Here is a 71,346-nt window from a genome sequence, read left to right as displayed (position 1 = left end):
AACACGTTACCAACAGTGCAGTACTGCGAGCCTCAGTCTCAGCCTCAGGAGAGATGCCTGCAGGAACATGTTACCGACAGTGCAGTACTTGGAGCCTCAGTCTCAGCCTCAGCAGAGACGCCTGCAGGAACATGTTACCGACAGTGCAGTACTTCGAGCCTCAGTCTCAGCCTCAGGAGCGATGCCTGCAGGAACATGTTACCGACAGTGCAGTACTGCGAGCCTCAGTCTCAGCCTCAGGAGAGATGCCTGCAGGAACATGTTACCCACAGTGCAGTACTGCGAGCCTCAGTCTCAGCCTCAGGAGAGATGCCTGCAGGAACACGTTACCCACAGTGCAGTACTGCTAGCCTCAGTCTCAGCCTCAGGAGAGATGCCTGCAGGAACATGTTACCGACAGTGCAGTACTGCGAGCCTCAGTCTCATCCTCAGGAGCGATGCCTGCAGGAACATGTTACCGACAGTGCAGTACTTCGAGCCTCAGTCTCAGCCTCAGGAGAGATGCCTGCAGAAACATGTTACCGACAGTGCAGTACTGCGAGCCTCAGTCTCAGCCTCAGGAGAGATGCCTGCAGGAACATGTTACCCACAGTGCAGTACTGCGAGCCTCAGTCTCAGCCTCAGGAGAGATGCCTGCAGGAACACGTTACCAACAGTGCAGTACTGCGAGCCTCAGTCTCAGCCTCAGGAGAGATGCCTGCAGGAACATGTTACCGACAGTGCAGTACTTCGAGCCTCAGTCTCAGCCTCAGCAGAGACGCCTGCAGGAACATGTTACCGACAGTGCAGTACTTGGAGCCTCAGTCTCAGCCTCAGGAGCGATGCCTGCAGGAACATGTTACCGACAGTGCAGTACTGCGAGCCTCAGTCTCAGCCTCAGGAGAGATGCCTGCAGGAACATGTTACCCACAGTGCAGTACTGCGAGCCTCAGTCTCAGCCTCAGGAGAGATGCCTGCAGGAACACGTTACCGACAGTGCAGTACTGCTAGCCTCAGTCTCAGCCTCAGGAGCGATGCCTGCAGGAACATGTTACCGACAGTGCAGTACTGCGAGCCTCAGTCTCAGCCTCAGGAGAGATGCCTGCAGGAACATGTTACCCACAGTGCAGTACTGCGAGCCTCAGTCTCAGCCTCAGGAGAGATGCCTGCAGGAACACGTTACCGACAGTGCAGTACTGCGAGCCTCAGTCTCAGCCTCAGGAGAGATGCCTGCAGGAACATGTTACCGACAGTGCAGTACTTCGAGCCTCAGTCTCAAACTCAGGAGAGACGCCTGCAGGAACATGTTACCCTCAGTGCAGTACTGCGAGCCTCAGCCTCAGGAGAGATGCCTGCAGGAACATGTTACCCACAGTGCAGTACTGCGAGCCTCAGTCTCAGCCTCAGGAGAGATGCCTGCAGGAACATGTTACCCTCAGTGCAGTACTGCGAGCCTCAGCCTCAGGAGAGATGCCTGCAGGAACATGTTACCCACAGTGCAGTACTTCAAGCCTCAGTCTCAGCCTCAGGAGAGACGCCTGCAGGAACATGTTACCCAAAGTGCAGTACTGCGAGCCTCAGTCTCAGCCTCAGGAGAGACGCCTGCAGGAACATGTTACCCACAGTGCAGTACTGCGAGCCTCAGTCTCAGCCTCAGGAGAGATGCCTGCAGGAACATGTTACCGACAGTGCAGTACTTGGAGCCTCAGTCTCAGCCTCAGGAGAGGCCTGCAGGAACATGTTACCCACAGTGCAGTACTGCGAGCCTCAGTCTCAGCCTCAGGAGAGATGCCTGCAGGAACATGTTACCCACAGTGCAGGACTGCGAGCCTCAGTCTCAGCCTCAGGAGAGATGCCTGCAGGAACATGTTACCGACAGTGCAGTACTGCGAGCCTCAGTCTCATCCTCAGGAGCGATGCCTGCAGGAACATGTTACCGACAGCGCAGTACTTCTAGCCTCAGTCTCAGCCTCAGGAGAGATGCCTGCAGGAACATGTTACCGACAGTGCAGTACTGCGAGCCTCAGTCTCAGCCTCAGGAGAGATGCCTGCAGGAACATCTTACCCACAGTGCAGTACTGCGAGCCTCAGTCTCAGCCTCAGGAGAGATGCCTGCAGGAACACGTTACCCACAGTGCAGTACTGCTAGCCTCAGTCTCAGCCTCAGGAGAGATGCCTGCAGGAACATGTTACCGACAGTGCAGTACTGCGAGCCTCAGTCTCATCCTCAGGAGCGATGCCTGCAGGAACATGTTACCGACAGTGCAGTACTTCGAGCCTCAGTCTCAGCCTCAGGAGAGATGCCTGCAGAAACATGTTACCGAGAGTGCAGTACTGCGAGCCTCAGTCTCAGCCTCAGGAGAGATGCCTGCAGGAACATGTTACCCACAGTGCAGTACTGCGAGCCTCAGTCTCAGCCTCAGGAGAGATGCCTGCAGGAACACGTTACCAACAGTGCAGTACTGCGAGCCTCAGTCTCAGCCTCAGGAGAGATGCCTGCAGGAACATGTTACCGACAGTGCAGTACTTGGAGCCTCAGTCTCAGCCTCAGCAGAGACGCCTGCAGGAACATGTTACCGACAGTGCAGTACTTGGAGCCTCAGTCTCAGCCTCAGGAGCGATGCCTGCAGGAACATGTTACCGACAGTGCAGTACTGCGAGCCTCAGTCTCAGCCTCAGGAGAGATGCCTGCAGGAACATGTTACCCACAGTGCAGTACTGCGAGCCTCAGTCTCAGCCTCAGGAGAGATGCCTGCAGGAACACGTTACCCACAGTGCAGTACTGCTAGCCTCAGTCTCAGCCTCAGGAGAGATGCCTGCAGGAACATGTTACCGACAGTGCAGTACTGCGAGCCTCAGTCTCATCCTCAGGAGCGATGCCTGCAGGAACATGTTACCGACAGTGCAGTACTTCGAGCCTCAGTCTCAGCCTCAGGAGAGATGCCTGCAGAAACATGTTACCGACAGTGCAGTACTGCGAGCCTCAGTCTCAGCCTCAGGAGAGATGCCTGCAGGAACATGTTACCCACAGTGCAGTACTGCGAGCCTCAGTCTCAGCCTCAGGAGAGATGCCTGCAGGAACACGTTACCAACAGTGCAGTACTGCGAGCCTCAGTCTCAGCCTCAGGAGAGATGCCTGCAGGAACATGTTACCGACAGTGCAGTACTTCGAGCCTCAGTCTCAGCCTCAGCAGAGACGCCTGCAGGAACATGTTACCGACAGTGCAGTACTTGGAGCCTCAGTCTCAGCCTCAGGAGCGATGCCTGCAGGAACATGTTACCGACAGTGCAGTACTGCGAGCCTCAGTCTCAGCCTCAGGAGAGATGCCTGCAGGAACATGTTACCCACAGTGCAGTACTGCGAGCCTCAGTCTCAGCCTCAGGAGAGATGCCTGCAGGAACACGTTACCGACAGTGCAGTACTGCGAGCCTCAGTCTCAGCCTCAGGAGAGATGCCTGCAGGAACATGTTACCGACAGTGCAGTACTTCGAGCCTCAGTCTCAAACTCAGGAGAGACGCCTGCAGGAACATGTTACCGACAGTGCAGTACTTGGAGCCTCAGTCTCAGCCTCAGGAGCGATGCCTGCAGGAACATGTTACCCACAGTGCAGTACTTGGAGCCTCAGTCTCAGCCTCAGGAGCGATGCCTGCAGGAACATGTTACCCACAGTGCAGTACTTCGAGCCTCAGTCTCAGCATCAGGAGAGACACCTGCAGGAACATGTTACCCACAGTGCAGTACTGCGAGCCTCAGGAGAGATGCCTGCAGGAACATGTTACCGACAGTGCAGTACTTGGAGCCTCAGTCTCAGCCTCAGGAGAGATGCCTGCAGGAATATGTTACCGACAGCGCAGGACTTGGAGCCTCAGTCTCAGCCTCAGGAGAGATGCCTGCAGGAACATGTTACCAACAGTGCAGTACTGCGAGCCTCAGTCTCAGCCTCAGGAGAGACGCCTGCAGGAATATGTTACCGACAGTGCAGTACTTCGAGCCTCAGTCTCAGCCTCAGGAGAGATGCCTGAAGGAACATGTTACCGACAGTGCAGTACTTCGAGCCTCAGTCTCAGCCTCAGGAGCGATGCCTACAGGAACATGTTACCCACAGTGCAGTAATTCGAGCCTCAGTCTCAGCCTCAGGAGAGACGCCTGCAGGAACATGTTACCCACAGTGCAGTACTGCGAACCTCAGTCTCAGCCTCAGGAGAGACGCCTGCAGGAACATGTTACCCACAGTGCATTACTGCGAGCCTCAGTCTCAGCCTCAGGAGAGATGCCTGCAGGAACATGTTACTGACAGTGCAGTACTTGGAGCCTCAGTCTCAGCCTCAGGAGAGACGCCTGCAGGAACATGTTACCCACAGTGCAGTACAGCGAGCCTCAGTCTCAGCCTCAGGAGCGATGCCTGCAGGAACATGTTACCCACAGTGCAGTACTTCGAGCCTCAGTCTCAGCATCAGGAGAGACACCTGCAGGAACATGTTACCCACAGTGCAGTACTGCGAGCCTCAGGAGAGATGCCTGCAGGAACATGTTACCGACAGTGCAGTACTTGGAGCCTCAGTCTCAGCCTCAGGAGAGATGCCTGCAGGAATATGTTACCGACAGCGCAGTACTTGAAGCCTCAGTCTCAGCCTCAGGAGAGATGCCTGCAGGAACATGTTACCAACAGTGCAGTACTGCGAGCCTCAGTCTCAGCCTCAGGAGAGATGCCTGCAGGAACATGTTACCCACAGTGCAGGACTGCGAGCCTCAGTCTCAGCCTCAGGAGAGATGCCTGCAGGAACATGTTACCGACAGTGCAGTACTGCGAGCCTCAGTCTCATCCTCAGGAGCGATGCCTGCAGGAACATGTTACCGACAGCGCAGTACTTCTAGCCTCAGTCTCAGCCTCAGGAGAGATGCCTGCAGGAACATGTTACCGACAGTGCAGTACTGCGAGCCTCAGTCTCAGCCTCAGGAGAGATGCCTGCAGGAACATCTTACCCACAGTGCAGTACTGCAAGCCTCAGTCTCAGCCTCAGGAGAGATGCCTGCAGGAACACGTTACCCACAGTGCAGTACTGCTAGCCTCAGTCTCAGCCTCAGGAGAGATGCCTGCAGGAACATGTTACCGACAGTGCAGTACTGCGAGCCTCAGTCTCATCCTCAGGAGCGATGCCTGCAGGAACATGTTACCGACAGTGCAGTACTTCGAGCCTCAGTCTCAGCCTCAGGAGAGATGCCTGCAGAAACATGTTACCGACAGTGCAGTACTGCGAGCCTCAGTCTCAGCCTCAGTAGAGATGCCTGCAGGAACATGTTACCCACAGTGCAGTACTGCGAGCCTCAGTCTCAGCCTCAGGAGAGATGCCTGCAGGAACACGTTACCAACAGTGCAGTACTGCGAGCCTCAGTCTCAGCCTCAGGAGAGATGCCTGCAGGAACATGTTACCGACAGTGCAGTACTTGGAGCCTCAGTCTCAGCCTCAGCAGAGACGCCTGCAGGAACATGTTACCGACAGTGCAGTACTTGGAGCCTCAGTCTCAGCCTCAGGAGCGATGCCTGCAGGAACATGTTACCGACAGTGCAGTACTGCGAGCCTCAGTCTCAGCCTCAGGAGAGATGCCTGCAGGAACATGTTACCCACAGTGCAGTACTGCGAGCCTCAGTCTCAGCCTCAGGAGAGATGCCTGCAGGAACACGTTACCCACAGTGCAGTACTGCTAGCCTCAGTCTCAGCCTCAGGAGAGATGCCTGCAGGAACATGTTACCGACAGTGCAGTACTGCGAGCCTCAGTCTCATCCTCAGGAGCGATGCCTGCAGGAACATGTTACCGACAGTGCAGTACTTCGAGCCTCAGTCTCAGCCTCAGGAGAGATGCCTGCAGAAACATGTTACCGACAGTGCAGTACTGCGAGCCTCAGTCTCAGCCTCAGGAGAGATGCCTGCAGGAACATGTTACCCACAGTGCAGTACTGCGAGCCTCAGTCTCAGCCTCAGGAGAGATGCCTGCAGGAACACGTTACCAACAGTGCAGTACTGCGAGCCTCAGTCTCAGCCTCAGGAGAGATGCCTGCAGGAACATGTTACCGACAGTGCAGTACTTCGAGCCTCAGTCTCAGCCTCAGCAGAGACGCCTGCAGGAACATGTTACCGACAGTGCAGTACTTGGAGCCTCAGTCTCAGCCTCAGGAGCGATGCCTGCAAGAACATGTTACCGACAGTGCAGTACTGCGAGCCTCAGTCTCAGCCTCAGGAGAGATGCCTGCAGGAACATGTTACCCACAGTGCAGTACTGCGAGCCTCAGTCTCAGCCTCAGGAGAGATGCCTGCAGGAACACGTTACCGACAGTGCAGTACTGCGAGCCTCAGTCTCAGCCTCAGGAGAGATGCCTGCAGGAACATGTTACCGACAGTGCAGTACTTCGAGCCTCAGTCTCAAACTCAGGAGAGACGCCTGCAGGAACATGTTACCGACAGTGCAGTACTTGGAGCCTCAGTCTCAGCCTCAGGAGCGATGCCTGCAGGAACATGTTACCCACAGTGCAGTACTTGGAGCCTCAGTCTCAGCCTCAGGAGCGATGCCTGCAGGAACATGTTACCCACAGTGCAGTACTTCGAGCCTCAGTCTCAGCATCAGGAGAGACACCTGCAGGAACATGTTACCCACAGTGCAGTACTGCGAGCCTCAGGAGAGATGCCTGCAGGAACATGTTACCGACAGTGCAGTACTTGGAGCCTCAGTCTCAGCCTCAGGAGAGATGCCTGCAGGAATATGTTACCGACAGCGCAGGACTTGGAGCCTCAGTCTCAGCCTCAGGAGAGATGCCTGCAGGAACATGTTACCAACAGTGCAGTACTGCGAGCCTCAGTCTCAGCCTCAGGAGAGACGCCTGCAGGAATATGTTACCGACAGTGCAGTACTTCGAGCCTCAGTCTCAGCCTCAGGAGAGATGCCTGAAGGAACATGTTACCGACAGTGCAGTACTTCGAGCCTCAGTCTCAGCCTCAGGAGCGATGCCTACAGGAACATGTTACCCACAGTGCAGTAATTCGAGCCTCAGTCTCAGCCTCAGGAGAGACGCCAGCAGGAACATGTTACCCACAGTGCAGTACTGCGAACCTTAGTCTCAGCCTCAGGAGAGACGCCTGCAGGAACATGTTACCCACAGTGCAGTACTGCGAGCCTCAGTCTCAGCCTCAGGAGAGATGCCTGCAGGAACATGTTACTGACAGTGCAGTACTTGGAGCCTCAGTCTCAGCCTCAGGAGAGACGCCTGCAGGAACATGTTACCCACAGTGCAGTACAGCGAGCCTCAGTCTCAGCCTCAGGAGCGATGCCTGCAGGAACATGTTACCCACAGTGCAGTACTTCGAGCCTCAGTCTCAGCATCAGGAGAGACACCTGCAGGAACATGTTACCCACAGTGCAGTACTGCGAGCCTCAGGAGAGATGCCTGCAGGAACATGTTACCGACAGTGCAGTACTTGGAGCCTCAGTCTCAGCCTCAGGAGAGATGCCTGCAGGAATATGTTACCGACAGCGCAGTACTTGGAGCCTCAGTCTCAGCCTCAGGAGAGATGCCTGCAGGAACATGTTACCAACAGTGCAGTACTGCGAGCCTCAGTCTCAGCCTCAGGAGAGACGCCTGCAGGAATATGTTACCGACAGTGCAGTACTTCGAGCCTCAGTCTCAGCCTCAGGAGAGATGCCTGAAGGAACATGTTACCCACAGTGCAGTAATTCGAGCCTCAGTCTCAGCCTCAGGAGAGACGCCTGCAGGAACATGTTACCCACAGTGCAGTACTGCGAGCCTCAGTCTCAGCCTCAGGAGAGACGCCTGCAGGAAAATGTTACCCACAGTGCAGTACTGCGAGCCTCAGTCTCAGCCTCAGGAGAGATGCCTGCAGGAACATGTTACTGACAGTGCAGTACTTGGAGCCTCAGTCTCAGCCTCAGGAGAGACGCCTGCAGGAACATGTTACCCACAGTGCAGTACAGCGAGCCTCAGTCTCAGCCTCAGGAGAGATGCCTGCAGGAACATGTTACCCACAGTGCAGTACTGCGAGCCTCAGTATCAGCCTTAGGAGAGATGCCTGCAGGAACATGTTACCGACAGTGCAGTACTGCGAGCCTCAGTCTCAGCCTCAGGAGAGACACCTGCAGGAACATGTTACCCACAGTGCAGTACTTCGAGCCTCAGTCTCAGCCTCAGGAGAGATGCCTGCAGGAACATGTTACCGACAGTGCAGTACTGCGAGCCTCAGTCTCATCCTCAGGAGCGATGCCTGCAGGAACATGTTACCGACAGTGCAGTACTTCGAGCCTCAGTCTCAGCCTCAGGAGAGATGCCTGCAGGAACATGTTACCGACAGTGCAGTACTGCGAGCCTCAGTCTCAGCCTCAGGAGAGATGCCTGCAGGAACATGTTACCCACAGTACAGTACTGCGAGCCTCAGTCTCAGCCTCAGGAGAGATGCCTGCAGGAACACGTTACCAACAGTGCAGTACTGCGAGCCTCAGTCTCAGCCTCAGGAGAGATGCCTGCAGGAACATGTTACCGACAGTGCAGTACTTCCAGCCTCAGTCTCAGCCTCAGGAGAGACGCCTGCAGGAACATGTTACCGACAGTGCAGTACTTTGCAGTACTTGGAGCCTCAGTCTCAGCCTCAGGAGCGATGCCTGCAGGAACATGTTACCGACAGTGCAGTACTTCGAGCCTCAGTCTCAGCCTCAGCAGAGACGCCTGCAGGAACATTATACCGACAGTGCAGTACTTGGAGCCTCAGTCTCAGCCTCAGGAGCGATGCCTGCAGGAACATGTTACCGACAGTGCAGTACTGCGAGCCTCAGTCTCAGCCTCAGGAGAGATGCCTGCAGGAACATGTTACCCACAGTGCAGTACTGCGAGCCTCAGTCTCAGCCTCAGGAGAGATGCCTGCAGGAACACGTTACCGACAGTGCAGTACTGCGAGCCTCAGTCTCAGCCTCAGGAGAGATGCCTGCAGGAACATGTTACCGACAGTGCAGTACTTCGAGCCTCAGTCTCGAACTCAGGAGAGACGCCTGCAGGAACATGTTACCGACAGTGCAGTACTTGGAGCCTCAGTCTCAGCCTCAGGAGCGATGCCTGCAGGAACATGTTACCCACAGTGCAGTACTTGGAGCCTCAGTCTCAGCCTCAGGAGCGATGCCTGCAGGAACATGTTACCCACAGTGCAGTACTTCGAGCCTCAGTCTCAGCATCAGGAGAGACACCTGCAGGAACATGTTACCCACAGTGCAGTACTGCGAGCCTCAGGAGAGATGCCTGCAGGAACATGTTACCGACAGTGCAGTACTTGGAGCCTCAGTCTCAGCCTCAGGAGAGATGCCTGCAGGAATATGTTACCGACAGCGCAGTACTTGGAGCCTCAGTCTCAGCCTCAGGAGAGATGCCTGCAGGAACATGTTACCAACAGTGCAGTACTGCGAGCCTCAGTCTCAGCCTCAGGAGAGACGCCTGCAGGAATATGTTACCGACAGTGCAGTACTTCGAGCCTCAGTCTCAGCCTCAGGAGAGATGCCTGAAGGAACATGTTACCGACAGTGCAGTACTTCGAGCCTCAGTCTCAGCCTCAGGAGCGATGCCTACAGGAACATGTTACCCACAGTGCAGTAATTCGAGCCTCAGTCTCAGCCTCAGGAGAGACGCCTGCAGGAACATGTTACCCACAGTGCAGTACTGCGAGCCTCAGTCTCAGCCTCAGGAGAGACGCCTGCAGGAACATGTTACCCACAGTGCAGTACTGCGAGCCTCAGTCTCAGCCTCAGGAGAGATGCCTGCAGGAACATGTTACTGACAGTGCAGTACTTGGAGCCTCAGTCTCAGCCTCAGGAGAGACGCCTGCAGGAACATGTTACCCACAGTGCAGTACAGCGAGCCTCAGTCTCAGCCTCAGGAGAGATGCCTGCAGGAACATGTTACCCACAGTGCAGTACTGCGAGCCTCAGTTTCAGCCTTAGGAGAGATGCCTGCAGGAACATGTTACCGACAGTGCAGTACTGCGAGCCTCAGTCTCAGCCTCAGGAGAGACACCTGCAGGAACATATAACCCACAGTGCAGTACTGCGAGCCTCAGTCTCAGCCTCAGGAGAGATGCCTGCAGGAACATGTTACCGACAGTGCAGTACTGCGAGCCTCAGTCTCATCCTCAGGAGCGATGCCTGCAGGAACATGTTACCGACAGTGCAGTACTTCGAGCCTCAGTCTCAGCCTCAGGAGAGATGCCTGCAGGAACATGTTACCGACAGTGCAGTACTGCGAGCCTCAGTCTCAGCCTCAGGAGAAATGCCTGCAGGAACATGTTACCCACAGTGCAGTACTGCGAGCCTCAGTCTCAGCCTCAGGAGAGATGCCTGCAGGAACACGTTACCAACAGTGCAGTACTGCGAGCCTCAGTCTCAGCCTCAGGAGAGATGCCTGCAGGAACATGTTACCGACAGTGCAGTACTTCCAGCCTCAGTCTCAGCCTCAGGAGAGACGCCTGCAGGAACATGTTACCGACAGTGCAGTACTTTGCAGTACTTGGAGCCTCAGTCTCAGCCTCAGGAGCGATGCCTGCAGGAACATGTTACCGACAGTGCAGTACTGCGAGCCTCAGTCTCAGCCTCAGGAGAGTTGCCTGCAGGAACACGTTACCAACAGTGCAGTACTGCGAGCCTCAGTCTCAGCTTCAGGAGAGATGCCTGCAGGAACATGTTACCGACAGTGCAGTACTTCGAGCCTCAGTCTCGGCCTCAGGAGAGACGCCTGCAGGAACATGTTACCGACAGTGCAGTACTTGGAGCCTCAGTCTCAGCCTCAGGAGCGATGCCTGCAGGAACATGTTACCCACAGTGCAGTACTTCGAGCCTCAGTCTCAGCCTCAGGAGAGATGCCTGCAGGAACATGTTACCGACAGTGCAGTACTTGGAGCCTCAGTCTCAGCCTCAGCAGCGATGCCTGCAGGAACATGTTACCCACAGTGCAGTACTTCGAGCCTCAGTCTCAGCATCAGGAGAGACACCTGCAGGAACATGTTACCCACAGTGCAGTACTGCGAGCCTCAGGAGAGATGCCTGCAGGAACATGTTACCAACAGCGCGGTACTTGGAGCCTCAGTCTCAGCCTCAGGAGAGATGCCTGCAGGAACATGTTACCGACAGTGCAGTACTTGGAGCCTCAGTCTCAGCCTCAGGAGAGATGCCTGCAGGAACATGTTACCGACAGCGCAGTACTTGGAGCCTCAGTCTCAGCCTCAGGAGTGATGCCTGCAGGAACATGTTACCGACTGTGCAGTCCTTGGAGCCTCAGTCTCAGCCTCAGGAGAGATGCCTGCAGGAACATGTTACCGACAGTGCAGTACTGCGAGCCTCAATATCAGCCTCAGGAGAGATGCCTGCAGGAACATGTTACCGACAGTGCAGTACTGCGAGCCTCAGTCTCAGCCTCAGGAGAGATGCCTGCAGGAACATGTTACCGACAGCGCAGTACTTGGAGCCTCAGTCTCAGCCTCAGGAGTGATGCCTGCAGGAACATGTTACCGACAGTGCAGTCCTTGGAGCCTCAGTCTCAGCCTCAGGAGAGATGCCTGCAGGAACATGTTACCGACAGTGCAGTACTGCGAGCCTCAATATCAGCCTCAGGAGAGATGCCTGCAGGAACATGTTACCGACAGTGCAGTACTGCGAGCCTCAGTCTCAGCCTCAGGAGAGATGCCTGCAGGAACATGTTACCGACAGTGCAGTACTGCGAGCCTCAGTCTCAGCCTCAGGAGAGACGCCTGCAGGAACATGTTACCCACAGTGCAGTACTGCGAGCCTCAGTCTCAGCCTCAGGAGAGACGCCTGCAGGAACATGTTACCGACAGTGCAGTACTTGGAGCCTCAGTCTAGGCCTCAGGAGCGATGCCTGCAGGAACATGTTACCCACAGTGCAGTACTTCAAGCCTCAGTCTCAGCCTCAGGAGAGACGCCGGCAGGAACATGTTACCCAAAGTGCTGTACTGCGATCCTCAGTCTCCGCCTCAGGAGAGATGCCTGCAGGAACATGTTACCGACAGTGCAGTACTGCAAGCCTCAGTCTCAGCCTCAGGAGAGATGCCTGCAGGAACATGTTACCCACAGTGCAGTACTGCGAGCCTCAGTCTCAGCCTCAGGAGAGATGCCTGCAGGAACATGTTACCGACAGTGCAGTACTGCGAGCGTCAGTCTCAGCCTCAGGAGAGACGCCTGCAGGAACATGTTACCCACAGTGCAGTACTGCGAGCCTCAGTCTCAGCCTCAGGAGAGATGCCTGCAGGAACATGTTACCCACAGTGCAGTACTTCAAGCCTCAGTCTCAGCCTCAGGAGAGACGCCTGCAGGAACATGTTACCGACAGTGCAGTACTTGGAGCCTCAGTCTAGGCCTCAGGAGCGATGCCTGCAGGAACATGTTACCCACAGTGCAGTACTTCAAGCCTCAGTCTCAGCCTCAGGAGAGACGCCTGCAGGAACATGTTACCCACAGTGCTGTACTGCGATCCTCAGTCTCCGCCTCAGGAGAGATGCCTGCAGGAACATGTTACCGACAGTGCAGTACTGCAAGCCTCAGTCTCAGCCTCAGGAGAGATGCCTGCAGGAACATGTTACCCACAGTGCAGTACTGCGAGCCTCAGTCTCAGCCTCAGGAGAGATGCCTGCAGGAACATGTTACCGACAGTGCAGTACTGCGAGCGTCAGTCTCAGCCTCAGGAGAGATGCCTGCAGGAACATGTTACCCACAGTGCAGTACTTCAAGCCTCAGCCTCAGGAGAGACGCCTGCAGGAACATGTTACCGACAGTGCAGTACTTGGAGCCTCAGTCTAGACCTCAGGAGCTATGCCTGCAGGAACATGTTACCCACAGTGCAGTACTTCGAGCCTCAGTCTCAGCCTCAGGAGAGATGCCTGCAGGAACATGTTACCAACAGTGCAGTACTGCGAGCCTCAGTCTCAGCCTCAGGAGAGACGCCTGCAGGAACATGTTACCGACAGTGCAGTACTTGGAGCCTCAGTCTAGGCCTCAGGAGCTATGCCTGCAGGAACATGTTACCCACAGTGCAGTACTTCGAGCCTCAGTCTCAGCCTCAGGAGAGACGCCTGCAGGAACATGTTACCCACAGTGCAGTACTGCGAGCCTCAGTCTCAGCCTCAGGAGAGATGCCTGCAGGAACATGTTACCGACAGTGCAGTACTGCGAGCCTCAGTCTCAGCCTCAGGAGAGATGCCTGCAGGAACATGTTACCGACAGTGCAGTACTGCGAGCCTCAGTCTCAGCCTCAGGAGAGATGCCTGCAGGAACATGTTACCCTCAGTGCAGTACTGCGAGCCTCAGCCTCAGGAGAGATGCCTGCAGGAACATGTTACCCACAGTGCAGTACTTCAAGCCTCAGTCTCAGCCTCAGGAGAGACGCCTGCAGGCACATGTTACCGACAGTGCAGTACTTGGAGCCTCAGTCTAGGCCTCAGGAGCGATGCCTGCAGGAACATGTTACCCACAGTGCAGTACTTCGAGCCTCAGTCTCAGCCTCAGGAGAGACGCCTGCAGGAACATGTTACCCACAGTTCTGTACTGCGATCCTCAGTCTCCGCCTCAGGAGAGATGCCTGCAGGAACATGTTACCGACAGTGCAGTACTGCGAGCCTCAGTCTCAGCCTCAGGAGAGATGCCTGCAGGAACATGTTACCCTCAGTGCAGTACTGCGAGCCTCAGCCTCAGGAGAGATGCCTGCAGGAACATGTTACCCACAGTGCAGTACTTCAAGCCTCAGTCTCAGCCTCAGGAGAGACGCCTGCAGGAACATGTTACCCAAAGTGCAGTACTGCGAGCCTCAGTCTCAGCCTCAGGAGAGACGCCTGCAGGAACATGTTACCCACAGTGCAGTACTGCGAGCCTCAGTCTCAGCCTCAGGAGAGATGCCTGCAGGAACATGTTACCGACAGTGCAGTACTTGGAGCCTCAGTCTCAGCCTCAGGAGAGGCCTGCAGGAACATGTTACCCACAGTGCAGTACTGCGAGCCTCAGTCTCAGCCTCAGGAGAGATGCCTGCAGGAACATGTTACCCACAGTGCAGGACTGCGAGCCTCAGTCTCAGCCTCAGGAGAGATGCCTGCAGGAACATGTTACCGACAGTGCAGTACTGCGAGCCTCAGTCTCATCCTCAGGAGCGATGCCTGCAGGAACATGTTACCGACAGCGCAGTACTTCTAGCCTCAGTCTCAGCCTCAGGAGAGATGCCTGCAGGAACATGTTACCGACAGTGCAGTACTGCGAGCCTCAGTCTCAGCCTCAGGAGAGATGCCTGCAGGAACATCTTACCCACAGTGCAGTACTGCGAGCCTCAGTCTCAGCCTCAGGAGAGATGCCTGCAGGAACACGTTACCCACAGTGCAGTACTGCTAGCCTCAGTCTCAGCCTCAGGAGAGATGCCTGCAGGAACATGTTACCGACAGTGCAGTACTGCGAGCCTCAGTCTCATCCTCAGGAGCGATGCCTGCAGGAACATGTTACCGACAGTGCAGTACTTCGAGCCTCAGTCTCAGCCTCAGGAGAGATGCCTGCAGAAACATGTTACCGACAGTGCAGTACTGCGAGCCTCAGTCTCAGCCTCAGGAGAGATGCCTGCAGGAACATGTTACCCACAGTGCAGTACTGCGAGCCTCAGTCTCAGCCTCAGGAGAGATGCCTGCAGGAACACGTTACCAACAGTGCAGTACTGCGAGCCTCAGTCTCAGCCTCAGGAGAGATGCCTGCAGGAACATGTTACCGACAGTGCAGTACTTGGAGCCTCAGTCTCAGCCTCAGCAGAGACGCCTGCAGGAACATGTTACCGACAGTGCAGTACTTGGAGCCTCAGTCTCAGCCTCAGGAGCGATGCCTGCAGGAACATGTTACCGACAGTGCAGTACTGCGAGCCTCAGTCTCAGCCTCAGGAGAGATGCCTGCAGGAACATGTTACCCACAGTGCAGTACTGCGAGCCTCAGTCTCAGCCTCAGGAGAGATGCCTGCAGGAACACGTTACCCACAGTGCAGTACTGCTAGCCTCAGTCTCAGCCTCAGGAGAGATGCCTGCAGGAACATGTTACCGACAGTGCAGTACTGCGAGCCTCAGTCTCATCCTCAGGAGCGATGCCTGCAGGAACATGTTACCGACAGTGCAGTACTTCGAGCCTCAGTCTCAGCCTCAGGAGAGATGCCTGCAGAAACATGTTACCGACAGTGCAGTACTGCGAGCCTCAGTCTCAGCCTCAGGAGAGATGCCTGCAGGAACATGTTACCCACAGTGCAGTACTGCGAGCCTCAGTCTCAGCCTCAGGAGAGATGCCTGCAGGAACACGTTACCAACAGTGCAGTACTGCGAGCCTCAGTCTCAGCCTCAGGAGAGATGCCTGCAGGAACATGTTACCGACAGTGCAGTACTTCGAGCCTCAGTCTCAGCCTCAGCAGAGACGCCTGCAGGAACATGTTACCGACAGTGCAGTACTTGGAGCCTCAGTCTCAGCCTCAGGAGCGATGCCTGCAGGAACATGTTACCGACAGTGCAGTACTGCGAGCCTCAGTCTCAGCCTCAGGAGAGATGCCTGCAGGAACATGTTACCCACAGTGCAGTACTGCGAGCCTCAGTCTCAGCCTCAGGAGAGATGCCTGCAGGAACACGTTACCGACAGTGCAGTACTGCTAGCCTCAGTCTCAGCCTCAGGAGCGATGCCTGCAGGAACATGTTACCGACAGTGCAGTACTGCGAGCCTCAGTCTCAGCCTCAGGAGAGATGCCTGCAGGAACATGTTACCGACAGCGCAGTACTTGGAGCCTCAGTCTCAGCCTCAGGAGTGATGCCTGCAGGAACATGTTACCGACAGTGCAGTCCTTGGAGCCTCAGTCTCAGCCTCAGGAGAGATGCCTGCAGGAACATGTTACCGACAGTGCAGTACTGCGAGCCTCAATATCAGCCTCAGGAGAGATGCCTGCAGGAACATGTTACCGACAGTGCAGTACTGCGAGCCTCAGTCTCAGCCTCAGGAGAGATGCCTGCAGGAACATGTTACCGACAGTGCAGTACTGCGAGCCTCAGTCTCAGCCTCAGGAGAGACGCCTGCAGGAACATGTTACCCACAGTGCAGTACTGCGAGCCTCAGTCTCAGCCTCAGGAGAGACGCCTGCAGGAACATGTTACCGACAGTGCAGTACTTGGAGCCTCAGTCTAGGCCTCAGGAGCGATGCCTGCAGGAACATGTTACCCACAGTGCAGTACTTCAAGCCTCAGTCTCAGCCTCAGGAGAGACGCCGGCAGGAACATGTTACCCAAAGTGCTGTACTGCGATCCTCAGTCTCCGCCTCAGGAGAGATGCCTGCAGGAACATGTTACCGACAGTGCAGTACTGCAAGCCTCAGTCTCAGCCTCAGGAGAGATGCCTGCAGGAACATGTTACCCACAGTGCAGTACTGCGAGCCTCAGTCTCAGCCTCAGGAGAGATGCCTGCAGGAACATGTTACCGACAGTGCAGTACTGCGAGCGTCAGTCTCAGCCTCAGGAGAGACGCCTGCAGGAACATGTTACCCACAGTGCAGTACTGCGAGCCTCAGTCTCAGCCTCAGGAGAGATGCCTGCAGGAACATGTTACCCACAGTGCAGTACTTCAAGCCTCAGTCTCAGCCTCAGGAGAGACGCCTGCAGGAACATGTTACCGACAGTGCAGTACTTGGAGCCTCAGTCTAGGCCTCAGGAGCGATGCCTGCAGGAACATGTTACCCACAGTGCAGTACTTCAAGCCTCAGTCTCAGCCTCAGGAGAGACGCCTGCAGGAACATGTTACCCACAGTGCTGTACTGCGATCCTCAGTCTCCGCCTCAGGAGAGATGCCTGCAGGAACATGTTACCGACAGTGCAGTACTGCAAGCCTCAGTCTCAGCCTCAGGAGAGATGCCTGCAGGAACATGTTACCCACAGTGCAGTACTGCGAGCCTCAGTCTCAGCCTCAGGAGAGATGCCTGCAGGAACATGTTACCGACAGTGCAGTACTGCGAGCGTCAGTCTCAGCCTCAGGAGAGATGCCTGCAGGAACATGTTACCCACAGTGCAGTACTTCAAGCCTCAGCCTCAGGAGAGACGCCTGCAGGAACATGTTACCGACAGTGCAGTACTTGGAGCCTCAGTCTAGACCTCAGGAGCTATGCCTGCAGGAACATGTTACCCACAGTGCAGTACTTCGAGCCTCAGTCTCAGCCTCAGGAGAGATGCCTGCAGGAACATGTTACCAACAGTGCAGTACTGCGAGCCTCAGTCTCAGCCTCAGGAGAGACGCCTGCAGGAACATGTTACCGACAGTGCAGTACTTGGAGCCTCAGTCTAGGCCTCAGGAGCTATGCCTGCAGGAACATGTTACCCACAGTGCAGTACTTCGAGCCTCAGTCTCAGCCTCAGGAGAGACGCCTGCAGGAACATGTTACCCACAGTGCAGTACTGCGAGCCTCAGTCTCAGCCTCAGGAGAGATGCCTGCAGGAACATGTTACCGACAGTGCAGTACTGCGAGCCTCAGTCTCAGCCTCAGGAGAGATGCCTGCAGGAACATGTTACCGACAGTGCAGTACTGCGAGCCTCAGTCTCAGCCTCAGGAGAGATGCCTGCAGGAACATGTTACCCTCAGTGCAGTACTGCGAGCCTCAGCCTCAGGAGAGATGCCTGCAGGAACATGTTACCCACAGTGCAGTACTTCAAGCCTCAGTCTCAGCCTCAGGAGAGACGCCTGCAGGCACATGTTACCGACAGTGCAGTACTTGGAGCCTCAGTCTAGGCCTCAGGAGCGATGCCTGCAGGAACATGTTACCCACAGTGCAGTACTTCGAGCCTCAGTCTCAGCCTCAGGAGAGACGCCTGCAGGAACATGTTACCCACAGTTCTGTACAGCGATCCTCAGTCTCCGCCTCAGGAGAGATGCCTGCAGGAACATGTTACCGACAGTGCAGTACTGCGAGCCTCAGTCTCAGCCTCAGGAGAGATGCCTGCAGGAACATGTTACCCTCAGTGCAGTACTGCGAGCCTCAGCCTCAGGAGAGATGCCTGCAGGAACATGTTACCCACAGTGCAGTACTTCAAGCCTCAGTCTCAGCCTCAGGAGAGACGCCTGCAGGAACATGTTACCCAAAGTGCAGTACTGCGAGCCTCAGTCTCAGCCTCAGGAGAGACGCCTGCAGGAACATGTTACCCACAGTGCAGTACTGCGAGCCTCAGTCTCAGCCTCAGGAGAGATGCCTGCAGGAACATGTTACCGACAGTGCAGTACTTGGAGCCTCAGTCTCAGCCTCAGGAGAGGCCTGCAGGAACATGTTACCCACAGTGCAGTACTGCGAGCCTCAGTCTCAGCCTCAGGAGAGATGCCTGCAGGAACATGTTACCCACAGTGCAGGACTGCGAGCCTCAGTCTCAGCCTCAGGAGAGATGCCTGCAGGAACATGTTACCGACAGTGCAGTACTGCGAGCCTCAGTCTCATCCTCAGGAGCGATGCCTGCAGGAACATGTTACCGACAGCGCAGTACTTCTAGCCTCAGTCTCAGCCTCAGGAGAGATGCCTGCAGGAACATGTTACCGACAGTGCAGTACTGCGAGCCTCAGTCTCAGCCTCAGGAGAGATGCCTGCAGGAACATCTTACCCACAGTGCAGTACTGCGAGCCTCAGTCTCAGCCTCAGGAGAGATGCCTGCAGGAACACGTTACCCACAGTGCAGTACTGCTAGCCTCAGTCTCAGCCTCAGGAGAGATGCCTGCAGGAACATGTTACCGACAGTGCAGTACTGCGAGCCTCAGTCTCATCCTCAGGAGCGATGCCTGCAGGAACATGTTACCGACAGTGCAGTACTTCGAGCCTCAGTCTCAGCCTCAGGAGAGATGCCTGCAGAAACATGTTACCGACAGTGCAGTACTGCGAGCCTCAGTCTCAGCCTCAGGAGAGATGCCTGCAGGAACATGTTACCCACAGTGCAGTACTGCGAGCCTCAGTCTCAGCCTCAGGAGAGATGCCTGCAGGAACACGTTACCAACAGTGCAGTACTGCGAGCCTCAGTCTCAGCCTCAGGAGAGATGCCTGCAGGAACATGTTACCGACAGTGCAGTACTTGGAGCCTCAGTCTCAGCCTCAGCAGAGACGCCTGCAGGAACATGTTACCGACAGTGCAGTACTTGGAGCCTCAGTCTCAGCCTCAGGAGCGATGCCTGCAGGAACATGTTACCGACAGTGCAGTACTGCGAGCCTCAGTCTCAGCCTCAGGAGAGATGCCTGCAGGAACATGTTACCCACAGTGCAGTACTGCGAGCCTCAGTCTCAGCCTCAGGAGAGATGCCTGCAGGAACACGTTACCCACAGTGCAGTACTGCTAGCCTCAGTCTCAGCCTCAGGAGAGATGCCTGCAGGAACATGTTACCGACAGTGCAGTACTGCGAGCCTCAGTCTCATCCTCAGGAGCGATGCCTGCAGGAACATGTTACCGACAGTGCAGTACTTCGAGCCTCAGTCTCAGCCTCAGGAGAGATGCCTGCAGAAACATGTTACCGACAGTGCAGTACTGCGAGCCTCAGTCTCAGCCTCAGGAGAGATGCCTGCAGGAACATGTTACCCACAGTGCAGTACTGCGAGCCTCAGTCTCAGCCTCAGGAGAGATGCCTGCAGGAACACGTTACCAACAGTGCAGTACTGCGAGCCTCAGTCTCAGCCTCAGGAGAGATGCCTGCAGGAACATGTTACCGACAGTGCAGTACTTCGAGCCTCAGTCTCAGCCTCAGCAGAGACGCCTGCAGGAACATGTTACCGACAGTGCAGTACTTGGAGCCTCAGTCTCAGCCTCAGGAGCGATGCCTGCAGGAACATGTTACCGACAGTGCAGTACTGCGAGCCTCAGTCTCAGCCTCAGGAGAGATGCCTGCAGGAACATGTTACCCACAGTGCAGTACTGCGAGCCTCAGTCTCAGCCTCAGGAGAGATGCCTGCAGGAACACGTTACCGACAGTGCAGTACTGCTAGCCTCAGTCTCAGCCTCAGGAGCGATGCCTGCAGGAACATGTTACCGACAGTGCAGTACTGCGAGCCTCAGTCTCAGCCTCAGGAGAGATGCCTGCAGGAACATGTTACCCACAGTGCAGTACTGCGAGCCTCAGTCTCAGCCTCAGGAGAGATGCCTGCAGGAACACGTTACCGACAGTGCAGTACTGCGAGCCTCAGTCTCAGCCTCAGGAGAGATGCCTGCAGGAACATGTTACCGACAGTGCAGTACTTCGAGCCTCAGTCTCAAACTCAGGAGAGACGCCTGCAGGAACATGTTACCCTCAGTGCAGTACTGCGAGCCTCAGCCTCAGGAGAGATGCCTGCAGGAACATGTTACCCACAGTGCAGTACTGCGAGCCTCAGTCTCAGCCTCAGGAGAGATGCCTGCAGGAACATGTTACCCTCAGTGCAGTACTGCGAGCCTCAGCCTCAGGAGAGATGCCTGCAGGAACATGTTACCCACAGTGCAGTACTTCAAGCCTCAGTCTCAGCCTCAGGAGAGACGCCTGCAGGAACATGTTACCCAAAGTGCAGTACTGCGAGCCTCAGTCTCAGCCTCAGGAGAGACGCCTGCAGGAACATGTTACCCACAGTGCAGTACTGCGAGCCTCAGTCTCAGCCTCAGGAGAGATGCCTGCAGGAACATGTTACCGACAGTGCAGTACTTGGAGCCTCAGTCTCAGCCTCAGGAGAGGCCTGCAGGAACATGTTACCCACAGTGCAGTACTGCGAGCCTCAGTCTCAGCCTCAGGAGAGATGCCTGCAGGAACATGTTACCCACAGTGCAGGACTGCGAGCCTCAGTCTCAGCCTCAGGAGAGATGCCTGCAGGAACATGTTACCGACAGTGCAGTACTGCGAGCCTCAGTCTCATCCTCAGGAGCGATGCCTGCAGGAACATGTTACCGACAGCGCAGTACTTCTAGCCTCAGTCTCAGCCTCAGGAGAGATGCCTGCAGGAACATGTTACCGACAGTGCAGTACTGCGAGCCTCAGTCTCAGCCTCAGGAGAGATGCCTGCAGGAACATCTTACCCACAGTGCAGTACTGCGAGCCTCAGTCTCAGCCTCAGGAGAGATGCCTGCAGGAACACGTTACCCACAGTGCAGTACTGCTAGCCTCAGTCTCAGCCTCAGGAGAGATGCCTGCAGGAACATGTTACCGACAGTGCAGTACTGCGAGCCTCAGTCTCATCCTCAGGAGCGATGCCTGCAGGAACATGTTACCGACAGTGCAGTACTTCGAGCCTCAGTCTCAGCCTCAGGAGAGATGCCTGCAGAAACATGTTACCGACAGTGCAGTACTGCGAGCCTCAGTCTCAGCCTCAGGAGAGATGCCTGCAGGAACATGTTACCCACAGTGCAGTACTGCGAGCCTCAGTCTCAGCCTCAGGAGAGATGCCTGCAGGAACACGTTACCAACAGTACAGTACTGCGAGCCTCAGTCTCAGCCTCAGGAGAGATGCCTGCAGGAACATGTTACCGACAGTGCAGTACTTGGAGCCTCAGTCTCAGCCTCAGCAGAGACGCCTGCAGGAACATGTTACCGACAGTGCAGTACTTGGAGCCTCAGTCTCAGCCTCAGGAGCGATGCCTGCAGGAACATGTTACCGACAGTGCAGTACTGCGAGCCTCAGTCTCAGCCTCAGGAGAGATGCCTGCAGGAACATGTTACCCACAGTGCAGTACTGCGAGCCTCAGTCTCAGCCTCAGGAGAGATGCCTGCAGGAACACGTTACCCACAGTGCAGTACTGCTAGCCTCAGTCTCAGCCTCAGGAGAGATGCCTGCAGGAACATGTTACCGACAGTGCAGTACTGCGAGCCTCAGTCTCATCCTCAGGAGCGATGCCTGCAGGAACATGTTACCGACAGTGCAGTACTTCGAGCCTCAGTCTCAGCCTCAGGAGAGATGCCTGCAGAAACATGTTACCGACAGTGCAGTACTGCGAGCCTCAGTCTCAGCCTCAGGAGAGATGCCTGCAGGAACATGTTACCCACAGTGCAGTACTGCGAGCCTCAGTCTCAGCCTCAGGAGAGATGCCTGCAGGAACACGTTACCAACAGTGCAGTACTGCGAGCCTCAGTCTCAGCCTCAGGAGAGATGCCTGCAGGAACATGTTACCGACAGTGCAGTACTTCGAGCCTCAGTCTCAGCCTCAGCAGAGACGCCTGCAGGAACATGTTACCGACAGTGCAGTACTTGGAGCCTCAGTCTCAGCCTCAGGAGCGATGCCTGCAGGAACATGTTACCGACAGTGCAGTACTGCGAGCCTCAGTCTCAGCCTCAGGAGAGATGCCTGCAGGAACATGTTACCCACAGTGCAGTACTGCGAGCCTCAGTCTCAGCCTCAGGAGAGATGCCTGCAGGAACACGTTACCGACAGTGCAGTACTGCGAGCCTCAGTCTCAGCCTCAGGAGAGATGCCTGCAGGAACATGTTACCGACAGTGCAGTACTTCGAGCCTCAGTCTCAAACTCAGGAGAGACGCCTGCAGGAACATGTTACCGACAGTGCAGTACTTGGAGCCTCAGTCTCAGCCTCAGGAGCGATGCCTGCAGGAACATGTTACCCACAGTGCAGTACTTGGAGCCTCAGTCTCAGCCTCAGGAGCGATGCCTGCAGGAACATGTTACCCACAGTGCAGTACTTCGAGCCTCAGTCTCAGCATCAGGAGAGACACCTGCAGGAACATGTTACCCACAGTGCAGTACTGCGAGCCTCAGGAGAGATGCCTGCAGGAACATGTTACCGACAGTGCAGTACTTGGAGCCTCAGTCTCAGCCTCAGGAGAGATGCCTGCAGGAATATGTTACCGACAGCGCAGGACTTGGAGCCTCAGTCTCAGCCTCAGGAGAGATGCCTGCAGGAACATGTTACCAACAGTGCAGTACTGCGAGCCTCAGTCTCAGCCTCAGGAGAGACGCCTGCAGGAATATGTTACCGACAGTGCAGTACTTCGAGCCTCAGTCTCAGCCTCAGGAGAGATGCCTGAAGGAACATGTTACCGACAGTGCAGTACTTCGAGCCTCAGTCTCAGCCTCAGGAGCGATGCCTACAGGAACATGTTACCCACAGTGCAGTAATTCGAGCCTCAGTCTCAGCCTCAGGAGAGACGCCTGCAGGAACATGTTACCCACAGTGCAGTACTGCGAACCTCAGTCTCAGCCTCAGGAGAGACGCCTGCAGGAACATGTTACCCACAGTGCATTACTGCGAGCCTCAGTCTCAGCCTCAGGAGAGATGCCTGCAGGAACATGTTACTGACAGTGCAGTACTTGGAGCCTCAGTCTCAGCCTCAGGAGAGACGCCTGCAGGAACATGTTACCCACAGTGCAGTACAGCGAGCCTCAGTCTCAGCCTCAGGAGCGATGCCTGCAGGAACATGTTACCCACAGTGCAGTACTTCGAGCCTCAGTCTCAGCATCAGGAGAGACACCTGCAGGAACATGTTACCCACAGTGCAGTACTGCGAGCCTCAGGAGAGATGCCTGCAGGAACATGTTACCGACAGTGCAGTACTTGGAGCCTCAGTCTCAGCCTCAGGAGAGATGCCTGCAGGAATATGTTACCGACAGCGCAGTACTTGAAGCCTCAGTCTCAGCCTCAGGAGAGATGCCTTCAGGAACATGTTACCAACAGTGCAGTACTGCGAGCCTCAGTCTCAGCCTCAGGAGAGATGCCTGCAGGAACATGTTACCCACAGTGCAGGACTGCGAGCCTCAGTCTCAGCCTCAGGAGAGATGCCTGCAGGAACATGTTACCGACAGTGCAGTACTGCGAGCCTCAGTCTCATCCTCAGGAGCGATGCCTGCAGGAACATGTTACCGACAGCGCAGTACTTCTAGCCTCAGTCTCAGCCTCAGGAGAGATGCCTGCAGGAACATGTTACCGACAGTGCAGTACTGCGAGCCTCAGTCTCAGCCTCAGGAGAGATGCCTGCAGGAACATCTTACCCACAGTGCAGTACTGCAAGCCTCAGTCTCAGCCTCAGGAGAGATGCCTGCAGGAACACGTTACCCACAGTGCAGTACTGCTAGCCTCAGTCTCAGCCTCAGGAGAGATGCCTGCAGGAACATGTTACCGACAGTGCAGTACTGCGAGCCTCAGTCTCATCCTCAGGAGCGATGCCTGCAGGAACATGTTACCGACAGTGCAGTACTTCGAGCCTCAGTCTCAGCCTCAGGAGAGATGCCTGCAGAAACATGTTACCGACAGTGCAGTACTGCGAGCCTCAGTCTCAGCCTCAGTAGAGATGCCTGCAGGAACATGTTACCCACAGTGCAGTACTGCGAGCCTCAGTCTCAGCCTCAGGAGAGATGCCTGCAGGAACACGTTACCAACAGTGCAGTACTGCGAGCCTCAGTCTCAGCCTCAGGAGAGATGCCTGCAGGAACATGTTACCGACAGTGCAGTACTTGGAGCCTCAGTCTCAGCCTCAGCAGAGACGCCTGCAGGAACATGTTACCGACAGTGCAGTACTTGGAGCCTCAGTCTCAGCCTCAGGAGCGATGCCTGCAGGAACATGTTACCGACAGTGCAGTACTGCGAGCCTCAGTCTCAGCCTCAGGAGAGATGCCTGCAGGAACATGTTACCCACAGTGCAGTACTGCGAGCCTCAGTCTCAGCCTCAGGAGAGATGCCTGCAGGAACACGTTACCCACAGTGCAGTACTGCTAGCCTCAGTCTCAGCCTCAGGAGAGATGCCTGCAGGAACATGTTACCGACAGTGCAGTACTGCGAGCCTCAGTCTCATCCTCAGGAGCGATGCCTGCAGGAACATGTTACCGACAGTGCAGTACTTCGAGCCTCAGTCTCAGCCTCAGGAGAGATGCCTGCAGAAACATGTTACCGACAGTGCAGTACTGCGAGCCTCAGTCTCAGCCTCAGGAGAGATGCCTGCAGGAACATGTTACCCACAGTGCAGTACTGCGAGCCTCAGTCTCAGCCTCAGGAGAGATGCCTGCAGGAACACGTTACCAACAGTGCAGTACTGCGAGCCTCAGTCTCAGCCTCAGGAGAGATGCCTGCAGGAACATGTTACCGACAGTGCAGTACTTCGAGCCTCAGTCTCAGCCTCAGCAGAGACGCCTGCAGGAACATGTTACCGACAGTGCAGTACTTGGAGCCTCAGTCTCAGCCTCAGGAGCGATGCCTGCAGGAACATGTTACCGACAGTGCAGTACTGCGAGCCTCAGTCTCAGCCTCAGGAGAGATGCCTGCAGGAACATGTTACCCACAGTGCAGTACTGCGAGCCTCAGTCTCAGCCTCAGGAGAGATGCCTGCAGGAACACGTTACCGACAGTGCAGTACTGCGAGCCTCAGTCTCAGCCTCAGGAGAGATGCCTGCAGGAACATGTTACCGACAGTGCAGTACTTCGAGCCTCAGTCTCAAACTCAGGAGAGACGCCTGCAGGAACATGTTACCGACAGTGCAGTACTTGGAGCCTCAGTCTCAGCCTCAGGAGCGATGCCTGCAGGAACATGTTACCCACAGTGCAGTACTTGGAGCCTCAGTCTCAGCCTCAGGAGCGATGCCTGCAGGAACATGTTACCCACAGTGCAGTACTTCGAGCCTCAGTCTCAGCATCAGGAGAGACACCTGCAGGAACATGTTACCCACAGTGCAGTACTGCGAGCCTCAGGAGAGATGCCTGCAGGAACATGTTACCGACAGTGCAGTACTTGGAGCCTCAGTCTCAGCCTCAGGAGAGATGCCTGCAGGAATATGTTACCGACAGCGCAGGACTTGGAGCCTCAGTCTCAGCCTCAGGAGAGATGCCTGCAGGAACATGTTACCAACAGTGCAGTACTGCGAGCCTCAGTCTCAGCCTCAGGAGAGACGCCTGCAGGAATATGTTACCGACAGTGCAGTACTTCGAGCCTCAGTCTCAGCCTCAGGAGAGATGCCTGAAGGAACATGTTACCGACAGTGCAGTACTTCGAGCCTCAGTCTCAGCCTCAGGAGCGATGCCTACAGGAACATGTTACCCACAGTGCAGTAATTCGAGCCTCAGTCTCAGCCTCAGGAGAGACGCCAGCAGGAACATGTTACCCACAGTGCAGTACTGCGAACCTTAGTCTCAGCCTCAGGAGAGACGCCTGCAGGAACATGTTACCCACAGTGCAGTACTGCGAGCCTCAGTCTCAGCCTCAGGAGAGATGCCTGCAGGAACATGTTACTGACAGTGCAGTACTTGGAGCCTCAGTCTCAGCCTCAGGAGAGACGCCTGCAGGAACATGTTACCCACAGTGCAGTACAGCGAGCCTCAGTCTCAGCCTCAGGAGCGATGCCTGCAGGAACATGTTACCCACAGTGCAGTACTTCGAGCCTCAGTCTCAGCATCAGGAGAGACACCTGCAGGAACATGTTACCCACAGTGCAGTACTGCGAGCCTCAGGAGAGATGCCTGCAGGAACATGTTACCGACAGTGCAGTACTTGGAGCCTCAGTCTCAGCCTCAGGAGAGATGCCTGCAGGAATATGTTACCGACAGCGCAGTACTTGGAGCCTCAGTCTCAGCCTCAGGAGAGATGCCTGCAGGAACATGTTACCGACAGTGCAGTACTTCGAGCCTCAGTCTCAGCCTCAGGAGAGATGCCTGAAGGAACATGTTACCCACAGTGCAGTAATTCGAGCCTCAGTCTCAGCCTCAGGAGAGACGCCTGCAGGAACATGTTACCCACAGTGCAGTACTGCGAGCCTCAGTCTCAGCCTCAGGAGAGACGCCTGCAGGAAAATGTTACCCACAGTGCAGTACTGCGAGCCTCAGTCTCAGCCTCAGGAGAGATGCCTGCAGGAACATGTTACTGACAGTGCAGTACTTGGAGCCTCAGTCTCAGCCTCAGGAGAGATGCCTGCAGGAACATGTTACCCACAGTGCAGTACAGCGAGCCTCAGTCTCAGCCTCAGGAGAGATGCCTGCAGGAACATGTTACCCACAGTGCAGTACTGCGAGCCTCAGTATCAGCCTTAGGAGAGATGCCTGCAGGAACATGTTACCGACAGTGCAGTACTGCGAGCCTCAGTCTCAGCCTCAGGAGAGACACCTGCAGGAACATGTTACCCACAGTGCAGTACTGCGAGCCTCAGTCTCAGCCTCAGGAGAGATGCCTGCAGGAACATGTTACCGACAGTGCAGTACTGCGAGCCTCAGTCTCATCCTCAGGAGCGATGCCTGCAGGAACATGTTACCGACAGTGCAGTACTTCGAGCCTCAGTCTCAGCCTCAGGAGAGATGCCTGCAGGAACATGTTACCGACAGTGCAGTACTGCGAGCCTCAGTCTCAGCCTCAGGAGAGATGCCTGCAGGAACATGTTACCCACAGTACAGTACTGCGAGCCTCAGTCTCAGCCTCAGGAGAGATGCCTGCTGGAACACGTTACCAACAGTGCAGTACTGCGAGCCTCAGTCTCAGCCTCAGGAGAGATGCCTGCAGGAACATGTTACCGACAGTGCAGTACTTCCAGCCTCAGTCTCAGCCTCAGGAGAGACGCCTGCAAGAACATGTTACCGACAGTGCAGTACTTTGCAGTACTTGGAGCCTCAGTCTCAGCCTCAGGAGCGATGCCTGCAGGAACATGTTACCGACAGTGCAGTACTTCGAGCCTCAGTCTCAGCCTCAGCAGAGACGCCTGCAGGAACATTATACCGACAGTGCAGTACTTGGAGCCTCAGTCTCAGCCTCAGGAGCGATGCCTGCTGGAACATGTTACCGACAGTGCAGTACTGCGAGCCTCAGTCTCAGCCTCAGGAGAGATGCCTGCAGGAACATGTTACCCACAGTGCAGTACTGCGAGCCTCAGTCTCAGCCTCAGGAGAGATGCCTGCAGGAACACGTTACCGACAGTGCAGTACTGCGAGCCTCAGTCTCAGCCTCAGGAGAGATGCCTGCAGGAACATGTTACCGACAGTGCAGTACTTCGAGCCTCAGTCTCGAACTCAGGAGAGACGCCTGCAGGAACATGTTACCGACAGTGCAGTACTTGGAGCCTCAGTCTCAGCCTCAGGAGCGATGCCTGCAGGAACATGTTACCCACAGTGCAGTACTTGGAGCCTCAGTCTCAGCCTCAGGAGCGATGCCTGCAGGAACATGTTACCCACAGTGCAGTACTTCGAGCCTCAGTCTCAGCATCAGGAGAGACACCTGCAGGAACATGTTACCCACAGTGCAGTACTGCGAGCCTCAGGAGAGATGCCTGCAGGAACATGTTACCGACAGTGCAGTACTTGGAGCCTCAGTCTCAGCCTCAGGAGAGATGCCTGCAGGAATATGTTACCGACAGCGCAGTACTTGGAGCCTCAGTCTCAGCCTCAGGAGAGATGCCTGCAGGAACATGTTACCGACAGTGCAGTACTGCGAGCCTCAGTCTCATCCTCAGGAGCGATGCCTGCAGGAACATGTTACCGACAGTGCAGTACTTCGAGCCTCAGTCTCAGCCTCAGGAGAGATGCCTGCAGGAACATGTTACCCACAGTGCAGTACTGCGAGCCTCAGTCTCAGCCTCAGGAGAGACGCCTGCAGGAACATGTTACCCACAGTGCAGTACTGCGAGCCTCAGTCTCAGCCTCAGGAGAGACGCCTGCAGGAACATGTTACCCACAGTGCAGTACTGCGAGCCTCAGTCTCAGCCTCAGGAGAGATGCCTGCAGGAACATGTTACTGACAGTGCAGTACTTGGAGCCTCAGTCTCAGCCTCAGGAGAGACGCCTGCAGGAACATGTTACCCACAGTGCAGTACAGCGAGCCTCAGTCTCAGCCTCAGGAGAGATGCCTGCAGGAACATGTTACCCACAGTGCAGTACTGCGAGCCTCAGTTTCAGCCTTAGGAGAGATGCCTGCAGGAACATGTTACCGACAGTGCAGTACTGCGAGCCTCAGTCTCAGCCTCAGGAGAGACACCTGCAGGAACATATAACCCACAGTGCAGTACTGCGAGCCTCAGTCTCAGCCTCAGGAGAGATGCCTGCAGGAACATGTTACCGACAGTGCAGTACTGCGAGCCTCAGTCTCATCCTCAGGAGCGATGCCTGCAGGAACATGTTACCGACAGTGCAGTACTTCGAGCCTCAGTCTCAGCCTCAGGAGAGATGCCTGCAGGAACATGTTACCGACAGTGCAGTACTGCGAGCCTCAGTCTCAGCCTCAGGAGAAATGCCTGCAGGAACATGTTACCCACAGTGCAGTACTGCGAGCCTCAGTCTCAGCCTCAGGAGAGATGCCTGCAGGAACACGTTACCAACAGTGCAGTACTGCGAGCCTCAGTCTCAGCCTCAGGAGAGATGCCTGCAGGAACATGTTACCGACAGTGCAGTACTTCCAGCCTCAGTCTCAGCCTCAGGAGAGACGCCTGCAGGAACATGTTACCGACAGTGCAGTACTTTGCAGTACTTGGAGCCTCAGTCTCAGCCTCAGGAGCGATGCCTGCAGGAACATGTTACCGACAGTGCAGTACTGCGAGCCTCAGTCTCAGCCTCAGGAGAGTTGCCTGCAGGAACACGTTACCAACAGTGCAGTACTGCGAGCCTCAGTCTCAGCTTCAGGAGAGATGCCTGCAGGAACATGTTACCGACAGTGCAGTACTTCGAGCCTCAGTCTCGGCCTCAGGAGAGACGCCTGCAGGAACATGTTACCGACAGTGCAGTACTTGGAGCCTCAGTCTCAGCCTCAGGAGCGATGCCTGCAGGAACATGTTACCCACAGTGCAGTACTTCGAGCCTCAGTCTCAGCCTCAGGAGAGATGCCTGCAGGAACATGTTACCGACAGTGCAGTACTTGGAGCCTCAGTCTCAGCCTCAGCAGCGATGCCTGCAGGAACATGTTACCCACAGTGCAGTACTTCGAGCCTCAGTCTCAGCATCAGGAGAGACACCTGCAGGAACATGTTACCCACAGTGCAGTACTGCGAGCCTCAGGAGAGATGCCTGCAGGAACATGTTACCAACAGCGCGGTACTTGGAGCCTCAGTCTCAGCCTCAGGAGAGATGCCTGCAGGAACATGTTACCGACAGTGCAGTACTTGGAGCCTCAGTCTCAGCCTCAGGAGAGATGCCTGCAGGAACATGTTACCGACAGCGCAGTACTTGGAGCCTCAGTCTCAGCCTCAGGAGTGATGCCTGCAGGAACATTTTTACGACTGTGCAGTCCTTGGAGCCTCAGTCTCAGCCTCAGGAGAGATGCCTGCAGGAACATGTTACCGACAGTGCAGTACTGCGAGCCTCAATATCAGCCTCAGGAGAGATGCCTGCAGGAACATGTTACCGACAGTGCAGTACTGCGAGCCTCAGTCTCAGCCTCAGGAGAGATGCCTGCAGGAACATGTTACCGACAGCGCAGTACTTGGAGCCTCAGTCTCAGCCTCAGGAGTGATGCCTGCAGGAACATGTTACCGACAGTGCAGTCCTTGGAGCCTCAGTCTCAGCCTCAGGAGAGATGCCTGCAGGAACATGTTACCGACAGTGCAGTACTGCGAGCCTCAATATCAGCCTCAGGAGAGATGCCTGCAGGAACATGTTACCGACAGTGCAGTACTGCGAGCCTCAGTCTCAGCCTCAGGAGAGATGCCTGCAGGAACATGTTACCGACAGTGCAGTACTGCGAGCCTCAGTCTCAGCCTCAGGAGAGACGCCTGCAGGAACATGTTACCCACAGTGCAGTACTGCGAGCCTCAGTCTCAGCCTCAGGAGAGACGCCTGCAGGAACATGTTACCGACAGTGCAGTACTTGGAGCCTCAGTCTAGGCCTCAGGAGCGATGCCTGCAGGAACATGTTACCCACAGTGCAGTACTTCAAGCCTCAGTCTCAGCCTCAGGAGAGACGCCTGCAGGAACATGTTACCCAAAGTGCTGTACTGCGATCCTCAGTCTCCGCCTCAGGAGAGATGCCTGCAGGAACATGTTACCGACAGTGCAGTACTTCGAGCCTCAGTCTCAGCCTCAGGAGAGATGCCTGAAGGAACATGTTACCCACAGTGCAGTACTGCGAGCCTCAGTCTCAGCCTCAGGAGAGATGCCTGCAGGAACATGTTACCCACAGTGCAGTACTGCGAGCCTCAGTCTCAGCCTCAGGAGAGACGCCTGCAGGAACACGTTACCGACAGTGCAGTACTGCGAGCCTCAGTCTCAGCCTCAGGAGAGATGCCTGCAGGAACATGTTACCGACAGTGCAGTACTTCGAGCCTCAGTCTCAAACTCAGGAGAGACGCCTGCAGGAACATGTTACCGACAGTGCAGTACTTGGAGCCTCAGTCTCAGCCTCAGGAGCGATGCCTGCAGGAACATGTTACCCACAGTGCAGTACTTGGAGCCTCAGTCTCAGCCTCAGGAGCGATGCCTGCAGGAACATGTTACCCACAGTGCAGTACTTCGAGCCTCAGTCTCAGCATCAGGAGAGACACCTGCAGGAACATGTTACCCACAGTGCAGTACTGCGAGCCTCAGGAGAGATGCCTGCAGGAACATGTTACCGACAGTGCAGTACTTGGAGCCTCAGTCTCAGCCTCAGGAGAGATGCCTGCAGGAATATGTTACTGACAGCGCAGGACTTGGAGCCTCAGTCTCAGCCTCAGGAGAGATGCCTGCAGGAACATGTTATCAACAGTGCAGTACTGCGAGCCTCAGTCTCAGCCTCAGGAGAGACGCCTGCAGGAATATGTTACCGACAGTGCAGTACTTCGAGCCTCAGTCTCAGCCTCAGGAGAGATGCCTGAAGGAACATGTTACCGACAGTGCAGTACTTCGAGCCTCAGTCTCAGCCTCAGGAGCGATGCCTACAGGAACATGTTACCCACAGTGCAGTAATTCGAGCCTCAGTCTCAGCCTCAGGAGAGACGCCAGCAGGAACATGTTACCCACAGTGCAGTACTGCGAACCTTAGTCTCAGCCTCAGGAGAGACGCCTGCAGGAACATGTTACCCACAGTGCAGTACTGCGAGCCTCAGTCTCAGCCTCAGGAGAGATGCCTGCAGGAACATGTTACTGACAGTGCAGTACTTGGAGCCTCAGTCTCAGCCTCAGCCTCAGGAGAGACGCCTGCAGGAACATGTTACCCACAGTGCAGTACAGCGAGCCTCAGTCTCAGCCTCAGGAGCGATGCCTGCAGGAACATGTTACCCACAGTGCAGTACTTCGAGCCTCAGTCTCAGCATCAGGAGAGACACCTGCAGGAACATGTTACCCACAGTGCAGTACTGTGAGCCTCAGGAGAGATGCCTGCAGGAACATGTTACCGACAGTGCAGTACTTGGAGCCTCAGTCTCAGCCTCAGGAGAGATGCCTGCAGGAATATGTTACCGACAGCGCAGTACTTGGAGCCTCAGTCTCAGCCTCAGGAGAGATGCCTGCAGGAACATGTTACCAACAGTGCAGTACTGCGAGCCTCAGTCTCAGCCTCAGGAGAGACGCCTGCAGGAATATGTTACCGACAGTGCAGTACTTCGAGCCTCAGTCTCAGCCTCAGGAGAGATGCCTGAAGGAACATGTTACCCACAGTGCAGTAATTCGAGCCTCAGTCTCAGCCTCAGGAGAGACGCCTGCAGGAACATGTTACCCACAGTGCAGTACTGCGAGCCTCAGTCTCAGCCTCAGGAGAGACGCCTGCAGGAAAATGTTACCCACAGTGCAGTACTGCGAGCCTCAGTCTCAGCCTCAGGAGAGATGCCTGCAGGAACATGTTACTGACAGTGCAGTACTTGGAGCCTCAGTCTCAGCCTCAGGAGAGACGCCTGCAGGAACATGTTACCCACAGTGCAGTACAGCGAGCCTCAGTCTCAGCCTCAGGAGAGATGCCTGCAGGAACATGTTACCCACAGTGCAGTACTGCGAGCCTCAGTATCAGCCTTAGGAGAGATGCCTGCAGGAACATGTTACCGACAGTGCAGTACTGCGAGCCTCAGTCTCAGCCTCAGGAGAGACACCTGCAGGAACATGTTACCCACAGTGCAGTACTGCGAGCCTCAGTCTCAGCCTCAGGAGAGATGCCTGCAGGAACATGTTACCGACAGTGCAGTACTGCGAGCCTCAGTCTCATCCTCAGGAGCGATGCCTGCAGGAACATGTTACCGACAGTGCAGTACTTCGAGCCTCAGTCTCAGCCTCAGGAGAGATGCCTGCAGGAACATGTTACCGACAGTGCAGTACTGCGAGCCTCAGTCTCAGCCTCAGGAGAGATGCCTGCAGGAACATGTTACCCACAGTACAGTACTGCGAGCCTCAGTCTCAGCCTCAGGAGAGATGCCTGCAGGAACACGTTACCAACAGTGCAGTACTGCGAGCCTCAGTCTCAGCCTCAGGAGAGATGCCTGCAGGAACATGTTACCGACAGTGCAGTACTTCCAGCCTCAGTCTCAGCCTCAGGAGAGACGCCTGCAGGAACATGTTACCGACAGTGCAGTACTTTGCAGTACTTGGAGCCTCAGTCTCAGCCTCAGGAGCGATGCCTGCAGGAACATGTTACCGACAGTGCAGTACTTCGAGCCTCAGTCTCAGCCTCAGCAGAGACGCCTGCAGGAACATTATACCGACAGTGCAGTACTTGGAGCCTCAGTCTCAGCCTCAGGAGCGATGCCTGCAGGAACATGTTACCGACAGTGCAGTACTGCGAGCCTCAGTCTCAGCCTCAGGAGAGATGCCTGCAGGAACATGTTACCCACAGTGCAGTACTGCGAGCCTCAGTCTCAGCCTCAGGAGAGATGCCTGCAGGAACACGTTACCGACAGTGCAGTACTGCGAGCCTCAGTCTCAGCCTCAGGAGAGATGCCTGCAGGAACATGTTACCGACAGTGCAGTACTTCGAGCCTCAGTCTCGAACTCAGGAGAGACGCCTGCAGGAACATGTTACCGACAGTGCAGTACTTGGAGCCTCAGTCTCAGCCTCAGGAGCGATGCCTGCAGGAACATGTTACCCACAGTGCAGTACTTGGAGCCTCAGTCTCAGCCTCAGGAGCGATGCCTGCAGGAACATGTTACCCACAGTGCAGTACTTCGAGCCTCAGTCTCAGCATCAGGAGAGACACCTGCAGGAACATGTTACCCACAGTGCAGTACTGCGAGCCTCAGGAGAGATGCCTGCAGGAACATGTTACCGACAGTGCAGTACTTGGAGCCTCAGTCTCAGCCTCAGGAGAGATGCCTGCAGGAATATGTTACCGACAGCGCAGTACTTGGAGCCTCAGTCTCAGCCTCAGGAGAGATGCCTGCAGGAACATGTTACCAACAGTGCAGTACTGCGAGCCTCAGTCTCAGCCTCAGGAGAGACGCCTGCAGGAATATGTTACCGACAGTGCAGTACTTCGAGCCTCAGTCTCAGCCTCAGGAGAGATGCCTGAAGGAACATGTTACCGACAGTGCAGTACTTCGAGCCTCAGTCTCAGCCTCAGGAGCGATGCCTACAGGAACATGTTACCCACAGTGCAGTAATTCGAGCCTCAGTCTCAGCCTCAGGAGAGACGCCTGCAGTAACATGTTACCCACAGTGCAGTACTGCGAGCCTCAGTCTCAGCCTCAGGAGAGACGCCTGCAGGAACATGTTACCCACAGTGCAGTACTGCGAGCCTCAGTCTCAGCCTCAGGAGAGATGCCTGCAGGAACATGTTACTGACAGTGCAGTACTTGGAGCCTCAGTCTCAGCCTCAGGAGAGACGCCTGCAGGAACATGTTACCCACAGTGCAGTACAGCGAGCCTCAGTCTCAGCCTCAGGAGAGATGCCTGCAGGAACATGTTACCCACAGTGCAGTACTGCGAGCCTCAGTTTCAGCCTTAGGAGAGATGCCTGCAGGAACATGTTACCGACAGTGCAGTACTGCGAGCCTCAGTCTCAGCCTCAGGAGAGACACCTGCAGGAACATATAACCCACAGTGCAGTACTGCGAGCCTCAGTCTCAGCCTCAGGAGAGATGCCTGCAGGAACATGTTACCGACAGTGCAGTACTGCGAGCCTCAGTCTCATCCTCAGGAGCGATGCCTGCAGGAACATGTTACCGACAGTGCAGTACTTCGAGCCTCAGTCTCAGCCTCAGGAGAGATGCCTGCAGGAACATGTTACCGACAGTGCAGTACTGCGAGCCTCAGTCTCAGCCTCAGGAGAAATGCCTGCAGGAACATGTTACCCACAGTGCAGTACTGCGAGCCTCAGTCTCAGCCTCAGGAGAGATGCCTGCAGGAACACGTTACCAACAGTGCAGTACTGCGAGCCTCAGTCTCAGCCTCAGGAGAGATGCCTGCAGGAACATGTTACCGACAGTGCAGTACTTCCAGCCTCAGTCTCAGCCTCAGGAGAGACGCCTGCAGGAACATGTTACCGACAGTGCAGTACTTTGCAGTACTTGGAGCCTCAGTCTCAGCCTCAGGAGCGATGCCTGCAGGAACATGTTACCGACAGTGCAGTACTGCGAGCCTCAGTCTCAGCCTCAGGAGAGTTGCCTGCAGGAACACGTTACCAACAGTGCAGTACTGCGAGCCTCAGTCTCAGCTTCAGGAGAGATGCCTGCAGGAACATGTTACCGACAGTGCAGTACTTCGAGCCTCAGTCTCGGCCTCAGGAGAGACGCCTGCAGGAACATGTTACCGACAGTGCAGTACTTGGAGCCTCAGTCTCAGCCTCAGGAGCGATGCCTGCAGGAACATGTTACCCACAGTGCAGTACTTCGAGCCTCAGTCTCAGCCTCAGGAGAGATGCCTGCAGGAACATGTTACCGACAGTGCAGTACTTGGAGCCTCAGTCTCAGCCTCAGCAGCGATGCCTGCAGGAACATGTTACCCACAGTGCAGTACTTCGAGCCTCAGTCTCAGCATCAGGAGAGACACCTGCAGGAACATGTTACCCACAGTGCAGTACTGCGAGCCTCAGGAGAGATGCCTGCAGGAACATGTTACCAACAGCGCGGTACTTGGAGCCTCAGTCTCAGCCTCAGGAGAGATGCCTGCAGGAACATGTTACCGACAGTGCAGTACTTGGAGCCTCAGTCTCAGCCTCAGGAGAGATGCCTGCAGGAACATGTTACCGACAGCGCAGTACTTGGAGCCTCAGTCTCAGCCTCAGGAGTGATGCCTGCAGGAACATGTTACCGACTGTGCAGTCCTTGGAGCCTCAGTCTCAGCCTCAGGAGAGATGCCTGCAGGAACATGTTACCGACAGTGCAGTACTGCAAGCCTCAATATCAGCCTCAGGAGAGATGCCTGCAGGAACATGTTACCGACAGTGCAGTACTGCGAGCCTCAGTCTCAGCCTCAGGAGAGATGCCTGCAGGAACATGTTACCGACAGCGCAGTACTTGGAGCCTCAGTCTCAGCCTCAGGAGTGATGCCTGCAGGAACATGTTACCGACAGTGCAGTCCTTGGAGCCTCAGTCTCAGCCTCAGGAGAGATGCCTGCAGGAACATGTTACCGACAGTGCAGTACTGCGAGCCTCAATATCAGCCTCAGGAGAGATGCCTGCAGGAACATGTTACCGACAGTGCAGTACTGCGAGCCTCAGTCTCAGCCTCAGGAGAGATGCCTGCAGGAACATGTTACCGACAGTGCAGTACTGCGAGCCTCAGTCTCAGCCTCAGGAGAGACGCCTGCAGGAACATGTTACCCACAGTGCAGTACTGCGAGCCTCAGTCTCAGCCTCAGGAGAGACGCCTGCAGGAACATGTTACCGACAGTGCAGTACTTGGAGCCTCAGTCTAGGCCTCAGGAGCGATGCCTGCAGGAACATGTTACCCACAGTGCAGTACTTCAAGCCTCAGTCTCAGCCTCAGGAGAGACGCCTGCAGGAACATGTTACCCAAAGTGCTGTACTGCGATCCTCAGTCTCCGCCTCAGGAGAGATGCCTGCAGGAACATGTTACCGACAGTGCAGTACTGCAAGCCTCAGTCTCAGCCTCAGGAGAGATGCCTGCAGGAACATGTTACCCACAGTGCAGTACTGCGAGCCTCAGTCTCAGCCTCAGGAGAGATGCCTGCAGGAACATGTTACCGACAGTGCAGTACTGCGAGCGTCAGTCTCAGCCTCAGGAGAGACGCCTGCAGGAACATGTTACCCACAGTGCAGTACTGCGAGCCTCAGTCTCAGCCTCAGGAGAGATGCCTGCAGGAACATGTTACCCACAGTGCAGTACTTCAAGCCTCAGCCTCAGGAGAGACGCCTGCAGGAACATGTTACCGACAGTGCAGTACTTTGAGGCTCAGTCTAGGCCTCAGGAGCTATGCCTGCAGGAACATGTTACCCACAGTGCAGTACTTCGAGCCTCAGTCTCAGCCTCAGGAGAGACGCCTGCAGGAACATGTTACCCACAGTGCAGTACTGCGCGCCTCAGTCTCAGCCTCAGGAGAGATGCCTGCAGGAACATGTTACCAACAGTGCAGTACTGCGAGCCTCAGTCTCAGCCTCAGGAGAGACGCCTGCAGGAACATGTTACCGACAGTGCAGTACTTGGAGCCTCAGTCTAGGCCTCAGGAGCTATGCCTGCAGGAACATGTTACCCACAGTGCAGTACTTCGAGCCTCAGTCTCATCCTCAGGAGAGACGCCTGCAGGAACATGTTACCCACAGTGCAGTACTGCGAGCCTCAGTCTCAGCCTCAGGAGAGATGCCTGCAGGAACATGTTACCGACAGTGCAGTACTGCGAGCCTCAGTCTCAGCCTCAGGAGAGATGCCTGCAGGAACATGTTACCGACAGTGCAGTACTGCGAGCCTCAGTCTCAGCCTCAGGAGAGATGCCTGCAGGAACATGTTACCGACAGTGCAGTACTTGGAGCCTCAGTCTCAGCCTCAGGAGAGATGCCTGCAGGAACATGTTACCGACAGCGCAGTACTTGGAGCCTCAGTCTCAGCCTCAGGAGTGATGCCTGCAGGAACATGTTACCGACTGTGCAGTCCTTGGAGCCTCAGTCTCAGCCTCAGGAGAGATGCCTGCAGGAACATGTTACCGACAGTGCAGTACTGCGAGCCTCAATATCAGCCTCAGGAGAGATGCCTGCAGGAACATGTTACCGACAGTGCAGTACTGCGAGCCTCAGTCTCAGCCTCAGGAGAGATGCCTGCAGGAACATGTTACCGACAGCGCAGTACTTGGAGCCTCAGTCTCAGCCTCAGGAGTGATGCCTGCAGGAACATGTTACCGACAGTGCAGTCCTTGGAGCCTCAGTCTCAGCCTCAGGAGAGATGCCTGCAGGAACATGTTACCGACAGTGCAGTACTGCGAGCCTCAATATCAGCCTCAGGAGAGATGCCTGCAGGAACATGTTACCGACAGTGCAGTACTGCGAGCCTCAGTCTCAGCCTCAGGAGAGATGCCTGCAGGAACATGTTACCGACAGTGCAGTACTGCGAGCCTCAGTCTCAGCCTCAGGAGAGACGCCTGCAGGAACATGTTACCCACAGTGCAGTACTGCGAGCCTCAGTCTCAGCCTCAGGAGAGACGCCTGCAGGAACATGTTACCGACAGTGCAGTACTTGGAGCCTCAGTCTAGGCCTCAGGAGCGATGCCTGCAGGAACATGTTACCCACAGTGCAGTACTTCAAGCCTCAGTCTCAGCCTCAGGAGAGACGCCTGCAGGAACATGTTACCCAAAGTGCTGTACTGCGATCCTCAGTCTCCGCCTCAGGAGAGATGCCTGCAGGAACATGTTACCGACAGTGCAGTACTTCGAGCCTCAGTCTCAGCCTCAGGAGAGATGCCTGAAGGAACATGTTACCCACAGTGCAGTACTGCGAGCCTCAGTCTCAGCCTCAGGAGAGATGCCTGCAGGAACATGTTACCCACAGTGCAGTACTGCGAGCCTCAGTCTCAGCCTCAGGAGAGACGCCTGCAGGAACACGTTACCGACAGTGCAGTACTGCGAGCCTCAGTCTCAGCCTCAGGAGAGATGCCTGCAGGAACATGTTACCGACAGTGCAGTACTTCGAGCCTCAGTCTCAAACTCAGGAGAGACGCCTGCAGGAACATGTTACCGACAGTGCAGTACTTGGAGCCTCAGTCTCAGCCTCAGGAGCGATGCCTGCAGGAACATGTTACCCACAGTGCAGTACTTGGAGCCTCAGTCTCAGCCTCAGGAGCGATGCCTGCAGGAACATGTTACCCACAGTGCAGTACTTCGAGCCTCAGTCTCAGCATCAGGAGAGACACCTGCAGGAACATGTTACCCACAGTGCAGTACTGCGAGCCTCAGGAGAGATGCCTGCAGGAACATGTTACCGACAGTGCAGTACTTGGAGCCTCAGTCTCAGCCTCAGGAGAGATGCCTGCAGGAATATGTTACCGACAGCGCAGGACTTGGAGCCTCAGTCTCAGCCTCAGGAGAGATGCCTGCAGGAACATGTTACCAACAGTGCAGTACTGCGAGCCTCAGTCTCAGCCTCAGGAGAGACGCCTGCAGGAATATGTTACCGACAGTGCAGTACTTCGAGCCTCAGTCTCAGCCTCAGGAGAGATGCCTGAAGGAACATGTTACCGACAGTGCAGTACTTCGAGCCTCAGTCTCAGCCTCAGGAGCGATGCCTACAGGAACATGTTACCCACAGTGCAGTAATTCGAGCCTCAGTCTCAGCCTCAGGAGAGACGCCAGCAGGAACATGTTACCCACAGTGCAGTACTGCGAACCTTAGTCTCAGCCTCAGGAGAGACGCCTGCAGGAACATGTTATCCACAGTGCAGTACTGCGAGCCTCAGTCTCAGCCTCAGGAGAGATGCCTGCAGGAACATGTTACTGACAGTGCAGTACTTGGAGCCTCAGTCTCAGCCTCAGGAGAGACGCCTGCAGGAACATGTTACCCACAGTGCAGTACAGCGAGCCTCAGTCTCAGCCTCAGGAGCGATGCCTGCAGGAACATGTTACCCACAGTGCAGTACTTCGAGCCTCAGTCTCAGCATCAGGAGAGACACCTGCAGGAACATGTTACCCACAGTGCAGTACTGCGAGCCTCAGGAGAGATGCCTGCAGGAACATGTTACCGACAGTGCAGTACTTGGAGCCTCAGTCTCAGCCTCAGGAGAGATGCCTGCAGGAATATGTTACCGACAGCGCAGTACTTGGAGCCTCAGTCTCAGCCTCAGGAGAGATGCCTGCAGGAACATGTTACCAACAGTGCAGTACTGCGAGCCTCAGTCTCAGCCTCAGGAGAGACGCCTGCAGGAATATGTTACCGACAGTGCAGTACTTCGAGCCTCAGTCTCAGCCTCAGGAGAGACGCCTGCAGGAACATGTTACCCACAGTGCAGTACTGCGAGCCTCAGTCTCAGCCTCAGGAGAGATGCCTGAAGGAACATGTTACCCACAGTGCAGTAATTCGAGCCTCAGTCTCAGCCTCAGGAGAGACGCCTGCAGGAACATGTTACCCACAGTGCAGTACTGCGAGCCTCAGTCTCAGCCTCAGGAGAGACGCCTGCAGGAAAATGTTACCCACAGTGCAGTACTGCGAGCCTCAGTCTCAGCCTCAGGAGAGATGCCTGCAGGAACATGTTACTGACAGTGCAGTACTTGGAGCCTCAGTCTCAGCCTCAGGAGAGACGCCTGCAGGAACATGTTACCCACAGTGCAGTACAGCGAGCCTCAGTCTCAGCCTCAGGAGAGATGCCTGCAGGAACATGTTACCCACAGTGCAGTACTGCGAGCCTCAGTATCAGCCTTAGGAGAGATGCCTGCAGGAACATGTTACCGACAGTGCAGTACTGCGAGCCTCAGTCTCAGCCTCAGGAGAGACACCTGCAGGAACATGTTACCCACAGTGCAGTACTGCGAGCCTCAGTCTCAGCCTCAGGAGAGATGCCTGCAGGAACATGTTACCGACAGTGCAGTACTGCGAGCCTCAGTCTCATCCTCAGGAGCGATGCCTGCAGGAACATGTTACCGACAGTGCAGTACTTCGAGCCTCAGTCTCAGCCTCAGGAGAGATGCCTGCAGGAACATGTTACCGACAGTGCAGTACTGCGAGCCTCAGTCTCAGCCTCAGGAGAGATGCCTGCAGGAACATGTTACCCACAGTACAGTACTGCGAGCCTCAGTCTCAGCCTCAGGAGAGATGCCTGCAGGAACACGTTACCAACAGTGCAGTACTGCGAGCCTCAGTCTCAGCCTCAGGAGAGATGCCTGCAGGAACATGTTACCGACAGTGCAGTACTTCCAGCCTCAGTCTCAGCCTCAGGAGAGACGCCTGCAGGAACATGTTACCGACAGTGCAGTACTTTGCAGTACTTGGAGCCTCAGTCTCAGCCTCAGGAGCGATGCCTGCAGGAACATGTTACCGACAGTGCAGTACTTCGAGCCTCAGTCTCAGCCTCAGCAGAGACGCCTGCAGGAACATTATACCGACAGTGCAGTACTTGGAGCCTCAGTCTCAGCCTCAGGAGCGATGCCTGCAGGAACATGTTACCGACAGTGCAGTACTGCGAGCCTCAGTCTCAGCCTCAGGAGAGATGCCTGCAGGAACATGTTACCCACAGTGCAGTACTGCGAGCCTCAGTCTCAGCCTCAGGAGAGATGCCTGCAGGAACACGTTACCGACAGTGCAGTACTGCGAGCCTCAGTCTCAGCCTCAGGAGAGATGCCTGCAGGAACATGTTACCGACAGTGCAGTACTTCGAGCCTCAGTCTCGAACTCAGGAGAGACGCCTGCAGGAACATGTTACCGACAGTGCAGTACTTGGAGCCTCAGTCTCAGCCTCAGGAGCGATGCCTGCAGGAACATGTTACCCACAGTGCAGTACTTGGAGCCTCAGTCTCAGCCTCAGGAGCGATGCCTGCAGGAACATGTTACCCACAGTGCAGTACTTCGAGCCTCAGTCTCAGCATCAGGAGAGACACCTGCAGGAACATGTTACCCACAGTGCAGTACTGCGAGCCTCAGGAGAGATGCCTGCAGGAACATGTTACCGACAGTGCAGTACTTGGAGCCTCAGTCTCAGCCTCAGGAGAGATGCCTGCAGGAATATGTTACCGACAGCGCAGTACTTGGAGCCTCAGTCTCAGCCTCAGGAGAGATGCCTGCAGGAACATGTTACCAACAGTGCAGTACTGCGAGCCTCAGTCTCAGCCTCAGGAGAGACGCCTGCAGGAATATGTTACCGACAGTGCAGTACTTCGAGCCTCAGTCTCAGCCTCAGGAGAGATGCCTGAAGGAACATGTTACCGACAGTGCAGTACTTCGAGCCTCAGTCTCAGCCTCAGGAGCGATGCCTACAGGAACATGTTACCCACAGTGCAGTAATTCGAGCCTCAGTCTCAGCCTCAGGAGAGACGCCTGCAGGAACATGTTACCCACAGTGCAGTACTGCGAGCCTCAGTCTCAGCCTCAGGAGAGACGCCTGCAGGAACATGTTACCCACAGTGCAGTACTGCGAGCCTCAGTCTCAGCCTCAGGAGAGATGCCTGCAGGAACATGTTACTGACAGTGCAGTACTTGGAGCCTCAGTCTCAGCCTCAGGAGAGACGCCTGCAGGAACATGTTACCCACAGTGCAGTACAGCGAGCCTCAGTCTCAGCCTCAGGAGAGATGCCTGCAGGAACATGTTACCCACAGTGCAGTACTGCGAGCCTCAGTTTCAGCCTTAGGAGAGATGCCTGCAGGAACATGTTACCGACAGTGCAGTATTGCGAGCCTCAGTCTCAGCCTCAGGAGAGACACCTGCAGGAACATATAACCCACAGTGCAGTACTGCGAGCCTCAGTCTCAGCCTCAGGAGAGATGCCTGCAGGAACATGTTACCGACAGTGCAGTACTGCGAGCCTCAGTCTCATCCTCAGGAGCGATGCCTGCAGGAACATGTTACCGACAGTGCAGTACTTCGAGCCTCAGTCTCAGCCTCAGGAGAGATGCCTGCAGGAACATGTTACCGACAGTGCAGTACTGCGAGCCTCAGTCTCAGCCTCAGGAGAAATGCCTGCAGGAACATGTTACCCACAGTGCAGTACTGCGAGCCTCAGTCTCAGCCTCAGGAGAGATGCCTGCAGGAACACGTTACCAACAGTGCAGTACTGCGAGCCTCAGTCTCAGCCTCAGGAGAGATGCCTGCAGGAACATGTTACCGACAGTGCAGTACTTCCAGCCTCAGTCTCAGCCTCAGGAGAGACGCCTGCAGGAACATGTTACCGACAGTGCAGTACTTTGCAGTACTTGGAGCCTCAGTCTCAGCCTCAGGAGCGATGCCTGCAGGAACATGTTACCGACAGTGCAGTACTGCGAGCCTCAGTCTCAGCCTCAGGAGAGTTGCCTGCAGGAACACGTTACCAACAGTGCAGTACTGCGAGCCTCAGTCTCAGCTTCAGGAGAGATGCCTGCAGGAACATGTTACCGACAGTGCAGTACTTCGAGCCTCAGTCTCGGCCTCAGGAGAGACGCCTGCAGGAACATGTTACCGACAGTGCAGTACTTGGAGCCTCAGTCTCAGCCTCAGGAGCGATGCCTGCAGGAACATGTTACCCACAGTGCAGTACTTCGAGCCTCAGTCTCAGCCTCAGGAGAGATGCCTGCAGGAACATGTTACCGACAGTGCAGTACTTGGAGCCTCAGTCTCAGCCTCAGCAGCGATGCCTGCAGGAACATGTTACCCACAGTGCAGTACTTCGAGCCTCAGTCTCAGCATCAGGAGAGACACCTGCAGGAACATGTTACCCACAGTGCAGTACTGCGAGCCTCAGGAGAGATGCCTGCAGGAACATGTTACCAACAGCGCGGTACTTGGAGCCTCAGTCTCAGCCTCAGGAGAGATGCCTGCAGGAACATGTTACCGACAGTGCAGTACTTGGAGCCTCAGTCTCAGCCTCAGGAGAGATGCCTGCAGGAACATGTTACCGACAGCGCAGTACTTGGAGCCTCAGTCTCAGCCTCAGGAGTGATGCCTGCAGGAACATGTTACCGACTGTGCAGTCCTTGGAGCCTCAGTCTCAGCCTCAGGAGAGATGCCTGCAGGAACATGTTACCGACAGTGCAGTACTGCAAGCCTCAATATCAGCCTCAGGAGAGATGCCTGCAGGAACATGTTACCGACAGTGCAGTACTGCGAGCCTCAGTCTCAGCCTCAGGAGAGATGCCTGCAGGAACATGTTACCGACAGCGCAGTACTTGGAGCCTCAGTCTCAGCCTCAGGAGTGATGCCTGCAGGAACATGTTACCGACAGTGCAGTCCTTGGAGCCTCAGTCTCAGCCTCAGGAGAGATGCCTGCAGGAACATGTTACCGACAGTGCAGTACTGCGAGCCTCAATATCAGCCTCAGGAGAGATGCCTGCAGGAACATGTTACCGACAGTGCAGTACTGCGAGCCTCAGTCTCAGCCTCAGGAGAGATGCCTGCAGGAACATGTTACCGACAGTGCAGTACTGCGAGCCTCAGTCTCAGCCTCAGGAGAGACGCCTGCAGGAACATGTTACCCACAGTGCAGTACTGCGAGCCTCAGTCTCAGCCTCAGGAGAGACGCCTGCAGGAACATGTTACCGACAGTGCAGTACTTGGAGCCTCAGTCTAGGCCTCAGGAGCGATGCCTGCAGGAACATGTTACCCACAGTGCAGTACTTCAAGCCTCAGTCTCAGCCTCAGGAGAGACGCCTGCAGGAACATGTTACCCAAAGTGCTGTACTGCGATCCTCAGTCTCCGCCTCAGGAGAGATGCCTGCAGGAACATGTTACCGACAGTGCAGTACTGCAAGCCTCAGTCTCAGCCTCAGGAGAGATGCCTGCAGGAACATGTTACCCACAGTGCAGTACTGCGAGCCTCAGTCTCAGCCTCAGGAGAGATGCCTGCAGGAACATGTTACCGACAGTGCAGTACTGCGAGCGTCAGTCTCAGCCTCAGGAGAGACGCCTGCAGGAACATGTTACCCACAGTGCAGTACTGCGAGCCTCAGTCTCAGCCTCAGGAGAGATGCCTGCAGGAACATGTTACCCACAGTGCAGTACTTCAAGCCTCAGCCTCAGGAGAGACGCCTGCAGGAACATGTTACCGACAGTGCAGTACTTGGAGCCTCAGTCTAGGCCTCAGGAGCTATGCCTGCAGGAACATGTTACCCACAGTGCAGTACTTCGAGCCTCAGTCTCAGCCTCAGGAGAGACGCCTGCAGGAACATGTTACCCACAGTGCAGTACTGCGCGCCTCAGTCTCAGCCTCAGGAGAGATGCCTGCAGGAACATGTTACCAACAGTGCAGTACTGCGAGCCTCAGTCTCAGCCTCAGGAGAGACGCCTGCAGGAACATGTTACCGACAGTGCAGTACTTGGAGCCTCAGTCTAGGCCTCAGGAGCTATGCCTGCAGGAACATGTTACCCACAGTGCAGTACTTCGAGCCTCAGTCTCAGCCTCAGGAGAGACGCCTGCAGGAACATGTTACCCACAGTGCAGTACTGCGAGCCTCAGTCTCAGCCTCAGGAGAGATGCCTGCAGGAACATGTTACCGACAGTGCAGTACTGCGAGCCTCAGTCTCAGCCTCAGGAGAGATGCCTGCAGGAACATGTTACCGACAGTGCAGTACTGCGAGCCTCAGTCTCAGCCTCATGAGAGATGCCTGCAGGAACATGTTACCCTCAGTGCAGTACTGCGAGCCTCAGCCTCAGGAGAGATGCCTGCAGGAACATGTTACCCACAGTGCAGTACTTCAAGCCTCAGTCTCAGCCTCAGGAGAGACGCCTGCAGGCACATGTTACCGACAGTGCAGTACTTGGAGCCTCAGTCTAGGCCTCAGGAGCGATGCCTGCAGGAACATGTTACCCACAGTGCAGTACTTCGAGCCTCAGTCTCAGCCTCAGGAGAGACGCCTGCGGGAACATGTTACCCACAGTTCTGTACTGCGATCCTCAGTCTCCGCCTCAGGAGAGATGCCTGCAGGAACATGTTACCGACAGTGCAGTACTGCGAGCCTCAGTCTCAGCCTCAGGAGAGATGCCTGCAGGAACATGTTACCCTCAGTGCAGTACTGCGAGCCTCAGCCTCAGGAGAGATGCCTGCAGGAACATGTTACCCACAGTGCAGTACTTCAAGCCTCAGTCTCAGCCTCAGGAGAGACGCCTGCAGGAACATGTTACCCAAAGTGCAGTACTGCGAGCCTCAGTCTCAGCCTCAGGAGAGACGCCTGCAGGAACATGTTACCCACAGTGCAGTACTGCGAGCCTCAGTCTCAGCCTCAGGAGAGATGCCTGCAGGAACATGTTACCGACAGTGCAGTACTTGGAGCCTCAGTCTCAGCCTCAGGAGAGGCCTGCAGGAACATGTTACCCACAGTGCAGTACTGCGAGCCTCAGTCTCAGCCTCAGGAGAGATGCCTGCAGGAACATGTTACCCACAGTGCAGGACTGCGAGCCTCAGTCTCAGCCTCAGGAGAGATGCCTGCAGGAACATGTTACCGACAGTGCAGTACTGCGAGCCTCAGTCTCATCCTCAGGAGCGATGCCTGCAGGAACATGTTACCGACAGCGCAGTACTTCTAGCCTCAGTCTCAGCCTCAGGAGAGATGCCTGCAGGAACATGTTACCGACAGTGCAGTACTGCGAGCCTCAGTCTCAGCCTCAGGAGAGATGCCTGCAGGAACATTTTACCCACAGTGCAGTACTGCGAGCCTCAGTCTCAGCCTCAGGAGAGATGCCTGCAGGAACACGTTACCCACAGTGCAGTACTGCTAGCCTCAGTCTCAGCCTCAGGAGAGATGCCTGCAGGAACATGTTACCGACAGTGCAGTACTGCGAGCCTCAGTCTCATCCTCAGGAGCGATGCCTGCAGGAACATGTTACCGACAGTGCAGTACTTCGAGCCTCAGTCTCAGCCTCAGGAGAGATGCCTGCAGAAACATGTTACCGACAGTGCAGTACTGCGAGCCTCAGTCTCAGCCTCAGGAGAGATGCCTGCAGGAACATGTTACCCACAGTGCAGTACTGCGAGCCTCAGTCTCAGCCTCAGGAGAGATGCCTGCAGGAACACGTTACCAACAGTGCAGTACTGCGAGCCTCAGTCTCAGCCTCAGGAGAGATGCCTGCAGGAACATGTTACCGACAGTGCAGTACTTCGAGCCTCAGTCTCAGCCTCAGGAGAGATGCCTGCAGAAACATGTTACCGACAGTGCAGTACTGCGAGCCTCAGTCTCAGCCTCAGGAGAGATGCCTGCAGGAACATGTTACCCACAGTGCAGTACTGCGAGCCTCAGTCTCAGCCTCAGGAGAGATGCCTGCAGGAACACGTTACCCACAGTGCAGTACTGCTAGCCTCAGTCTCAGCCTCAGGAGAGATGCCTGCAGGAACATGTTACCGACAGTGCATTACTTCGAGCCTCAGTCTCGAACTCAGGAGAGACGCCTGCAGGAACATGTTACCGACAGTGCAGTACTTGGAGCCTCAGTCTCAGCCTCAGGAGCGATGCCTGCAGGAACATGTTACCCACAGTGCAGTACTTGGAGCCTCAGTCTCAGCCTCAGGAGCGATGCCTGCAGGAACATGTTACCCACAGTGCAGTACTTCGAGCCTCAGTCTCAGCATCAGGAGAGACACCTGCAGGAACATGTTACCCACAGTGCAGTACTGCGAGCCTCAGGAGAGATGCCTGCAGGAACATGTTACCGACAGTGCAGTACTTGGAGCCTCAGTCTCAGCCTCAGCAGAGACGCCTGCAGGAACATGTTACCGACAGTGCAGTACTTGGAGCCTCAGTCTCAGCCTCAGGAGCGATGCCTGCAGGAACATGTTACCGACAGTGCAGTACTGCGAGCCTCAGTCTCAGCCTCAGGAGAGATGCCTGCAGGAACATGTTACCCACAGTGCAGTACTGCGAGCCTCAGTCTCAGCCTCAGGAGAGATGCCTGCAGGAACACGTTACCCACAGTGCAGTACTGCTAGCCTCAGTCTCAGCCTCAGGAGAGATGCCTGCAGGAACATGTTACCGACAGTGCAGTACTGCGAGCCTCAGTCTCATCCTCAGGAGCGATGCCTGCAGGAACATGTTACCGACAGTGCAGTACTTCGAGCCTCAGTCTCAGCCTCAGGAGAGATGCCTGCAGAAACATGTTACCGACAGTGCAGTACTGCGAGCCTCAGTCTCAGCCTCAGGAGAGATGCCTGCAGGAACATGTTACCCACAGTGCAGTACTGCGAGCCTCAGTCTCAGCCTCAGGAGAGATGCTTGCAGGAACACGTTACCAACAGTGCAGTACTGCGAGCCTCAGTCTCAGCCTCAGGAGAGATGCCTGCAGGAACATGTTACCGACAGTGCAGTACGTCGAGCCTCAGTCTCAGCCTCAGCAGAAACGCCTGCAGGAACATGTTACCGACAGTGCAGTACTTGGAGCCTCAGTCTCAGCCTCAGGAGCGATGCCTGCAGAAACATGTTACCGACAGTGCAGTACTGCGAGCCTCAGTCTCAGCCTCAGGAGAGATGCCTGCAGGAACATGTTACCCACAGTGCAGTACTGCGAGCCTCAGTCTCAGCCTCAGGAGAGATGCCTGCAGGAACACGTTACCGACAGTGCAGTACTGCGAGCCTCAGTCTCAGCCTCAGGAGAGATGCCTGCAGGAACATGTTACCGACAGTGCAGTACTTCGAGCCTCAGTCTCGAACTCAGGAGAGACGCCTGCAGGAACATGTTACCGACAGTGCAGTACTTGGAGCCTCAGTCTCAGCCTCAGGAGCGATGCCTGCAGGAACATGTTACCCACAGTGCAGTACTTGGAGCCTCAGTCTCAGCCTCAGGAGCGATGCCTGCAGGAACATGTTACCCACAGTGCAGTACTTCGAGCCTCAGTCTCAGCATCAGGAGAGACACCTGCAGGAACATGTTACCCACAGTGCAGTACTGCGAGCCTCAGGAGAGATGCCTGCAGGAACATGTTACCGACAGTGCAGTACTTGGAACCTCAGTCTCAGCCTCAGGAGAGATGCCTGCAGGAATATGTTACCGACAGCGCAGTACTTGGAGCCTCAGTCTCAGCCTCAGGAGAGATGCCTGCAGGAACATGTTACCAACAGTGCAGTACTGCTAGCCTCAGTCTCAGCCTCAGGAGAGACGCCTGCAGGAATATGTTACCGACAGTGCAATACTTCGAGCCTCAGTCTCAGCCTCAGGAGAGATGCCTGAAGGAACATGTTACCGACAGTGCAGTACTTCGAGCCTCAGTCTCAGCCTCAGGAGCGATGCCTACAGGAACATGTTACCCACAGTGCAGTAATTCGAGCCTCAGTCTCAGCCTCAGGAGAGACGCCTGCAGGAACATGTTACCCACAGTGCAGTATTGCGAGAATCAGTCTCAGCCTCAGGAGAGACGCCTGCAGGAACATGTTACCCACAGTGCAGTACTGCGAGCCTCAGTCTCAGCCTCAGGAGAGATGCCTGCAGGAACATGTTACTGACAGTGCAGTACTTGGAGCCTCAGTCTCAGCCTCAGCAGAGACGCCTGCAGGAACATGTTACCGACAGTGCAGTACTTGGAGCCTCAGTCTCAGCCTCAGGAGCGATGCCTGCAGGAACATGTTACCGACAGTGCAGTACTGCGAGCCTCAGTCTCAGCCTCAGGAGAGATGCCTGCAGGAACATGTTACCCACAGTGCAGTACTGCGAGCCTCAGTCTCAGCCTCAGGAGAGATGCCTGCAGGAACACGTTACCGACAGTGCAGTACTGCGAGCCTCAGTCTCAGCCTCAGGAGAGATGCCTGCAGGAACATGTTACCGACAGTGCAGTACTTCGAGCCTCAGTCTCGAACTCAGGAGAGACGCCTGCAGGAACATGTTACCGACAGTGCAGTACTTGGAGCCTCAGTCTCAGCCTCAGGAGCGATGCCTGCAGGAACATGTTACCCACAGTGCAGTACTTGGAGCCTCAGTCTCAGCCTCAGGAGCGATGCCTGCAGGAACATGTTACCCACAGTGCAGTACTTCGAGCCTCAGTCTCAGCATCAGGAGAGACACCTGCAGGAACATGTTACCCACAGTGCAGTACTGCGAGCCTCAGGAGAGATGCCTGCAGGAACATGTTACCGACAGTGCAGTACTTGGAGCCTCAGTCTCAGCCTCAGGAGAGATGCCTGCAGGAATATGTTACCGACAGCGCAGTACTTGGAGCCTCAGTCTCAGCCTCAGGAGAGATGCCTGCAGGAACATGTTACCAACAGTGCAGTACTGCGAGCCTCAGTCTCAGCCTCAGGAGAGACGCCTGCAGGAATATGTTACCGACAGTGCAGTACTTCGAGCCTCAGTCTCAGCCTCAGGAGAGATGCCTGAAGGAACATGTTACCGACAGTGCAGTACTTCGAGCCTCAGTCTCAGCCTCAGGAGCGATGCCTACAGGAACATGTTACCCACAGTGCAGTAATTCGAGCCTCAGTCTCAGCCTCAGGAGAGACGCCTGCAGGAACATGTTACCCACAGTGCAGTACTGCGAGCCTCAGTCTCAGCCTCAGGAGAGACGCCTGCAGGAACATGTTACCCACAGTGCAGTACTGCGAGCCTCAGTCTCAGCCTCAGGAGAGATGCCTGCAGGAACATGTTACTGACAGTGCAGTACTTGGAGCCTCAGTCTCAGCCTCAGGAGAGACGCCTGCAGGAACATGTTACCCACAGTGCAGTACAGCGAGCCTCAGTCTCAGCCTCAGGAGAGATGCCTGCAGGAACATGTTACCCACAGTGCAGTACTGTGAGCCTCAGTTTCAGCCTTAGGAGAGATGCCTGCAGGAACATGTTACCGACAGTGCAGTACTGCGAGCCTCAGTCTCAGCCTCAGGAGAGACACCTGCAGGAACATGTAACCCACAGTGCAGTACTGCGAGCCTCAGTCTCAGCCTCAGGAGAGATGCCTGCAGGAACATGTTACCGACAGTGCAGTACTGCGAGCCTCAGTCTCATCCTCAGGAGCGATGCCTGCAGGAACATGTTACCGACAGTGCAGTACTTCGAGCCTCAGTCTCAGCCTCAGGAGAGATGCCTGCAGGAACATGTTACCGACAGTGCAGTACTGCGAGCCTCAGTCTCAGCCTCAGAAGAGATGCCTGCAGGAACATGTTACCCACAGTGCAGTACTGCGAGCCTCAGTCTCAGCCTCAGGAGAGATGCCTGCAGGAACACGTTACCAACAGTGCAGTACTGCGAGCCTCAGTCTCAGCCTCAGGAGAGATGCCTGCAGGAACATGTTACCGACAGTGCAGTACTTCCAGCCTCAGTCTCAGCCTCAGGAGAGACGCCTGCAGGAACATGTTACCGACAGTGCAGTACTTTGCAGTACTTGGAACCTCAGTCTCAGCCTCAGGAGCGATGCCTGCAGGAACATGTTACCGACAGTGCAGTACTGCGAGCCTCAGTCTCAGCCTCAGGAGAGTTGCCTGCAGGAACACGTTACCAACAGTGCAGTACTGCGAGCCTCAGTCTCAGCCTCAGGAGAGATGCCTGCAGGAACATGTTACCGACAGTGCAGTACTTCGAGCCTCAGTCTCGGCCTCAGGAGAGACGCCTGCAGGAACATGTTACCGACAGTGCAGTACTTGGAGCCTCAGTCTCAGCCTCAGGAGCGATGCCTGCAGGAACATGTTACCCACAGTGCAGTACTTCGAGCCTCAGTCTCAGCCTCAGGAGAGATGCCTGCAGGAACATGTTACCGACAGTGCAGTACTTGGAGCCTCAGTCTCAGCCTCAGCAGCGATGCCTGCAGGAACATGTTACCCACAGTGCAGTACTTCGAGCCTCAGTCTCAGCATCAGGAGAGACACCTGCAGGAACATGTTACCCACAGTGCAGTACTGCGAGCCTCAGGAGAGATGCCTGCAGGAACATGTTACCAACAGCGCAGTACTTGGAGCCTCAGTCTCAGCCTCAGGAGAGATGCCTGCAGGAACATGTTACCGACAGTGCAGTACTTGGAGCCTCAGTCTCAGCCTCAGGAGAGATGCCTGCAGGAACATGTTACCGACAGCGCAGTACTTGGAGCCTCAGTCTCAGCCTCAGGAGTGATGCCTGCAGGAACATGTTACCGACAGTGCAGTCCTTGGAGCCTCAGTCTCAGCCTCAGGAGAGATGCCTGCAGGAACATGTTACCGACAGTGCAGTACTGCGAGCCTCAATATCAGCCTCAGGAGAGATGCCTGCAGGAACATGTTACCGACAGTGCAGTACTGCGAGCCTCAGTCTCAGCCTCAGGAGAGATGCCTGCAGGAACATGTTACCGACAGTGCAGTACTGCGAGCCTCAATATCTGCCTCAGGAGAGATGCCTGCAGGAACATGTTACCGACAGTGCAGTACTGCGAGCCTCAGTCTCAGCCTCAGGAGAGATGCCTGCAGGAACATGTTACCGACAGTGCAGTACTGCGAGCCTCAGTCTCAGCCTCAGGAGAGATGCCTGCAGGAACATGTTACCCTCAGTGCAGTACTGCGAGCCTCAGCCTCACGAGAGATGCCTGCAGGAACATGTTACCCACAGAGCAGTACTTCAAGCCTCAGTCTCAGCCTCAGGAGAGACGCCTGCAGGAACATGTTACCGACAGTGCAGTACTTGGAGCCTCAGTTTAGGCCTCAGGAGCGATGCCTGCAGGAACATGTTACCCACAGTGCAGTACTTCGAGCCTCAGTCTCAGCCTCAGGAGAGACGCCTGCGGGAACATGTTACCCACAGTGCTGTACTGCGATCCTCAGTCTCCGCCTCAGGAGAGAAGCCTGCAGGAACATGTTACCGACAGTGCAGTACTGCGAGCCTCAGTCTCAGCCTCAGGAGAGATGCCTGCAGGAACATGTTACCCACAGTGCAGTACTTCAAGCCTCAGTCTCAGCCTCAGGAGAGACGCCTGCAGGAACATGTTACCAACAGTGCAGTACTGCGAGCCTCAGTCTCAGCCTCAGGAGAGAAGCCTGCAGGAACATTTTACCGACAGTGCAGTACTTCGAGCCTCAGTCTCAGCCTCAGGAGAGATGCCTGCAGGAACATGTTACCGACAGTGCAGTACTTGGAGCCTCAGTCTCAGCCTCAGGAGCGATGCCTGCAGGAACATGTTACCCACAGTGCTGTACTTCGAGCCTCAGTCTCAGCCTCAGGATTGATGCCTGCAGGAACATGTTACCCACAGAGCAGTACTGCGAGCCTCAGTCTCAGCCTCAGGAGAGACGTCTGCAGGAACATGTTACCCACAGTGCAGTACTGCGAGCCTCAGTCTCAGCCTCAGGAGAGATGCCTGCAGGAACATGTTACCGACAGTGCAGTACTTGGAGCCTCAGTCTCAGCCTCAGGAGAGATGCCTGCAGGAACATGTTACCCACAGTGCAGTACTGCGAGCCTCAGTCTCAGCCTCAGGAGAGATGCCTGCAGTAACATGTTACAGACAGTGCAGTACTGCGAGCCTCAGTCTGATCCTCAGGAGCGATGCCTGCAGGAACATGTTACCGACAGTGCAGTACTTCGAGCCTCAGTCTTAGCCTCAGGAGAGATGCCTGCAGGAACATGTTACCGACAGTGCAGTACTGCGAGCCTCAGTCTCAGCCTCAGGAGAGATGCCTGCAGGAACATGTTACCCACAGTGCAGTACTGCGAGCCTCAGGAGAGATGCCTGCAGGAACACGTTACCAACAGTGCAGTACTGCGAGCCTCAGTCTCAGCCTCAGGAGAGATGCCTGCAGGAACATGTTACCGACAGTGCAGTACTTCGAGCCTCAGTCTCAGCCTCAGGAGAGACGCCTGCAGGAACATGTTACTGACAGTGCAGTACTTGGAGCCTCAGTCTCAGCCTCAGGAGCGATGCCTGCAGGAACATGTTACCCACAGTGCAGTACTTCGAGCCTCAGTCTCAGCCTCAGGAGAGATGCCTGCAGGAACATGTTACCGACAGTGCAGTACTTGGAGCCTCAGTCTCAGCCTCAGCAGCGATGCCTGCAGGAACATGTTACCCACAGTGCAGTACTTCGAGCCTCAGTCTCAGCATCAGGAGAGACACCTGCAGGAACATGTTACCCACAGTGCAGTACTGCGAGCCTCAGGAGAGATGCCTGCAGGAACATGTTACCAACAGCGCAGTACTTGGAGCCTCAGTCTCAGCCTCAGGAGAGATGCCTGCAGGAACATGTTACCGACAGTGCAGTACTTGGAGCCTCAGTCTCAGCCTCAGGAGAGATGCCTGCAGGAACATGTTACCGACAGCGCAGTACTTGGAGCCTCAGTCTCAGCCTCAGGAGTGATGCCTGCAGGAACATGTTACCGACAGTGCAGTCCTTGGAGCCTCAGTCTCAGCCTCAGGAGAGATGCCTGCAGGAACATGTTACCGACAGTGCAGTACTGCGAGCCTCAATATCAGCCTCAGGAGAGATGCCTGCAGGAACATGTTACCGACAGTGCAGTACTGCGAGCCTCAGTCTCAGCCTCAGGAGAGATGCCTGCAGGAACATGTTACCGACAGTGCAGTACTGCGAGCCTCAATATCTGCCTCAGGAGAGATGCCTGCAGGAACATGTTACCGACAGTGCAGTACTGCGAGCCTCAGTCTCAGCCTCAGTAGAGATGCCTGCAGGAACATGTTACCGACAGTGCAGTACTGCGAGCCTCAGTCTCAGCCTCAGGAGAGATGCCTGCAGGAACATGTTACCCTCAGTGCAGTACTGCGAGCCTCAGCCTCACGAGAGATGCCTGCAGGAACATGTTACCCACAGAGCAGTACTTCAAGCCTCAGTCTCAGCCTCAGGAGAGATGCCTGCAGGAACATGTTACCGACAGTGCAGTACTTGGAGCCTCAGTTTAGGCCTCAGGAGCGATGCCTGCAGGAACATGTTACCCACAGTGCAGTACTTCGAGCCTCAGTCTCAGCCTCAGGAGAGACGCCTGCAGGAACATGTTACCCACAGTGCTGTACTGCGATCCTCAGTCTCCGCCTCAGGAGAGAAGCCTGCAGGAACATGTTACCGACAGTGCAGTACTGCGAGCCTCAGTCTCAGCCTCAGGAGAGATGCCTGCAGGAACATGTTACCCACAGTGCAGTACTTCAAGCCTCAGTCTCAGCCTCAGGAGAGACGCCTGCAGGAACATGTTACCAACAGTGCAGTACTGCGAGCCTCAGTCTCAGCCTCAGGAGAGAAGCCTGCAGGAACATTTTACCGACAGTGCAGTACTTCGAGCCTCAGTCTCAGCCTCAGGAGAGATGCCTGCAGGAACATGTTACCGACAGTGCAGTACTTGGAGCCTCAGTCTCAGCCTCAGGAGCGATGCCTGCAGGAACATGTTACCCACAGTGCTGTACTTCGAGCCTCAGTCTCAGCCTCAGGATTGATGCCTGCAGGAACATGTTACCCACAGAGCAGTACTGCGAGCCTCAGTCTCAGTCTCAGGAGAGACGTCTGCAGGAACATGTTACCCACAGTGCAGTACTGCGAGCCTCAGTCTCAGCCTCAGGAGAGATGCCTGCAGGAACATGTTACCGACAGTGCAGTACTTGGAGCCTCAGTCTCAGCCTCAGGAGAGACGCCTGCAGGAACATGTTACCCACAGTGCAGTACTGCGAGCCTCAGTCTCAGCCTCAGGAGAGATGCCTGCAGTAACATGTTACAGACAGTGCAGTACTGCGAGCCTCAGTCTGATCCTCAGGAGCGATGCCTGCAGGAACATGTTACCGACAGTGCAGTACTTCGAGCCTCAGTCTTAGCCTCAGGAGAGATGCCTGCAGGAACATGTTACCGACAGTGCAGTACTGCGAGCCTCAGTCTCAGCCTCAGGAGAGATGCCTGCAGGAACATGTTACCCACAGTGCAGTACTGCGAGCCTCAGGAGAGATGCCTGCAGGAACACGTTACCAACAGTGCAGTACTGCGAGCCTCAGTCTCAGCCTCAGGAGAGATGCCTGCAGGAACATGTTACCGACAGTGCAGTACTTCGAGCCTCAGTCTCAGCCTCAGGAGAGACGCCTGCAGGAACATGTTACTGACAGTGCAGTACTTCGAGCCTCAGTCTCAGCCTCAGGAGCGATGCCTGCAGGAACATGTTACCGACAGTGCAGTACTGCAAACCTCAGTCTCAGCTTCAGGAGAGATGCCTGCAGGAACATGTTACCCTCAGTGCAGTACTGCGAGCCTCAGCCTCACGAGAGATGCCTGCAGGAACATGTTACCCACAGAGCAGTACTTCAAGCCTCAGTCTCAGCCTCAGGAGAGACGCCTGCAGGAACATGTTACCGACAGTGCAGTACTTGGAGCCTCAGTTTAGGCCTCAGGAGCGATGCCTGCAGGAACATGTTACCCACAGTGCAGTACTTCGAGCCTCAGTCTCAGCCTCAGGAGAGACGCCTGCGGGAACATGTTACCCACAGTGCTGTACTGCGATCCTCAGTCTCCGCCTCAGGAGAGAAGCCTGCAGGAACATGTTACCGACAGTGCAGTACTGCGAGCCTCAGTCTCAGCCTCAGGAGAGATGCCTGCAGGAACATGTTACCCACAGTGCAGTACTTCAAGCCTCAGTCTCAGCCTCAGGAGAGACGCCTGCAGGAACATGTTACCAACAGTGCAGTACTGCGAGCCTCAGTCTCAGCCTCAGGAGAGAAGCCTGCAGGAACATTTTACCGACAGTGCAGTACTTCGAGCCTCAGTCTCAGCCTCAGGAGAGATGCCTGCAGGAACATGTTACCGACAGTGCAGTACTTGGAGCCTCAGTCTCAGCCTCAGGAGCGATGCCTGCAGGAACATGTTACCCACAGTGCTGTACTTCGAGCCTCAGTCTCAGCCTCAGGATTGATGCCTGCAGGAACATGTTACCCACAGAGCAGTACTGCGAGCCTCAGTCTCAGCCTCAGGAGAGACGTCTGCAGGAACATGTTACCCACAGTGCAGTACTGCGAGCCTCAGTCTCAGCCTCAGGAGAGATGCCTGCAGGAACATGTTACCGACAGTGCAGTACTTGGAGCCTCAGTCTCAGCCTCAGGAGAGACGCCTGCAGGAACATGTTACCCACAGTGCAGTACTGCGAGCCTCAGTCTCAGCCTCAGGAGAGATGCCTGCAGTAACATGTTACAGACAGTGCAGTACTGCGAGCCTCAGTCTGATCCTCAGGAGCGATGCCTGCAGGAACATGTTACCGACAGTGCAGTACTTCGAGCCTCAGTCTTAGCCTCAGGAGAGATGCCTGCAGGAACATGTTACCGACAGTGCAGTACTGCGAGCCTCAGTCTCAGCCTCAGGAGAGATGCCTGCAGGTACATGTTACCCACAGTGCAGTACTGCGAGCCTCAGGAGAGATGCCTGCAGGAACACGTTACCAACAGTGCAGTACTGCGAGCCTCAGTCTCAGCCTCAGGAGAGATGCCTGCAGGAACATGTTACCGACAGTGCAGTACTTCGAGCCTCAGTCTCAGCCTCAGGAGAGACGCCTGCAGGAACATGTTACTGACAGTGCAGTACTTGGAGCCTCAGTCTCAGCCTCAGGAGCGATGCCTGCAGGAACATGTTACCCACAGTGCAGTACTTCGAGCCTCAGTCTCAGCCTCAGGAGAGATGCCTGCAGGAACATGTTACCGACAGTGCAGTACTTGGAGCCTCAGTCTCAGCCTCAGCAGCGATGCCTGCAGGAACATGTTACCCACAGTGCAGTACTTCGAGCCTCAGTCTCAGCATCAGGAGAGACACCTGCAGGAACATGTTACCCACAGTGCAGTACTGCGAGCCTCAGGAGAGATGCCTGCAGGAACATGTTACCAACAGCGCAGTACTTGGAGCCTCAGTCTCAGCCTCAGGAGAGATGCCTGCAGGAACATGTTACCGACAGTGCAGTACTTGGAGCCTCAGTCTCAGCCTCAGGAGAGATGCCTGCAGGAACATGTTACCGACAGCGCAGTACTTGGAGCCTCAGTCTCAGCCTCAGGAGTGATGCCTGCAGGAACATGTTACCGACAGTGCAGTCCTTGGAGCCTCAGTCTCAGCCTCAGGAGAGATGCCTGCAGGAACATGTTACCGACAGTGCAGTACTGCGAGCCTCAATATCAGCCTCAGGAGAGATGCCTGCAGGAACATGTTACCGACAGTGCAGTACTGCGAGCCTCAGTCTCAGCCTCAGGAGAGATGCCTGCAGGAACATGTTACCGACAGTGCAGTACTGCGAGCCTCAATATCTGCCTCAGGAGAGATGCCTGCAGGAACATGTTACCGACAGTGCAGTACTGCGAGCCTCAGTCTCAGCCTCAGTAGAGATGCCTGCAGGAACATGTTACCGACAGTGCAGTACTGCGAGCCTCAGTCTCAGCCTCAGGAGAGATGCCTGCAGGAACATGTTACCCTCAGTGCAGTACTGCGAGCCTCAGCCTCACGAGAGATGCCTGCAGGAACATGTTACCCACAGAGCAGTACTTCAAGCCTCAGTCTCAGCCTCAGGAGAGACGCCTGCAGGAACATGTTACCGACAGTGCAGTACTTGGAGCCTCAGTTTAGGCCTCAGGAGCGATGCCTGCAGGAACATGTTACCCACAGTGCAGTACTTCGAGCCTCAGTCTCAGCCTCAGGAGAGACGCCTGCAGGAACATGTTACCCACAGTGCTGTACTGCGATCCTCAGTCTCCGCCTCAGGAGAGAAGCCTGCAGGAACATGTTACCGACAGTGCAGTACTGCGAGCCTCAGTCTCAGCCTCAGGAGAGATGCCTGCAGGAACATGTTACCCACAGTGCAGTACTTCAAGCCTCAGTCTCAGCCTCAGGAGAGACGCCTGCAGGAACATGTTACCAACAGTGCAGTACTGCGAGCCTCAGTCTCAGCCTCAGGAGAGAAGCCTGCAGGAACATTTTACCGACAGTGCAGTACTTCGAGCCTCAGTCTCAGCCTCAGGAGAGATGCCTGCAGGAACATGTTACCGACAGTGCAGTACTTGGAGCCTCAGTCTCAGCCTCAGGAGCGATGCCTGCAGGAACATGTTACCCACAGTGCTGTACTTCGAGCCTCAGTCTCAGCCTCAGGATTGATGCCTGCAGGAACATGTTACCCACAGAGCAGTACTGCGAGCCTCAGTCTCAGTCTCAGGAGAGACGTCTGCAGGAACATGTTACCCACAGTGCAGTACTGCGAGCCTCAGTCTCAGCCTCAGGAGAGATGCCTGCAGGAACATGTTACCGACAGTGCAGTACTTGGAGCCTCAGTCTCAGCCTCAGGAGAGACGCCTGCAGGAACATGTTACCCACAGTGCAGTACTGCGAGCCTCAGTCTCAGCCTCAGGAGAGATGCCTGCAGTAACATGTTACAGACAGTGCAGTACTGCGAGCCTCAGTCTGATCCTCAGGAGCGATGCCTGCAGGAACATGTTACCGACAGTGCAGTACTTCGAGCCTCAGTCTTAGCCTCAGGAGAGATGCCTGCAGGAACATGTTACCGACAGTGCAGTACTGCGAGCCTCAGTCTCAGCCTCAGGAGAGATGCCTGCAGGAACATGTTACCCACAGTGCAGTACTGCGAGCCTCAGGAGAGATGCCTGCAGGAACACGTTACCAACAGTGCAGTACTGCGAGCCTCAGTCTCAGCCTCAGGAGAGATGCCTGCAGGAACATGTTACCGACAGTGCAGTACTTCGAGCCTCAGTCTCAGCCTCAGGAGAGACGCCTGCAGGAACATGTTACTGACAGTGCAGTACTTCGAGCCTCAGTCTCAGCCTCAGGAGCGATGCCTGCAGGAACATGTTACCGACAGTGCAGTACTGCAAACCTCAGTCTCAGCTTCAGGAGAGATGCCTGCAGGAACATGTTACCCACAGTGCAGTACTGCGAGCCTCAGTCTCAGCCTCAGGAGAGATGCCTGCAGGAACACGTTACCAACAGTGCAGTACTGCGAGCCTCAGTCTCAGCCTCAGGAGAGATGCCTGCAGGAACATGTTACCGACAGTGCAGTACTTCGAGCTTCAGTCTCGGCCTCAGGAGAGACGCCTGCAGGAACATGTTACCGACAGTGCAGTACTTGGAGCGTAAGTCTCAGCCTCAGGAGCGATGCTTGCAGGAACATGTTACCCACAGTGCAGTACTTCGAGCCTCAGTCTCAGCCTCAGGAGAGATGCCTGCAGGAACATGTTACTGACAGTGCAGTACTTGGAGCCTCAGTCTCAGCCTCAGGAGCGATGCCTGCAGGAACATGTTACCCACAGTGCAGTACTTCGAGCCTCAGTCTCAGCATCAGGAGAGACACCTGCAGGAACATGTTACCCACAGTGCAGTACTGCGAGCCTCAGGAGAGATGCCTGCAGGAACATGTTACCGACAGTGCAGTACTTGGAGCCTCAGTCTCAGCCTCAGGAGAGATGCCTGCAGGAATATGTTACCAACAGCGCAGTACTTGGAGCCTCAGTCTCAGCCTCAGGAGAGATGCCTGCAGGAACATGTTACCGACAGTGCAGTACTTGGAGCCTCAGTCTCAGCCTCAGGAGCGATGCCTGCAGGAACATGTTACCCACAGTGCAGTACTTCGAGCCTCAGTCTCAGCATCAGGAGAGACACCTGCAGGAACATGTTACCCACAGTGCAGTACTGCGAGCCTCAGGAGAGATGCCTGCAGGAACATGTTACTGACAGTGCAGTACTTGGAGCCTCAGTCTCAGCCTCAGGAGAGATGCCTGCAGGAATATGTTACCAACAGCGCAGTACTTGGAGCCTCAGTCTCAGCCTCAGGAGAGATGCCTGCCGGAACATGTTACAGACAGTGCAGTAGTTGTAGCCTCAGTCTCAGCCTCAGGAGAGATGCCTGCAGGAACATGTTACCGACAGTGCAGTACTGCGAGCCTCAATATCAGCCTCAGGAGAGATGCCTGCAGGAACATGTTACCGACAGTGCAGTACTGCGAGGCTCAGTCTCAGCCTCAGGAGAGATGCCTGCAGGAACATGTTACCCACAGTGCAGTACTGCGAGCCTCAGTCTCAGCCTCAGGAGAGATGCCTGCAGGAACATGTTACCGACAGTGCAGTACTGCGAGCCTCAGTCTCAGCCTCAGGAGAGATGCCTGCAGGAACATGTTACCGACAGTGCAGTACTGCGAGCCTCAATATCTGCCTCAGGAGAGATGCCTGCAGGAACATGTTACCGACAGTGCAGTACTGCGAGCCTCAGCCTCAGGAGAGATGCCTGCAGGAACATGTTACCCACAGTGCAGTACTTCAAGCCTCAGTCTCAGCCTCAGGAGAGACGCCTGCAGGAATATGTTACCGACAGTGCAGTACTTCGAGCCTCAGTCTCAGCCTCAGGAGAGATGCCTGCAGGAACATGTTACCGACAGTGCAGTACTTGGAGCCTCAGTCTCAGCCTCAGGAGCGATGCCTGCAGGAACATGTTACCCACAGTGCTGTACTTCGAGCCTCAGTCTCAGCCTCAGGATTGACGCCTGCAGGAACATGTTACCCACAGAGCAGTACTGCGAGCCTCAGTCTCAGCCTCAGGAGAGACGTCTGCAGGAACATGTTACCCACAGTGCAGTACTGCGAGCCTCAGTCTCAGCCTCAGGAGAGATGCCTGCAGGAACATGTTACCGACAGTGCAGTACTTGGAGCCTCAGTCTCAGCCTCAGGAGAGACGCCTGCAGGAACATGTTACCCACAGTGCAGTACTGCGAGCCTCAGTCTCAGCCTCAGGAGAGATGCCTGCAGTAACATGTTACAGACAGTGCAGTACTGCGAGCCTCAGTCTGATCCTCAGGAGCGATGCCTGCAGGAACATGTTACCGACAGTGCAGTACTTCGAGCCTCAGTCTTAGCCTCAGGAGAGATGCCTGCAGGAACATGTTACCGACAGTGCAGTACTGCGAGCCTCAGTCTCAGCCCCTATAGAGATGCCTGCAGGAACATGTTACCCACAGTGCAGTACTGCGAGCCTCAGGAGAGATGCCTGCAGGAACACGTTACCAACAGTGCAGTACTGCGAGCCTCAGTCTCAGCCTCAGGAGAGATGCCTGCAGGAACATGTTACCGACAGTGCAGTACTTCGAGCCTCAGTCTCAGCCTCAGGAGAGACGCCTGCAGGAACATGTTACTGACAGTGCAGTACTTGGAGCCTCAGTCTCAGCCTCAAGAGCGATGCCTGCAGGAACATGTTACCGACAGTGCAGTACTGCAAACCTCAGTCTCAGCTTCAGGAGAGATGCCTGCAGGAACATGTTACCCACAGTGCAGTACTGCGAGCCTCAGTCTCAGCCTCAGGAGAGATGCCTGCAGGAACACGTTACCAACAGTGCAGTACTGCGAGCCTCAGTCTCAGCCTCAGGAGAGATGCCTGCAGGAACATGTTACCGACAGTGCAGTACTTCGAGCCTCAGTCTCAGCCTCAGGAGTGATGCCTGCAGGAACATGTTACCCACAGTGCAGTAATTCGAGCCTCAGTCTCAGCCTCGGGAGAGAAGCTTGCAGGAACATGTTACCCAAAGTGCAGTACTGCGAGCCTCAGTCTCAGCCTCAGGAGAGACGCCTGCAGGAACATGTTACCCACAGTGCAGTACTGCGAGCCTCAGTCTCAGCCTCAGGAGAGATGCCTGCAGGAACATGTTACCGACAGTGCAGTACTTGGAGCCTCAGTCTCAGCCTCAGGAGCGATGCTTGCAGGAACATGTTACCCACAGTGCAGTACTTCGAGCCTCAGTCTCAGCCTCAAGAGAGATGCCTGCAGGAACATGTTACTGACAGTGCAGTACTTGGAGCCTCAGTCTCAGCCTCAGGAGCGATGCCTGCAGGAACATGTTACCCACAGTGCAGTACTTCGAGCCTCAGTCTCAGCATCAGGAGAGACACCTGCAGGAACATGTTACCCACAGTGCAGTACTGCGAGCCTCAGGAGAGATGCCTGCAGGAACATGTTACCGACAGTGCAGTACTTGGAGCCTCAGTCTCAGCCTCAGGAGAGATGCCTGCAGGAATATGTTACCAACAGCGCAGTACTTGGAGCCTCAGTCTCAGCCTCAGGAGAGATGCCTGCAGGAACATGTTACCGACAGTGCAGTACTTGGAGCCTCAGTCTCAGCCTCAGGAGCGATGCCTGCAGGAACATGTTACCCACAGTGCAGTACTTCGAGCCTCAGTCTCAGCATCAGGAGAGACACCTGCAGGAACATGTTACCCACAGTGCAGTACTGCGAGCCTCAGGAGAGATGCCTGCAGGAACATGTTACTGACAGTGCAGTACTTGGAGCCTCAGTCTCAGCCTCAGGAGAGATGCCTGCAGGAATATGTTACCATCAGCGCAGTACTTGGAGCCTCAGTCTCAGCCTCAGGAGAGATGCCTGCCGGAACATGTTACCGACAGTGCAGTAGTTGGAGCCTCAGTCTCAGCCTCAGGAGAGATGCCTGCAGGAACATGTTACCGACAGTGCAGTACTGCGAGCCTCAATATCAGCCTCAGGAGAGATGCCTGCAGGAACATGTTACCGACAGTGCAGTACTGCGAGGCTCAGTCTCAGCCTCAGGAGAGATGCCTGCAGGAACATGTTACCCACAGTGCAGTACTGCGAGCCTCAGTCTCAGCCTCAGGAGAGATGCCTGCAGGAACATGTTACCGACAGTGCAGTACTGCGAGCCTCAGTCTCAGCCTCAGGAGAGATGCCTGCAGGAACATGTTACCAACAGTGCAGTACTGCGAGCCTCAGTCTCAGCCCCTATAGAGATGCCTGCAGGAACATGTTACCCACAGTGCAGTACTGCGAGCCTCAGGAGAGATGCCTGCAGGAACACGTTACCAACAGTGCAGTACTGCGAGCCTCAGTCTCAGCCTCAGGAGAGATGCCTGCAGGAACATGTTACCGACAGTGCAGTACTTCGAGCCTCAGTCTCAGCCTCAGGAGAGACGCCTGCAGGAACATGTTACTGACAGTGCAGTACTTGGAGCCTCAGTCTCAGCCTCAAGAGCGATGCCTGCAGGAACATGTTACCGACAGTGCAGTACTGCAAACCTCAGTCTCAGCTTCAGGAGAGATGCCTGCAGGAACATGTTACCCACAGTGCAGTACTGCGAGCCTCAGTCTCAGCCTCAGGAGAGATGCCTGCAGGAACACGTTACCAACAGTGCAGTACTGCGAGCCTCAGTCCCAGCCTCAGGAGAGATGCCTGCAGGAACATGTTACCGACAGTGCAGTACTTCGAGCCTCAGTCTCGGCCTCAGGAGAGACGCCTGCAGGAACATGTTACCGACAGTGCAGTACTTGGAGCCTAAGTCTCAGCCTCAGGAGCGATGCTTGCAGGAACATGTTACCCACAGTGCAGTACTTCGAGCCTCAGTCTCAGCCTCAAGAGAGATGCCTGCAGGAACATGTTACTGACAGTGCAGTACTTGGAGCCTCAGTCTCAGCCTCAGGAGCGATGCCTGCAGGAACATGTTACCCACAGTGCAGTACTTCGAGCCTCAGTCTCAGCATCAGGAGAGACACCTGCAGGAACATGTTACCCACAGTGCAGTACTGCGAGCCTCAGGAGAGATGCCTGCAGGAACATGTTACTGACAGTGCAGTACTTGGAGCCTCAGTCTCAGCCTCAGGAGAGATGCCTGCAGGAATATGTTACCATCAGCGCAGTACTTGGAGCCTCAGTCTCAGCCTCAGGAGAGATGCCTGCCGGAACATGTTACCGACAGTGCAGTAGTTGGAGCCTCAGTCTCAGCCTCAGGAGAGATGCCTGCAGGAACATGTTACCGACAGTGCAGTACTGCGAGCCTCAATATCAGCCTCAGGAGAGATGCCTGCAGGAACATGTTACCGACAGTGCAGTACTGCGAGGCTCAGTCTCAGCCTCAGGAGAGATGCCTGCAGGAACATGTTACCCACAGTGCAGTACTGCGAGCCTCAGTCTCAGCCTCAGGAGAGATGCCTGCAGGAACATGTTACCGACAGTGCAGTACTGCGAGCCTCAGTCTCAGCCTCAGGAGAGATGCCTGCAGGAACATGTTACCGACAGTGCAGTACTGCGAGCCTCAATATCTGCCTCAGGAGAGATGCCTGCAGGAACATGTTACCGACAGTGCAGTACTGCGAGCCTCAGCCTCAGGAGAGATGCCTGCAGGAACATGTTACCCACAGTGCAGTACTTCAAGCCTCAGTCTCAGCCTCAGGAGAGACGCCTGCAGGAATATGTTACCGACAGTGCAGTACTTGGAGCCTCAGTCTAGGCCTCAGGAGCGATGCCTGCAGGAACATGTTACCCACAGTGCAGTACTTCGAGCCTCAGTCTCAGCCTCAGGAGAGACGCCTGCAGGAACATGTTACCCACAGTGCTGTACTGCGATCCTCAGTCTCCGCCTCAGGAGAGATGCCTGCAGGAACATGTTACCGACAGTGCAGTACTGCGAGCCTCAGTCTCAGCCTCAGGAGAGATGCCTGCAGGAACATGTTACCCACAGTGCAGTATTTCAAGCCTCAGTCTCAGCCTCAGGAGAGACGCCTGCAGGAACATGTTACCAACAGTGTAGTACTGCGAGCCTCAGTCTCAGCCTCAGGAGAGAAGCCTGCAGGAACATGTTACCGACAGTGCAGTACTTCGAGCCTCAGTCTCAGCCTCAGGAGAGATGGCTGCAGGAACATGTTACCGACAGTGCAGTACTTCGAGCCTCAGTCTCAGCCTCAGGAGCGATGCCTGCAGGAACATGTTACCCACAGTGCAGTACTTCGAGCCTCAGTCTCAGCCTCAGGATTGACGCCTGCAGGAACATGTTACCCACAGTGCAGTACTGCGAGCCTCAGTCTCAGCCTCAGGAGAGATGCCTGCAGGAACATGTTACCGACAGTGCAGTACTTGGAGCCTCAGTCTCAGCCTCAGGAGAGACGCCTGCAGGAACATGTTACCCACAGTGCAGTACTGCGAGCCTCAGTCTCAGCCTCAGGAGAGATGCCTGCAGGAACATGTTACCGACAGTGCAGTACTGCGAGCCTCAGTCTCATCCTCAGGAGCGATGCCTGCAGGAACATGTTACCGACAGTGCAGTACTTCGAGCCTCAGTCTCAGCCTCAGGAGAGATGCCTGCAGGAACATGTTACCGACAGTGCAGTACTGCGAGCCTCAGTCTCAGCCTCAGGAGAGATGCCTGCAGGAACATGTTACCCACAGTGCAGTACTGCGAGCCTCAGTCTCAGCCTCAGGAGATATGCCTGCAGGAACACGTTACCAACAGTGCAGTACTGCGAGCCTCAGTCTCAGCCTCAGGAGAGATGCCTGCAGGAACATGTTACCGACAGTGCAGTACTTCGAGCCTCAGTCTCAGCATCAGGAGAGACGCCTGCAGGAACATGTTACTGACAGTGCAGTACTTGGAGCCTCAGTCTCAGCCTCAGGAGCGATGCCTGCAGGAACATGTTACCGACAGTGCAGTACTGCAAGTCTCAGTCTCAGCCTCAGGAGAGATGCCTGCAGGAACATGTTACCCACAGTGCAGTACTGCGAGCCTCAGTCTCAGCCTCAGGAGAGATGCCTGCAGGAACACGTTACCAACAGTGCAGTACTGCGAGCCTCAGTCTCAGCCTCAGGAGAGATGCCTGCAGGAACATGTTACCGACAGTGCAGTACTTCGAGCCTCAGTCTCGGCCTCAGGAGAGACGCCTGCAGGAACATGTTACCGACAGTGCAGTACTTGGAGCCTCAGTCTCAGCCTCAGGAGCGATGCCTGCAGGAACATGTTACCCACAATGCAGTACTTCGAGCCTCAGTCTCAGCCTCAGGAGAGATGCCTGCAGGAACATGTTACCGACAGTGCAGTACTTGGAGCCTTAGTCTCAGCCTCAGGAGCGATGCCTGCAGGAACATGTTACCCACAGTGCAGTACTTCGAGCCTCAGTCACAGCATCAGGAGAGACACCTGCAAGAACATGTTACCCACAGTGCAGTACTGCGAGCCTTAGGAGAGATGCCTGCAGGAACATGTTACCGACAGTGCAGTACTTGGAGCCTCAGTCTCAGCCTCAGGAGAGATGCCTGCAGGAACATGTTACCGACAGTGCAGTACTTGGAGCCTCAGTCTCAGCCTCAGGAGAGATGCCTGCAGGAACATGTTACCGACAGTGCAGTACTGCGAGCCTCAATATCATCCTCAGGAGAGATGCCTGCAGGAACATGTTACCGACAGCGCAGTACTTGGAGCCTCAGTCTCAGCCTCAGGAGAGATGCCTGCAGGAACATGTTACCAACAGTGCAGTACTGCGAGCCTCAGTCTCAGCCTCAGGAGAGACGCCTGCAGGAACATGTTACCGACAGTGCAGTACTTCGAGCCTCAGTCTCAGCCTCAGGAGAGATGCCTGCAGGAACATGTTACCGACAGTGCAGTACTGCGAGCCTCAGTCTCAGCCTCAGGAGAGATGCCTGCAGGAACATGTTACCCACAGTGCAGTACTGCGAGCCTCAGTCTCAGCCTCAGGAGAGATGCCTGCAGGAACACGTTACCAACAGTGCAGTACTGCGAGCCTCAGTCTCAGCCTCAGGAGAGATGCCTGCAGGAACATGTTACCGACAGTGCAGTACTTCGAGCCTCAGTCTCAGCATCAGGAGACACGCCTGCAGGAACATGTTACTGACAGTGCAGTACTTGGAGCCTCAGTCTCAGCCTCAGGAGCGATGCCTGCAGGAACATGTTACCGACAGTGCAGTACTGCGAGCCTCAGTCTCAGCCTCAGGAGAGATGCCTGCAGGAACATGTTACCCACAGTGCAGTACTGCGAGCCTCAGTCTCAGCCTCAGGAGAGATGCCTGCAGGAACACGTTACCAACAGTGCAGTACTGCGAGCCTCAGTCTCAGCCTCAGGAGAGATGCCTGCAGGAACATGTTACCGACAGTGCAGTACTTCGAGCCTCAGTCTCGGCCTCAGGAGAGACGCCTGCAGGAACATGTTACCGACAGTGCAGTACTTGGAGCCTCAGTCTCAGCCTCAGGAGCGATGCCTGCAGGAACATGTTACCCACAATGCAGTACTTCGAGCCTCAGTCTCAGCCTCAGGAGAGATGCCTGCAGGAACATGTTACCGACAGTGCAGTACTTGGAGCCTTAGTCTCAGCCTCAGGAGCGATGCCTGCAGGAACATGTTACCCACAGTGCAGTACTTCGAGCCTCAGTCTCAGCATCAGGAGAGACACCTGCAAGAACATGTTACCCACAGTGCAGTACTGCGAGCCTTAGGAGAGATGCCTGCAGGAACATGTTACCGACAGTGCAGTACTTGGAGCCTCAGTCTCAGCCTCAGGAGAGATGCCTGCAGGAACATGTTACCGACAGTGCAGTACTTGGAGCCTCAGTCTCAGCCTCAGGAGAGATGCCTGCAGGAACATGTTACCGACAGTGCAGTACTGCGAGCCTCAATATCAGCCTCAGGAGAGATGCCTGCAGGAACATGTTACCGACAGCTCAGTACTTGGAGCCTCAGTCTCAGCCTCAGGAGAGATGCCTGCAGGAACATGTTACCAACAGTGCAGTACTGCGAGCCTCAGTCTCAGCCTCAAGAGAGACGCCTGCAGGAACATGTTACCGACAGTGCAGTACTTCGAGCCTTAGTCTCAGCCTCAGGAGAGATGCCTGCAGGAACATGTTACCGACAGTGCAGTACTTCGAGCCTCAGTCTCAGCCTCAGGAGCGATGCCTACAGGAACATGTTACCCACAGTGCAGTAATTCGAGCCTCAGTCTCAGCCTCAGGAGAGACGCCTGCAGGAACATGTTACCCACAGTGCAGTACTGCGAGCCTCAGTCTCAGCCTCAGGAGAGACGCCTGCAGAAACATGTTACCCACAGTGCAGTACTGCGAGCCTCAGTCTCAGTCTCAGGAGAGATGCCTGCAGGAACATGTTACCGACAGTGCAGTACTTGGAGCCTCAGTCTCAGCCTCAGGAGAGACGCCTGCAGGAACATGTTACCCCCAGTGCAGTACTGCGAGCCTCCGTCTCAGCCTCAGGAGAGATGCCTGCAGGAACATGTTACCCACAGTGCAGTACTGCGAGCCTCAGTTTCAGCCTTAGGAGAGATGCCTGCAGGAACATGTTACCGACAGTGCAATACTGCGAGCCTCAGTCTCAGCCTCAGGAGAGACGCCTGCAGGAACATGTTACCCACAGTGCAGCACTGCGAGCCTCAGTCTCAGCCTCAGGAGAGATGCCTGCAGGAACATGTTACCGACAATGCAGTACTGCGAGCCTCAGTCTCATCCTCAGGAGCGATGCCTGCAGGAACATGTTACCGACAGTGCAGTACTTCGAGCCTCAGTCTCAGCCTCAGGAGAGATGCCTGCAGGAACATGTTACCGACAGTGCAGTACTGCGAGCCTCAGTCTCAGCCTCAGGAGAGATGCCTGCAGGAACATGTTACCCACAGTGCAGTACTGCGAGCCTCAGTCTCAGCCTCAGGAGAGATGCCTGCAGGAACACGTTACCAACAGTGCAGTACTGCGAGCCTCAGTCTCAGCCTCAGGAGAGATGCCTGCAGGAACATGTTACCGACAGTGCAGTACTTCGAGCCTCAGTCTCAGCCTCAGCAGAGACGCATGCAGGAACATGTTACCTATAGTGCAGTACTTGGAGCCTCAGTCTCAGCCTCAGGAGCGATGCCTGCAGGAACATGTTACCGACAGTGCAGTACTGCGAGCCTCAGTCTCAGCCTCAGGAGAGACGCCTGCAGGAACATGTTACTGTTGGTCTTGGCCCTTCTGGCAGGTTCACCCCTGAACTTTTTGCTTTTTATTGGTGACTTGGTGTGGTGATATTTGGTTTCTGCGCACTTTCCCTGTGTCCCAGAGGAAAGTGCGTGCGCATTCTGAGTGCATGCGGTGAGATAGGCCTGCCCTCCCATAGGAATGCATGGGGAATGTATGTGTCCCTAGTAGTTCCTGATGCGTGGGGTGTGCAGGCCCGAGTTTGGTATGTGCGGACTCGTGGGATTGAATGCTGCGCGATGATGTGTGCGGCGTGCATGTACCTAGTGTAGAAGTGCCACTTCTAGAAGTGGGCACTTCTGTGTGCAGTGTGTCTGGCGTGTGATTGGCTGGAGCTGGCTGGTGAGCCTGGCTCCAGGAGTCTGGTTGGGTCTGCCCCAGTGGTGAGTGTGAGATTAGCATGCTGATGGCTGGGGAGGAGTGCCCCTTGGACCTGAATAGGGCAGGGTTTTCCCCACACAGTGCTGGCTCCGCCCCCTGCGGTGCGACTGACGACCCTAGCCCTGCCAGTGAATAGAGTGAGGGGCTGAGCACATCAAGGGTGCTCTCCAACCAGCTGCGACTGGTTTTCCCCCTCACCCTGAACCCAGAACAAAGGGATTTGGTGTATAAAAAGGGGCTGTGTCCCCTTACAAAATGTTCTTGTTCTGTACTTGAATCTGCCAGGGGCGTGCTGCTGCTGGGGCTCAGGGGAAGGCTTGCCTCCCTGGGCCCTGCCCAGCCCCTGATGCCCTGGACGCTGGAGGACTTCTGGGACCATTCTTTGCCATTGCCCCATACTTTCTAAAGGCCTCTTTGCTGGGAGCTTTTTGCTCCATCTCTTTGTGCCTCCAGGACTTTAGAGACTTCAGGCAGCTGTTTTTAGCGCCCTGGGAGCGCTGGGGTGCTTTATTTCTTTTAGGAAGCGCTGGATTGTCGCAGCACCGGGCTGCACCTCACCGTAGAGGCAGGGAATCCCCAGCGTAGGGATTCCCCCGCATTTGCCTGGTCGAGCGGGAGCCCACCCCGCTTCATCCTGTTTCTAAATTGAGGGTGCCCACCCCGCGATAGTGCTCCTAGCGAGAGCCCACCTCGCTTCATCTTTATCTACGGGTGCCCACCCCGCATCTGAGCCGTGATGGAGTCACCGCCGCGGCCCGAGCCGCCTTTGAAAATCACCGCTGCCGTCCGCGGCCCGCCTGGTTGTGGGCGGGGCCGCGGGACGGAAGCGGAAGTGCCGCCATTGTCCCCGGAGCCTCGCAGGCTCCACCAGAGAAGTCCCGGTCCCGGAAGAGGGACCGGGCGAAGAGAGGAATCCCGAGACCCGGGTTTACTGAGAGCACAGCGCGGGGCTCCCATCTGTGAGGGAAGCCCCGCGCCGCATGAGAAGTGCTGCCGCCGCCTCTGGAGAGCAGCCTGGTGAGTAGAGCTGCCTGGAGGGGGGAGGTCGCCAGATAGAGGCACCCGTGCAGTGCTGAGCGGCCCCTCGTTACAGTGGGCCGCTCCAACATGCCTCTCCCGTGTGCGTGCCGGACGAGGCACTGCGCTGGATCCCGTCTTTCCCCGAGCAGCCCCCGCTTGATAGTGGGGCTGCTCCAACGAGGGGGCACAATTGTTTTGAGAAGCCCAACGAGGCGGGCCGGGTCATTCTTGAGCCCCAGATGGCTCCAACAGTGACACATTGTTTAGAGCCCTAGCATGGCTCCGACTTCGGGGGCATTATTTTCTCTGAGCCCACGAGGCTCCTACGCTATTTGGGGACATGCTTAGTTTAAAGCGCCCGTGCGCTCTACGTTTCAGGGGGCCATTTGATGTTTAGA

Source organism: Triturus cristatus, chromosome 1_1 (assembly GCF_964204655.1).
Source record: "Triturus cristatus chromosome 1_1, aTriCri1.1, whole genome shotgun sequence".
Taxonomy (NCBI): domain Eukaryota; kingdom Metazoa; phylum Chordata; class Amphibia; order Caudata; family Salamandridae; genus Triturus; species Triturus cristatus.
The sequence above is the reverse complement of the archived record's forward strand: the minus strand, read 5'-3'. Positions refer to the sequence as shown.